The 72,089-nt window shown below is 40.2% G+C and overlaps 1 protein-coding gene across 1 annotated transcript; it reads left to right on the forward strand.

Annotated features, from left to right (window-relative positions):
• The first annotated feature begins 2,076 nt into the window (after positions 1 to 2,076).
• On the forward strand, positions 2,077 to 46,193 carry LOC131293711 (putative nuclease HARBI1). The gene is made up of 4 exons (XM_058321785.1): positions 2,077 to 2,184; positions 2,245 to 2,322; positions 3,029 to 3,228; positions 46,130 to 46,193. Exons 1-4 carry the CDS (start codon positions 2,077 to 2,079, stop codon positions 46,191 to 46,193), a joined length of 450 nt encoding a protein of 149 aa, XP_058177768.1.
• The last annotated feature ends 25,896 nt before the right edge of the window (positions 46,194 to 72,089 follow it).

The following is a 72,089-nucleotide window of genomic DNA, read 5'->3' on the forward strand; positions in this document are numbered from 1 at the left end:
GCATTTGCGATTGCCCAAAATAGATTTGCCCAGCTTTAATGGCGACATAACGGCTTGGTTATCGTTAGCGTCGCTTAAAGATGAAGCTGCAAGGCAGTTTGAGCACATAGCAGTGGTTGCGGATAACTACGCGGGTACGTGGAGCGCCTTGCTCCAAAAATACGACGACAAGCGCATGCTCATCCGGGAGTATTACCGAACGCTGCATTCGTTACCGGAAATGCGCCCAGATTCGATCGAGGATCTTGTTAAGTTGGTGGACGATTTCACGCGGCATTTAAAAGGTCTCGAAAGACTCAAGGAGCCGGTGAACAATTGGGACACTCCGCTGTGCAACCTGTTGTTTTTAAAATTGGATGATGCGACCCTTTTGGCATGGGAAACTCATTCCAGCTTAAGTACTCGGGACGAGTACGCAGTTCTTTTGGCATTCCTGCAAGAAAGGATTAAGATTCTCAAATTTAGAATCAGAAACACTCATGTTTATTCCCCAACGATGGGTCCCAGCAAGGTGGCCGGGGCAATCGAGCCTAAAGTGGTGAGGAAGGAGACCACAACGAAAGGTGGCATAAGTAGTGGTTGGACAATGCACCAGGGCGTGCGGTGAAGAACATGAGTTGTATCGGTGTAGTGGTTTTGAAAGGATGAATGTGGAGAGTCGCACGCAGTTATTGGCAAAAAACAAACTATTGAGGGTATTATGATCCAGTTCCGCGTTATTGCTCGAAAGTTTCCGCATATTTACTCGAATAGCAACCTGGGTATTTATATAAGTATTTCAAGGTATATAATGTTGGAAAAGTTTGCTTCGATTACAATTTCTTGTAACTTTATTTTACTAAAAAAACCGTGCTACGCGGCGTTACAAAATTAAAAGTGTTTGAGTCGCTTTTCCAACAGAATCAGAACGATGGCTTTCTGTGACCCCTTTTTATCACTTCCCTCCGCTCCTTCTGTTGGACTTATACGCGATCCTTTTAATCTAACTCCGAGCCATCACTAATCACTCTAATCAATAATTTGTCACCTGTCATTTACCTCGTGATCAAGTACGTAAACAAGTTTCGCGATCACGTTTGTAAACAAAGTTTACAATAAATATATAGTTTTTAACAAGTTTCGAGCACTTTGATTTTTAATCCATTTTCAAAACGATCGAGTTATTGGTGTGTTTTATACTATGGCTAAATGGCTAAATAAATCAAAGTGACTTGTCTAAACACAACGTTGATATGAAAAGTGCATCCTGAATTATCATGTTCTTGGTAAATACCAAGATCCATAGAACCCACATATGCTTCGGACACATACGGTCTATAGAGATTCATCGAGCAGGAGGTGCTTGAAACTGCTCGACGATAACGACGCGCGTCGTTTCGTATCCGCGCATCGTCTCGACACGCAGGTGGCGTCGTTTTGGATCGTCGAGACGCCCAGCCATTTTGTCGCTTTTTTCGAAGTATTGTTTACCTTTTGTATGGGCCAGCGTCGAGAAGTTTATCGTTTCCGCGCTCCCAATCATAATACCCTCATATGTTTCAATTGTTTGCACGGCAACCATGTGTCGCGAATGTGCAACTCTAATGCTTGGTCTACACGAAGCGCAAAACTCTGAAAATACACGCGCAAATGTCAATTTTTCTGTCACTTTTTTTCGCTTCGTGTAGACGTGCGTATTCGTGAGCCGGCGCAAATGAAATGTCATTTAGTGTTTGTTTATGTGTAGAAAAGTAAACAAACAGTATCAGAGGTAATGTATATCACCAACATTTCAAGTATTTTCAAAGAAATTAATGATAAATTCAATCATTTTTAGCTATGGAAGTTGTGCTAACGGATCCGCGATGGGTAACGAACATCACAAACTTGACAAATCAACTTAGAGAAAGAAATCGTCGAAGAAATCGGCGTAGGTGGTGGATGCGACCCGTATTTTTTCGCCGTGAAGAAGACGGCAATCGTCTTCTTGACAACATTTTGGCGGAGAAGATGGATGATACCATCTTAAACTTTTTGCGCATGCGATGGGAGGATTTCTATTGTTTAGAATCCTTGGTGAAACATCATATCCAACGGATGGACACGAACATGCGATCGGCCATAACCCCTCGGGAAAGATTACTTATAACTCTACGGTTTTTAGCAGCAGGAGAAACGTACACTAGTCTGCAGTATTTGTTTCGGGTAATATAACTTTGCATTGTTATTTGGACGGAGTGTTTTATCATATATTTGCATTTACAGGTTTCAAAATCGTCGATCAGCAAGGTGGTACCGGAAGTTTGCGATGCAATTATGGAGGCATTGCACGATTATATAAAGGTAACGTAGCAAGTGACAATTTAATGTTCAGAATTCATTTATTTTTTAGTTCATTCATTAGTTATTAATCCATCAACCTAACTATAGCTAAAAATAAGGAATTCAAAATAGTGATTCACTTCGCTATGTCCCGTGTCTCTCGGTGTTTGTTCTTCGCTCGGCAATATCCGATGCAATGTTGTGCATGGCTTGATACAACAAGCCGATTGCCAAGTCTTGTTCTGTGGGATCAAGTTAAGTCCAATAATGCTTGAAGTGAAGCTGTGATTTCGTTGTCCTGTGCCCGTTGTCTCTGACGTCTTGTAGTGGAGGTTGGGATAGATGGATTGGGAATTGGAGTAGTAGTATGCGAAATACCTTGAAAGGTATTTGACTCGTCAGGTATTGGGGAATTGGATTGGGCAATGGTTACGTCAGGAAAGTTAGAATAACATAGCGGAGATGAGCAAGAGGGCGGAGTTGAAAGGTTGTGATCAGGATAAGGAGAAGTAGGATTGGGGTTGGATGGTCCGGGAATAGGAGAAGCAGGTAGAAGCATTTCAAAAGAGCTTAAGGCATCAGATGAATTCGAAGTCACAGGTTCGATATTCCTCAGTATGTTTCCAGCTAGCCCGAGTTGAAAATAAAAAATATTGGTTTAGGTCTATCTTTTCATAAACTGCATTACTTATGCTATTTATAACTTTTTTATCCCATATATTTTCAGCTACCGTCAACCAAGGAGGAGTGGTTGGATGTTTCGCAACGATTTGAGGAGCGATGGAATTTTCCTCACGCCATCGGAGCGATTGATGGGAAACACATCCATATAAAAGCTCCGAAGCATAGCGGATCGCAATATTTTAAATACAAAAGCTTTCATAGCATGGTTATGCTTGCTCTAGTTGATTCGGACTACAAGTTTCTGTATGTCAATGTTGGTGGCCAGGGTGGAGTTTCAGACGGTGAAATTTTTAAAAACACCCGTTTGTATACGATGCTGGAAACAAAACAACTGAATGTTCCAGAACCTGAAGTGCTGCAAGAGCCGTATGCAATAAGAGTACCATATTTTATCCTGGGTGACAAGGCATTCGCCTTTACCGAATATTGTATTCGACCTTATGGGGGAGCATACAACACCCTCGGAGCGATTGAAAGAAATTTTAATTACCGCCAATCACGAGCTCGAATGCCAGTGGAAGACGCATTTGGGATTTTTGCCAATCGCTTTCGAGTTGTGAAAGGCCCTATGCAACTTGCACCCGAAGTGGCTCAAAAAGTGGTGCTTACAGCAGTGTATTTCCACAACTTTTTGAGGAAGCGGATGCCACGAAGAACTGAAACACACCGAAACATGGCACAACGTGACATGAGGCAAGAATCACCTTTACAAAGCCTGCAGGCTGTTTCAAGCAGAACATCGGATCACCTTTTAGTTATAAAAAATCACATGGCAAATTACCTATATTTAAATGGTACGATGTAAAATAAAAAAGGTATGAAATACTTACTGTGTCCGAGGTTTCCACTACATCCGTGCTCTCCGAAACAAACCGCATTCTCCGCTGCAAACCAATTTGGTTTGTATACTTCCTTCACGCCTAGGAAAAGAAATTATAATGAAACAATTTATTACATGAAAAAAAAATTCATTACTACTATTCCTTAAATTTTACCTGATCCAGTATGTAGGCTTTTCTTCAAATATGTTATCTTTTTAAGCTAGCTTTGAAACTTGCATTGATATATTTTTTGTTGGCACGTTAAGCGCTACGTCGGTCTCGTGGAACCGACAGCGTTCTTTACCGTATGCCGGCGTCTGTCCGCTCGGACCGACGAAACATGATTGAACATGTTAGCACGTTAACGGCTATGCACAAATTGCACTGCTTTCCGTTGGGCCGGCGACTCGTAGCAAACCATCAACGGTTAGCGAGCAGTGCTTTCACGTTCAATCATGTATCGACGATAAGGAACAAAGCAAAACAAAGAAACGCCGACCTACCAAACCTACTTCGTCGGTCCGAGCTTAACGACGCCGGCATGCGCTTAACGTGTTAACGGGGTAACCATGTTTTGAATTTGCGAGCACCACAAACGGACAGACTATCAATTATTCACGCTCGCTTCCAAATTTCATCAACACAAACGGATGAAGTAGCACTTATTCTTCGTGACCTACGAATTCCATCAATAATTCCAAGTCAACATCACAACGTACGCGATTCAAATCCTGGAGTATGGACAACATAGTTCAACACACATTTCAATTCATTTTCACCGCAACTTACCAGCTTCTCCTTTGTTTTTTTCTGTTTCTCCATTGTTTTGCTAAATGTTTAATACATTTGTAATAAAAAACTCGTTGAAAAACAAATAATATGATATCATTAACCAACGTACCTTCTCTCTTTCGAATGAACCGACAACTGCGCAAATTTTTGCAAAGCTATTTTTCACTCGCCGACCGAAAACGCACATGCATTTGCGCAAATTCTGACAGTTGACTGCCCATCTGACAGCATTTTACCGCTAACTCACAGCATTTTACCGTTTGCAAAGGTTGCTTTGCGCTTGAGGCGCAAAACTCTGAAAACACAGACGAAAATATCATTTTTTCTGTCACTTTTTTTCGCTTCGTGTAGACGTTCCTATTCGTGAGCCGATGTAGATGTAAGCGCATTCAATGTTGATTGTATTATTTAATTGTAAAAAAACTGCACAGAGGTATTGTGTACACCGAAATCTTATCAACAACCACTGTACATCATCACAAACAACTATTTGCCATCCACCGGCACTCTATACCAGGTGCGCAAATCTATTTTTCACTCGCCGACCGAAAAACAGATTTTCGCTTACTTTGACAGTTGACTGACCAATTGACAGCATTTTACCGCTAACTCACAGCATTTTGCCGTTTGCAAAGGTTGCTTTGCGCTTCGTGTAGACCAAGCATAAATCTTCATGTCGTCATTGCAAACAAGCACATCATTCCATGTTGTGTCGTAATGGAGAGTCTAGCCAAGTGCTAACAGTGGCGGCACAAGACTCCAGGGCACAAACTACGCAGCCGAAAATGGTATTCTTGGCGACGGCAGTAATGTTATTGGTGAACAAGGATGGAGTGAAACTGCCAGCAAGAGCATTAATTGACAGTGGTGCTCAAGTGAATTTGGTGTCTGAAAGGTTCGTGTAGCAATTGCACCTTAACAAGATACCAGTTAACGCTCCGTTTACGGGAATTGGTAGTTCGGAGATAGTGAACTCCAAATCGCGTGTATCGGCAAAGGTGTCATCGTTGTGTTCGGATGAGTCATTTAATTTGAACTTGTTAGTACTGCCCAAGCTGACTTCAAACTTACCGGCACTCACAGTGGAAATACACTGTTTTCAGGGCCAATTCGTCGGCATCAAGCTGCTCTTTGCCAATAGTAGGTAGAATTGCACGCGCAAGGTTTTTGTTTGGTTTCGTTAGGAAGCACTTTGGGCTTGTTAAGTTTAACTTTGCCGTTATCGGTAGCAACATTGGCGCGACAACAACGCGACCTTTTCTCGTTGCGCCAATGTTGCTACCGATAACGCCAAAGTTAAACTTAACAAGCCCAAAGTACTTCCTAACGAAACCAAACAAAAGTCGTGCGCGTGCAATTGACTGCCTAATACCAACAAAGAGCAGCTTGATGCCGACGAATTGGCCCTGAAAACAGTGTAAAGGATTGGAATATTCCCAATACAATCGTGCTGGCAGATCCACAATTTTGTGTTGCAAGTGACATAGATCTGATTATCGGAGCCGAAGTATGTTATGAAATAATACGGCATGAGCAATTGTCACTTGGCTCAAATCTGCCAAAATTGGTGAACACGCAATTTGGCTGGATAATTAGTGGATCGTATTATCCAGAGTCAGCTAAAGAAGACACAATACCAACGGACACACAGCTATGTGGAACTATTCTGAGCACAGATTCGGGAATAGAAGCACTGATGGAAGCTTTTTTTCGAATTGAAGAACTAGATGAGGACAGAGAGTGGAGTATTGAGGAGCAGGAATGCGAAGATCTTCTTCGAAGCTTCTGCACAACGACTACGCGCGACGAAAATGGGAGATATGTGGTGCGATAACGACGGAAGGAATCGGCTGAACTTGGAGATTCAAAAATGGTAGCGCTGCAACGGTTCAATCATCTTGAAAGGAGGTTCAATCGGGAACCAAACGTCAAGTTTGAGTATCAAAAATTCATGCAAGAGTACCTCGACTTGGGACATAGGAGTTTAGTCGACGAGGAAGAGGATGCAGGACTGGAGCAATATTATTCACCGCATCACGCAGTGTTCAAAGAAGAAAGTTCAACGACAAAGTGTCGTATGGTATTCGATGCGTCCAGCAAAACATCGAACGGAGTTTCGCTTAACGATGTGTTGAAGGTGGACCCTACCATACAGGATACCTCAATGGCAATCCTCATAAGGTGGAGGACGCGATGCGTATCCTTGGTAGCGGACGTGACAAAAATGTATCGTCAAGTTTGGGTGCATGAGGAAGACAGGCGGTTACAAAAGGTGTTGTGGAGAAGTGATCCGAATGAGCCTATACGATCCTACAAGTTGAACACAGTTACGTATGGGACGGCTTCGGCTTCGTTTCTTACAATACGAGCTTTGAAACAAGTTGCCTTGGATCATGGAAACGAATTTCCCAAGGCAGCTGCGAGAATCAAGGATTTTTATGTTGACGACTTCATTTCCGGGGCTTCCAGCTTGGAGGAAGCAAAGCAGCTGTGTCAAGAAGCTTCAGCGTTATACAACAAAGGCGGCTTCGAATTACGGAAATGGGCGTCTAATCAAAGAAGTGTTTTGACCCATGATGATCGTGTTGATAGTGAAATGGTTTCGCTGAATTTCAGCAATAGAGGACATGCCGTAGCGGCTTTGGGATTGGCTTGGAATCCACTGAAAGATACATTGAGTTTAAAAATGCCGAAAATGGATCCATGCGAATTGCCTTTGACCAAAAAGAGAGTAGCGAGCGTTATTGCTAGAATCTTCGATCCTCTCGGACTGGTTGATATGGTCAAGGCAAAGGCGAAACAATTTATGCAAGAATTGGGGATGCTTGAGAAAGGAGACAATTCCAGAAACTGGGACAGTGAGCTTCCTGGTCCCATGCAAGTTGAGTGGATAGAATTTTTATCACAGTTAAAATATTTAAAGGATATTGAAGTGCCAAGAAATGTACTGATTGGGACTCCGATGGATGTGGAATTTCATGGTTTCTGCGATGCGTCAGAAATAGGACTAGGGGCATGCGTATATGTGCCCAGTGTGAATGCGGAAGGACAAACATTATCTCATCTGCTATTATTTATCAAAATCGAAAGTGATCTCGTTAAAAACAAAACATTCGGTTGCGCGATTAGATCTGTGTGCGGCATTATTACTGGTAAAACTGTTACAAAAGGTACACCATGCTACGGAGCAAGTACATCGAACCTTTTGTTGGAGTGATTCCACTGCCGTATTGCACTGGTTGCGATCGCCGCCCAGTCGTTGGAAAATGTTTGTTGGAAATCGTGTGGCTAAAATCCAAAGGGCTACGAGGAATGTTGAGTGGAGACATGTTCCCGGAACATGTAATCCTGCAGACGCGGTATCAGGAGGACGGCAGCCTCGTGAAATAGTGTTGGACAAGTTGTGGTGGCATGGACCTGAGTGGTTAATCAGAGCTCAGGAAGCTTGGCCAAATATAATCGAAGATTCGAATGAAAAGGGTGGTGAAAGTGAAGCGAAGACAGGTATAGTTGCGTCAGTAGTGCCGGTGGAGAAAAGTATGATAGATGAGTTGGTGGAAAGAAGTGGAATATTTTCAAAACTTAAACGAGTTGAAGCGTACTGTCTACGGTTTCGTGCAGCGGCTAAACGCTGTAAGGCGCAGTACATAACAATCACGGTGCTGAGGCAGGCTGAAATGCTAATTATCAAGATGGTGCAAAAACAAACATATTCTGAAGAAAAGGAAAGGTTGAGCAAAGGGCAATTGGTGCGTTCAAACTTACCGTTAGAATGGCTCGCACCAATTTTGGACAAGGAAGGAGTTATTCGTGTTGGTGGGCGTTTGAACAACGCGATGTTGTTGCAAGAGGCAAAACATCCAATTGTTCTTCCCGGACGTCATCGATTGGCGAGGCTGATGGTGCTACAATATCACCTAAGTTTGCTGCATGCCAGAACGCTGCTGGTGCTCAACACCATACGGCAGCGATTTTGGATCGTTGGAGGGCGAAGTGCAGTAAAGCACACTATTCGGCAGTGTGTACGTTGCGCAAAATGTCGGCCAAAAATGCTAGAGCAACCGATGGCGGTACTACCGGCTGAACGAATACGACAATCAAGGCCGTTTGAAGTGACTGGAGTAGATTACGCAGGACCGATATACCTCAAAGGACCCCATCGAAGAGCAGCGGCAATTAAGGGTTATGTATCCATATTTGTTTGTTTTTTAACGAAGGCGGTACATTTGGAGTTGGTGTCCGATTTAACTACTTTCGCTAGAGCCTCTGTTCTTACAGGTTCTGAGAAACAGTCCGTCAAAGTCAAGATTTGTGAAAATATTGCGTGAACAATTGAAAAAAATCCATCAACTTCAGACCTTCAACTGTTACTCCAAAAATAATGGCCGGAATCGAATTTCAAGCACAGTTTTGGAAAGGTATATTATCATGCTTTATAATTGTTGACAGTTCAAGTAAATTGAAATTGAATGTCACAAAATATTAAGCATTGTTTCGCAAAACTCCTGGAAATTTTTTCAATTTTCTGTTTTTAACCTTACGCCATCGCTAAGGATTGTGAAAAATTGTAATATGATGCATACCCACTTATAGTCTAGAATGTTTTGTAACAATAAATGATAGTTTTTTTTGCGCATAAGCGCGCATCTTTACGATATTCTGTATTTCATATGTGAAGCTTATAGTTTATCACCTACTAGGCGTCTCCATCATGCCATATGCAGCATCATGTTTGGCAAGAAATATTCGAAATTCTCATTCAATGAAATATAGATCGATGATCGTATCGTAAAAATGTGAAGCAGGGTAGTGGTTGAACATCACGTAAAAGAGGAAAGACAAGCCAAGTCTGTCACTTGATCGTCGTTTGTTGTGTGGGTTATCAAAAATTTGCATTATTGATAACGCACAGCGAAAACGATCAGGTAACGGTTCGATGACAAGTAACGTAACGTTCTAATCCCGTTAGATGGCGTGAGCATGGATGGAAAGGAAGAGACGAAGGTCGGTCGCTCTCACTCGACTGCCTGGGCTACCACAGGTCGTTGATTTCGGTGCAGACCAGCTGATCGGGTAAACGACCTGTGGTGCAACCAAAAACGTTGGTGGCTGTGAGAGCGATCGCACTTTCTTATCGCAACCGTCAAGGAGAGTAGAAGTGCATTGTTAATTTTTTAACCGATCAATAAAATTCGTCGCGTTCAAGAAATTGATGTGAAAGTTCTTCTTGGCGGGGGAAAGAAAGCGTCTTGCCGCACCAGGTGCAGCAATACAAGTCAATGGCAAACAATGAAATTTAGTTTGGTTTGCTTTGAATGTATTAGGTCGCTTTTTCTTGTTCTACAGCTCACAAACCCATCTTTTTATACCCAACATTCCTATTAATAATGGACCCTACACTAACATTTTGTTCTGTTTGTACCCTTACCTGTAAAAGTTGAAGTTAATCTTCAAGAGTGGGTGAATCACACTGCGTGTAGAATAATTGAAATGCAAAAAGCAGAAATCTTGCGGCAATTTTCATCTTCTTTGTGTGATTCACTGAGCGTCGTATTATTGCGCTCGTGAGGCATTGACGGATTTAGTGGACACAGCATTTACAATCAACTGTTTCCTTGTTCCGAAGAAAATACTGCATCAGACAGTGATTTACTAGTTCCGGCATTAACTCCTATCCGTCTTTCGTACATTAGTGGCGATTCAGATATCATCTGGATAAACTTGATGCCCCAAAGTGTTGATTCTGCAGGCCAATTGTGATCAAGTTTGCGAAAAATTCGAAAGAAAAAGTTATACAAACAGTAGATAATATCAAAACCCAAATTACCAGGTTAGTTCCTTATACAATTCAGCTAAATGACACAAGTAATGTGACGGTAAATTATTAATTTTACACGAGTTGAATTGATGGAAAAATTATGGCATATTTAACCGCCACTATGTATACGCAAACATGTTGTATATATGGCGCAAAACCAACAGAAATGAACAGTACAGAGCACTTATAAAATGGATTTATTCCAAATCCTGAGAATTTATCTCATGACTTAAATACTACTACACTGCACTGTTCGATGAGATTTTTCGAATGCTTGCCTCACATTTCGTACAGAATTGAATTTAAAAAACGGAAGGCTACTAAACATTATAAAAACATGTACAATGATCGATAAAAAAAATTGTATTGGAAAAGATGTACAAGGAATTTGGTGTTAAAGTAGATGAACCAAGGCAAATGGGTGGAAATAGTACGACGGGAAATGTTTGCGGGCTTTTTCAAACATAGAAAAATTGAGCGATATTTTGCAAATAGAAACAGAACTTATAGAAAGGTTTCGAAATATTTTAATAGCCATTAACTGTTCACAGCTTTTAAATCCAAAAACTATTAGTCTACATTGTAATGACACATACATGTTTTACATACATCATTACAATTGGTACAAAATGCCTTCTACTGTCCATAAAGTTCTTGCGCATGTAGGTGAAATCATTGTAAATGCCCCAGCACCATTGGGATCCTTAGGATAGGAAGCAGCAGAAGGTAGAAATAAATTATAAAGAAGGGATAGAAGAGAAAACGTCCGTAAAATGTAACGAAAATTCAATATTAAAGACATTTTTATGAGAGCTTTAATTATCAATTATTTTTCAGATTACAATATTTTGAATAAAAGTTTGTAGAAAATTTAATTTGTTTTATATCCAACTAAAACCAAATCTTTAAGTTACTATAAAAAAAAAGGTAAAAGAGTAAATGAGGCCCCGGCCGCCATGTTTTCGATCGTGGCTACACCTCTTGTGGACGTTTAAACTGAATGTATGCAATTGGTGATACATTAATTCGTTAAATTCAACCTACGAGTATTTGAATCGTAGTGTGTACCGTTAATTTCGGCTACGCAATCAACCTAGGGCTGCGGTATGAGGGGGGCCCACGGGCCCCCCTTATTTCTCAAAACTATAACATACTCTTTTTTTCGGTAGACCTAGCGCAGTCCGCTCGCTACGCTCGCTGCGGGCGCGCCGCCGTTTCCAACTCATTTCTTCGACTAAGCTCATTGTTTCATGCTGTCCATCATGTGTGGTATAGTTTACTTACTAGTAACTTAACATGTAAAAGTATATGACCCGCATTCAACCTCCACTGCGTGATTAGTTTAAACCGTTATGGTCTTTTAAGCGAACCGTTAGCGTTCAAAAATTCGAAACGAATGCATGTGTCGCGCTTTGCATAGCTTCAGGCGCTAAATGTGAACCAGTAGGAAGAGGAGAATCTAGCCCGGGGCCTCATTTACTCTTTTACCAAAAAAAAGATTGAAAGAATAATGCACCCATAGAAAAATCCAAATAAATTAAATGAAAAAATAAATTTTCAAAACAACAGTTTTTCCTTAAACGTACTAAAAAATAAAAAATAATGTAAGTTAAATGACATATGTATTTATGTATCAGTTTTTCGTTTTGATCATTATTCGCATTGCATCGAGATTGCTCTCAGTTCGATCGCCATCTACGATGCTATGCGAATAATGACAAAAACTAAGTCATTTAACTTACATTATTTTTTATTTTTTAGTACGTTTAAGGAAAAACTGTTGTTTTGAAAATTTATTTTTTCATTTAATTTATTTTATACTTTTACGTATTACATGAACAGAGAAAACAGGATTTATTCTTTTATATGAAAATTGTCATTAAGTTAGTTGAGTCGGAGTGTACTTAAGGAAGGAGTAGAAATCCACTACCTGTTACTGCAGGATCTGGCGCAACTCGTTTTGCTTTGCAGTGAACAGAATCGCGATGTCCGAGTACCAATTTGATAATCCTTGACAGGAGTAAGAGTAGGGCTGCATTCTGTTTTAACGTTTGCTATGAGCACTGAGGAAGTGCTCTCGTTCTTCAGCACTGCTGCGAGTGAACACAACATGCGATCTCTCAATGTCACACAGCGCTCTCCCGGGAGAGCTGCTGAAGGAGACCAGCACGCTATCTGTTCAAGTGGGCCAGAACGGGATCGCCAACGCACAGTCATAATCTGGGAGCGAAATATGCGGGTGTTGCTGACACACTCTTTTATTACTGATCTCCTGTCTTTTATCTCTGTCCGATTCAATTTTTGCGACATCCGGGAAGGTGAATGCAAGAAAACTGTTTAAAATATGTAGTTTTTGCAGCGCCACCTGGTGGGATTGTCCAGAAGCACCATAATTTCGTGTTATATAATAGTATTACACGATATCACAATAAAAAAATTGCAAAACATTTGAATACGATTTTTATCCCGGCAACTTGCTCTTTTCGCTCCATAGTGCACCGGCAGCACCGCATTTTGGAGGATTGTGGGAGGCGGCTGTCAGATCGATGAAACATCATAGGAGGCGGGTATTAGGCGATACCACACTGACCTATGAAGATATGTCAACCCTGTTGACAGAAGTAGAAGCATGTAAATTCGCAACCGTTAACACCAATGTCGGAAAAGTCCAATAATCTAGATGTACTAACACCAGGGCGCTTTTTGAAAGGAGCCAATTTACAAACAGTGCCAGACATAACATTGACAGACATTCCCATCAATAGGCTAAACCATTAGGCAGGCACAAGCTTACGCTCAACACATATGGAAAAGATGGCATAGCAGTAGGCAGTTAGTGGTAGTTAGGGAAGATAATTCTAACGCCTGTAGGTGGCCAATGGCGAGGATAGAAGAAGTGCACCCAGGCGAGGATGGGATCGTTAGAGTAGTCACGCTGAATTTGGGAAACGGCAAGCGTTGCCGTAGGCCCATCACAAAGCTGGCGGTGGTTCCAATAGAATAAGATAGGGTAAAATCCCAAATGAAGCCCCCCCAGCTGAAATCGCTGTTGTGGCTACACCATTTGTGAGCGGATGTACCTTAAAGGTATGCAATGAAACAAATGCCGTTGTGTGAACCGTTTGAATTGAATTCTCGTTAAATTAAAGATGATGATTATACTGGAAAGGATGTACAACATAAACTCCCTCATGCATTACTTACATGAGTGTATGAAAATTCGGCTACGCCATCAACCTAGGGGTGCGGTATGAGGGGGGCCCACGGGCCCCCCTTATTTCACAAATTTTCAACAAACTCCCTTTTTCGGTAGACCTAGCGTAGTCCGCTCGCTGCGCTCGCTGCGGGCGCGCCGCCGTTTCAAACTCATTTCTTCAGTCCAACTCATTGGTTTATGATCTCTATCTTGCTCAGTTTAACCGATTAGTTCAAGTTATTACAGCTTCTAACGGAAATTCAACTGTTCAAATATTCAAACTGAATTGATGTGCCACCTATTGCATACTATCAGGCGCACACGTGGAAAAAATGACGACGATGCGGCGACGGGGGGATTATATAGGGCTTCATTTGGGATTATACCTAAGATAGCCTCGGCATTTGTTGTATGGATAATCTATGGAATATGTTTAAAAACCCCTGGGTTTTTGGTGGCCGGGAATGTTGGCGCCTAGATAGAGGCAATTGATAATGCACCGCATCTCCAGTATGTGTGTGTGATGGATAGGGCTCGAGCGGGGAGCCGAAGGGACCCGACCGATGGGTCAATCTTAAGCGACGGCTAGACACAGCGGTATTCGCACGAATATTCCCGCCGTCCAGCGGGAATCCCGCTGGACGACGGGAAACTCCATATGAAAAAAACGGATTTCGTTCCCGCTATGTTTAAAAAACGCGAAACTACGACCCGGCGGGAACGGACGCATTTGCTTAATTGAAACGTTTCATGAAAAGTTTCATTCGCTTGCTACAACAACGTCGGTATGGGCAACGTATATGGATGCGGCCGATGTTGTTGGAGAGAAACCAAAATGCGAGTAGTCTTCGACGCAAAATTTTGGAGGAGGAACTCAACAACACCATTCATAAACTTTATATTTGATAATGACTCACAATTCCACTTTTACCTGCCGCCAATTTAGATCACGTAAACAAACTAAAACGTAAACAAAGCTTCACTTTGACAGATCGGACGAATAAGCTCGTTCCCGCTGGATATTTTGTCGAATCTGGGCTACTTTTTCCCGTTCCCGCCACCGGGAATTCCAGGCAAGTTTAAACAGCGGTTTAGGTTTAATCAGAATAAAGATTTCTTCTCAGTTCATACGTACAAAGCAACACACGTCTTTCGCTATCGATTAACAGTATTCTTCCTTTCCTTTTTTGTAACAACTTTGTCTAACTTTTGTTTGTGAGAACGTTTAAAAACATGGATCTTTGATTGTTCATAACTTTGTCAATTATTAGGCGATGGACGATTAAAAAAGTTTATTGATAAAATTTTGAAAATCTTATCTTACCACATTTTATGTAACTTGAGAACATCAAATTCTTCCTTCTTCATGCGAAGAAAGTCAATTATAGTTTCATTTGCTTGCTCTGTCCAGCAAACGGTTTCCATCTTCTTGCCGCCGGAAAAAAATTGGACGCATCCACTACCTACGCACAATACGCCTGTTGCGTTGCCTGTTGCGTTGATGCAAGTTTTGGGTACTCAACTCGATGACCCGCGACAGGGTAGCTAGCCACACTTCACTGAGCAACAGATTATCGATCTTTTACTTTTACACGTTTCAATAAAGGTGGAACAAAATCAATTTCACTTGATTTGATCAATGTTTAATCCACCCGCACATTTTCTACACTTTTGAGTGACACTTACACACATCACCCCCGAGAAAATCAGCGAGGAAAAGCGTGGTGCCTCCTTGGGCTGCCCACTTCTTAAGCTTATTAGCCTCAAGAACCCCGTCGTAGGGTATCTGCGTGATCGTACCGCTTTCAATATCGCTAACGACGTACCGGTCGGTTGACAAAACTTGATGCAAAACGAGGTTGTTCATAAACTGAAGATAGAAGTTTGTACCGAAGGTGTTCAAAGAATGAAGATAGAAGTTTGTACCGAAGGTGTTCAACGAACGAAGACACAAGATTTACATAAGTGTAGTGTATAAATATTAGTGTAATATTTGTGATAAGCATAGTGTATAAGTATTATTGTAATATTAGTGATAAGCATAGTGTATAAGTATTAGTCCTAGGTTTGTAATAGGGTTTAGTGATAGCGTTAAGGAGATGAGGCAGTCGTGATTAACCAGTGAATAAATGCAGTCATCACAGTTTGGCGACGAGGAGAAAAAGTCCGTAGTAGAAATGTCTGAAGTGATAGGGAATGTGGAACCCTATATTATGGGTGAAAATATAGAGATTTATTTGCAAACAGTGCAAATATTCATGGAGATAAACGAAGTGCCCGAGGGCAAAAATGCAAAGTATCTCCTGACAATTGGAGGATCAGCCATATTCGAATTGGCAGTGAAAGTGTGCGCGCCGGACGCTCCAACTGTGTTAACGTTTGAAAAATTGGTGCAAACGTTAAAGGAACATTTAAAACCGCGAGTGAACGAAGTGGCAGAACGGTATAAGTTCAGATTAGTGCACCAAAGTGATCTATCGATGACGGAGTATATCATCGAATTAAAAGCGGCTGCCCAGTCGTGCCAGTTTGGAGAATTTCTGCAAGCAGCGCTACGGGACCAACTGGTGACAGGTGTACAGGATGTTCACCATAGGAAGCAGCTTTTGTCCGAGCCTAGTTTGACCTTTGCTCAAGCTTGTAATATCGCACTATCATGGGATGCTGCTAGAAGACAAAACGAGGAAATGAGCGCAGCGATACAGCCGGAGAGAGAATTGGCAGACGTGAGAAGAACATCGGAGGCTGTACGGCGCAACCAGGTGTCGAACGGGGCAACGAAGAACAATGAAGGCGCTTAAGGAAAAGTGAGAAGCAGCGATCGATGCTTTCGGTGTGGACGATCGCACAATCCAGCAAATTGTCCAGCAAAAAATTGGCTATGTTTCGTATGCGGCAGAAGAGCCCATATCTCTACACAATGCAATCGAGTGAAAGGAGTACGAAGTATGGAAGCAGTGGAGATTGATACCGAACAAAGCAATACCGGTCAGGGTGAGGTCGAATTTTTACGTTCCGTAATAGAAGCACGATCGTCAAATTGCCTCAAAAAATTTGTTTAATTTGTAGTGGAGTCGAACTAGAATTCGAGATCGATTGCGGAGCGGTCACAAGTGTTATTCCGGAATATATCTATAAGGAGAGATTGGGTGAAACTGGATTAAAGACGACCAACACGAACTTCATATCGGCTTCAGGGGAGAGAATTTTGCCGTTAGGGAGATTAGGTATGGAAGTATGCACGCCATCGGGAGCAAAAGGAACAATTAACGTGACAGTAATTCCAACTAAGCAGCCAGTAAGTTGTTTGTTGGGAAGATATGGTCTTGACTGGATATTCCCTGAATGGAGAAAAGCTTTCAGTCTATGCACAGTAAAATCGGAGATAACGCAGGAAATCGGTGAAAAATTTAGGAACGTTTTACCAAATATGGAAAAGGAAAACATAATTGAAGGTTACCAAGCGAATTTAATTCTAAAGCCGGATGTTTGCCCAGTGTTTCATAAGGCTTACACCGTTCCTTCTTACGCCTTACTCAAACCAGTGGAGGAGAATATTGAAAAATTAGTTAAAGAAGGAATATTACCTACATTTATAACATCTGAATGGGCTAGTCCGATAGCAGTAGTGGAAAAAAAAGATGGCAATGTGATAATATGTTTAGATGGCAAAGCTGCCCTTAATAGATTGATTGTCAGTTGAGCACTATCCTTTACCACGTATAGATGACATATTGGCCAAAATAGCGAATTGGAAGGTTTTCTGCAAACTGGATTTGACAGGTGTTTATTTGCAAGTTTCATTGTCGGAAGCCTCACAAGAAATTTGCACGATTAACACACATAAAGGACTATATAGATACACATGAATGCCTTTTGGAATTTGGTCAGCGCCAGCGATATTCCAGAGCATCATAGATCAAATTTTAATTAATGTAAAGCTAATCTATTCACTGTACTCGAGCGTTTACATCAGCATAATGTAAAATTAAACGTAAATAAATCAGAGTTCCTAAAACAAAGTGTCGAGTATTTAGGGTATACACTGACTGCGAAGGGTATAAAGCCTAAACCGGATGCACTGACAGCAGTCGACAAAATCCAACCACCACGAAACGTTGCGGAACTGCAAGCTTATCTAGGGTTATTCAATTTTTATCATCGTTTTTTACCTAACCTGTCAAACGAACTACATCCTCTATACATGTTACTACGAAAGGATGTGAAATATGAATGGAATGCAAAATGTCAGGCGTCCTTTGAAGCATCAAAAAGTTTATTATTAAGCAATATAGTTTTTTAACCATACGATCCGGCTAAATCTTTAATTTTGGCAGTGGATGCTAGCCCGTATGGAATAGGAGACGTATTGGCACACAGAGTGAATGGGATAGAAAAACCGGTGGCTTTCGCGTCGGCTACGCATACGCCAGCACAAAAAAACCATGCCCAAGTTCATAAGGAAGCTTTAGCTGTTATGTTTGGGGTAGATAAATTTCACAAATAAATTTATGGTCATCATTTTCAATTGATAACGGATAACAGCGGGATTAAAGAGATTTTTAACCCGCACTGCGGAACTTCGTCGATAGCAATGGCTAGACTACAAAGGTGGGCACTAAAGCTCGCAAGCTATGACTATGAAATAGAGCATAGACCAGGAAAAATGATGGGACATGTCGATGGTCTGTCCAGATTACCCCTTGCATCAGAAGAAGCGAACATAGATTGTGAGAAATTGGGGATCAACTGTGTTCCGGATAGCAGTATTCATGAACTATTGGAAACGGATAACATACGTAAAGAACAACAGAAGGACGAAATATTGAATAGGATATATCAGAATGTGCTTAATAGATGGCCGGCGAATGTCGAAAACAGTCTCAAATATTATGAAAAACTAAATGCGCATTCCGGTTTAGATAACGGGATTTTGTATTTTGACGATAGAGTCGTAATTCCTCATACTGTACAGAGCAAAATCTTGGATCTGCTACATGCAAATTACCCAGGAGTGGTTAAAATGAAATTAAATGCCAGTATGTTTGTGTGGTGGAGAAACATGGATCGGGACATCGCAGATTTGGTGAACACATGGTGAACATTTGATGAACACATGGTATGCCAAGCTCGGCAGACCGTGCAACGAGAAATAGAAACCACCACGTGGAAAGAAGCGGTTGAACCCTTCGAAAGAATACATTTGGATTTATGTTATTTTGAAAACCGCACGTTACTGGTAATTGTTGATGCATACACAAAATATATCGATGTAAAATTAGTCAACATGTCACGAGACATCGACATAATAGAAAACATAGATGCATTTTTTGCATGTTTTGGGTTACCCAAAGAAGTCGTTACGGATAATGGACTACCATTTGCTTCAGAGTCCTTTGTAAGTTTTCTGAAGGTCCAGGGGATAAAAGTTTCGAAGTCACCGCTGTATCATCCGCAATCTAATGGTCTGGCCGAACGCGCAGTGAAAACTGTCAAGGACGTGTTAAAGAAATTTATGTTGGATGAAAAGGTTCGGTCATTAAATTTAACAAGAAAAATAAATCGTTTCCTGTTGCAGTACAGGAATGAACCATGCACAGTAACTAAACTCACTCCGGCCTCGCTCATCTTTAGTTATACACCTCATACTGCGTTACGAGTGTAATCCATTAAAAACAAAAGACAAAGTTATGCATAGAGTACCAATCCAGAGTAAGAATAAGGAGCCAATAATCAAGAAATCCCTAAGTAAGAAATTTAAAAGGGGAGAAAAATTTGGTATCGAAATCATTTTAAAGAAATAATGCGCTGGATACCCGTTACAGTGATTAAAAAACTAAGTCAGTTAAGGTATTTGTTTGACATAGGAGGAAATGTTCGTATGGTGCATAAAAACCAATTAAGGGAAGGAAAGACTGAGCCAATGGAGTATGAAAAAGAAAGTAGTTACAGAAGATTTACATAAGTTGTTCAACGATCGAAGACAGAAGATTTACGGAAGTTGTCCATCGATCGAAGACAGAAGATTCAAGGATGTTGTCCATCGATCGAAAACAGAAGATTTACGGAAGTTGTTCATCGATCGAAGACAGAAGATTTACGGAAGTTGTTCATCGATCGAAGACAGAAGATTTACAGAAAATGTTCATCGATCGAAGACAGAAGATTTACGGAAGTTGTCCATCGATCGAAGACAGAAGATTTAAAGAGAGTGTTCAAAGGGATCCGCAATGGATACAATAGAAAGTTGGTCAAGCCGTAATAGTTTTTCAGAAGGTAATAATGAAGGAGAAGGATTAGGCTGGTAAATACGATAAATACGAAGTTTTCGAAGTAAATCACGCCTAATAATGATTGGCTACGGCATACTGTCGACGGAAAGAATAATAAACTTATGTAACGCGGTGTTATTACGTAACTCTACCTGACACTCAATCTGTCCGCGGATCGTTAGTTTTTCCTGACCAATTATTATAAATCTTAAACATAACACATACCATTTCTTGCTCACCATACAGAGCACTGTTTTCCCGGACACTACGGTAGCCTCCCATCCCACGATGGAGCGAAGCCGGGATAAAAATCAAAAATTCATTTTTGGATTTCAGAAAAATGAAATATGTTTTCTTAAACTACAAGATGAAACTAAGAAATGACCCAAAAACTAGAGCCTCAGTTCTTTCAGGTTCTGAGAAACAGCCCGTCAAAGTCAAGATTTGTGAAAATATTGCGTGAAAAATTGAAAAAAATCCATCAACTTTGAAGGTCTGTAACTCCTATAATAATGGCCGGAATCGAATTTCAAGCACAGTTTTGGAAAGGTATATTATCCTGCTTTAAAATTGTTGACAGTTGGGGTAAACTGAAATTGAATGTCAGAAAATATTAAGAATTGTTTCGCAAAACTCCTGGAATTTATTTCAATTTTCTGTTTTTAACCTTACGCCATCGCTAAGGATCGTAAAAGATTGTAATATGTTGCATACCCACTTATAGTCTAGAATGTTTTGTAACAAAAAAAAGATGGTTTTTTTTGCATACACGCGCGAACTTTACCTGTTTTTTTTAATTTCGTATGTGAGGCTTATAGTTTATCACCTACTAGGCGTCTCCATCAGGCCATATGCAGCATCATGTTTGGTAATAAATATATGAAATTCTCATTCAATGAAATATAGGTCGATAATCGTATTGTAAAAATGTGAAGCAGGGTAGTGGTTGAACATCACGTAAAAGGGGAAAGACAAGCCAAGTCAATGGCAAAGAATGAAATTTGGGTTGGTTTGCTTTAAATGCATTAGGTCGCTTTCTCTTGTTCTACAGCTCACAAACCCATCTTTTTGTATCCAAAATTCCTATTTATAATGTACCCTACACTAACATTTTGTTCTGTTTGTACCCTTACCTGTAAAAGTTGAAGTTAATCTTCAAGAGTTGGTGAATCACACTGCGTGTATAATAATTGAAATGAAAAAGCAGAAATCTTGCGGCACCTTTCATCTTCTTTGTGTGATTCACTAAGCGTCGTATTATTGCGCTCGTGAGGCATTGACGGATCTAGTGAACACAGCATTTACAATCAACTGACTCCTATCCGTCTTTCGTTCATTAGTGACAATTCAGATATCATCTGGATAAACTTGATGCCCCAAAGTGTTGGTTCTGCAGGCCAATTGTTATCAAGTTGGCGAAAGATTGAAAAGAAAAAGTTATACAAATAGTATAGTATGAAATCAAAAGCCAAATAACCAGGTTAGTTTCTTATACAATCCAGCTAAATGAAACAAGTTATGTGACGGTAAATTATTCATTTTACATGAGTTGAATTGATGGCAACATTTTGGCATATTTAACCGACGATTTTATGTATACGCAAACATGTTGTATGTATGGAGCAAAACTAACAGAAATGAACAGTGTAGAGCACTTATAAAATGGATTTATTCCAAATCCTGAGAATTTATCTTATGTTGGATGAAATTTTTCGAATGTTTGCTTCACATTTCGAACAGAATGGAATTTAAAAAACGGAAGGTTACTAAAAATTATAAAAACATGTACAATGGTCAAAAAACATTGTATTGGAAAAGATCTACAAGGAATTTGGTGTTAAAGTAGATGAACCAAGGTGAATGGGTGGAAATAGTACGACGGGAAATGTCTGTCGTCGGGCTTTTTCAAACATAGAAAAATTGAGCGATATTTTGCAAATAGAAACAGAACTTATAGAAAGGATTCGAAATATTTTAATAGCCATAAACTGTAAATGACCAAGGCCCATTGGGATCCTTAGGAGAGGAAGCACCAGACGGTGGAAATAAAATATACAGAAGGGATAGAAGAGGACACGTCCGTAAAGTGTAACGAGAATTCAATATTAAAGACATTTTTAAGAGAGCACACAAACATTCTTCATAGATTACAGCTCCTCAAATAGTAACAGACCCTTGCCAATTCAAAACCAAGAATATGATGGTACAAGCTCAGAATAGTTCAGTAGTTATGTCCACGTTAGATGCTTTAAATATCAATTATTTTTCAGATAACAATATTTGGACTGAAAGTTTTTTGTAAATTTAGTTTGTTTTATATCAAACTAAAAAACATCTTTAAGTTAATATAAAAAAAAATATTGAAAAAAATGCACCCATAGAAAAATCCAAAAATATGAGGTTGTTGCAGCGCCACCTGGCGGGATTGTCCAGAAACATCATAATTCCGTGTAATATAATAGTATTACACGATATTACAATGAAAAAATTGCAAAACATTTGATTCTGAATTTTATCCCGGCAATTTGCTCTTTTCGCTCCATAGTGCATCCAACACACAATGAACATTTCTCCATACAAAATGTAAGCTGATTCTCTGTACGGTCGTCCAGTCAAACCGGCTGAATTCATTCGGAGCCCACCAGCAAAAACGAAAAAGAGAAGAGAGCCCTGTTGGGCCCTCTCTTCTCTTCCACCTTCTACACTCTCATGCCTCGAGAGCACACAGCGGGATTCGAACCCGACCTCTCCTACTTCGGTATGTGTATGCTAACCACTAGACCAGCGCTCTTGATTGAGAAAGGCGTGCTAAAGGTATGTATCTAGCAGTACACCTTTGTATGGACTACATGGACTAGGATCGTTAGCGATCGCTAGCGCAGCAAAACATGTGCTCAACCAAGAGCGAGGGATTTAAACCTCTCGCGGTTCTCTGCACTGTACGGTGGAGAACGTGTAATTGTATGGAGTGTATTGCGCACTTTGAGAGTTTCACACCTGTTTGTATTCCGTGGATACAGGCTCACTTTTCATACGAGTTTCGCTCACTTTTCATACAAGTTATGCTCGCGGGCGGGTCTAAAACTGTCGGCCCTGCAGCACGAATGCGACAGAGCATCAGTCAGTCGCTGTGTCCCGCTCCGAAACCCGGGGGCAGGCCTGAGTTCATTCAAACTGTTTGTTGGGCTTGCTATATTGCAAGACAAATTGAACAATAATGCTTTCCAACATTTTAAACTTTTTTATTGCTTTTATTTTATTGCACGCTTCAACATGCTTTCAACAATTTATTATAAAGATTATTGGCCATATACCGGTCAATTGTTAAACATGTTTGTGGAGCAGTTTAGCACAGTTTATAGCAGGAATCACGTTACAAGCAATGTGCACAATCTGTTGCACGTAAGTGAAGCAGTGTTAAGATTTGGGCCACTGCATTCTTTTTCCGCTTACCCATTCGGAAACAATTTACAAACGATTAAAAGATTAGTAAGAGGAGGTTCAAAACCCCTCAACCAAGTTATACGTAGGTTGTAGGAGCGACGAAGGCTCCAAACTGATGGCAAAAAGAAACAACATTATCCAAACTTAAAAAAAGATCAAGAATGAACTACTTTTACATAAAGCCCAAAGTTTTTCACTGCGAGCTAATGATAAAGACGGATGGTTCCTAACGGAAAGCAATGTATTGATGCGGTATAACACGGCTCGTCGAACGACAAGGAATCATGAATTTTTCACTCTTTTGGGTGGCTGGGTAGTAACCCGATTTTTTATTTCTTGATGACATTATGTATATATGGGGGATATTGGTGGGATACGGGAAAAGGAGTGGCACGAGATGCAGCTCACAAAACCTCTCACAATGAGCGCCAGCAGACAAAACCGCGGCTAAAACTTATTCTCTTTAAGCCGCAGTTTAAGGAGCAATTTAAGCCACGGTTTGCATCGCGGGGAAGGAACAGAGCAAAAAGTAAACAAATCATCACATTGACATAAAAATTCCAGTCGAAAGAAAATCGGAACCAGTCGAGCCCGATTCCGATTTTGAGGAACGAATGTATCTGCCAAACGCGTTTGGCAGAAAACTTCTGGAAAAATATGACAGACTAGCTTATCGCCCCGGCGTTGCTCGGCGAAGAAGGATTTGAGAATAGAATTATAGTTTTTACCCTATACTCGAAAGTTTTATTTTAATTTGATAGTTGCTAATCACATTGCACAAATTTTTATCGAGTGTATCTTGCGAGGGTTGAACAATAAACCGTCAAATCAGTTTGACCGGAAACGGTGCGAATCAACCCTAGTCTGTAAAGTTTCGAAAATCTCCACAGCTCCAGATTAGTCCTTATATGCAAATTCGAGCTTCATTTCTGGCAAGGTTTGCTTGTCTTTTAGTGGCTTTTTTTGTTAGCGAATGTATAAATTAAATTCTAAAATTACTTTGTTAGCGATAAGAAAGCAATAGAGCATAAAAATCATGCCTGCAGCCTTCATTTGCTATCTGTTTGACCAGTTTTATGGTTCAACCTGCGTTTCCTATCTAACCGGGGAACACAACGACAGTTAGCCCTGCGTGCTATTTTCCGATTGGTCGTGCGTTGAGTGAGCGCCATTTTTTGGTGCAATTTACACCGGGAAAGAATGTTGATTTGTGTGATCGGATTTTGCTTATATAAGCTGTGCAAAGTTCTTACTTAATTTTACAAATCTAGAGAAATTATTACGCGGTAACGCTAAAGCTCACTGTAATGCTCAGGAAATCAATTGCGACAGTGATGCCATAAGGCTGATATGAATATCATGCGAGAAAAATCATTGTAAAACCGTACCCAACGCGATATTTTATAAGGCTTTCCGCATAATCCATTGCCCATTACATTTGATAAATAGAAGCAGCAAAACTATGCAGTCAAATATCACATGCATTTTTCAGTAACACATTAAAATTTTTTAACACAGTAAAATTTGTGCAATTTCCCCGTGTTGTATAAACATTTTTTGATGAATGTACCTTGACATCTGGTACTGTCACTTTCATTACAGTAGTGGTCAGCGATGCATACATACTTGGGCTGATGTTTATTTTCATTAGTACCGTGTATGAGCCATAAATTAGAATAATGTTAATGAAAACCCTTAAATTCCTACGATTCATTATTGTTCTTTGTAAAAACTACCGAAAACTGTAGATAATGTTTGTTTTGTGCAACAAAAATACATATTTTGTGCATTTTTGCTATGTTTTGTTTTTATGTGAAGCAGTGTAGAATGCGTACGTGTTTGTTTTGTTTGTGTTAGTAAAACTGAGCTTCAATTGTAAAATTTAGATGATTTTATCACAAAAAATTGATCAAACGAATCGTCAAGAACATCTGCAGTGCTTAAACTATATGTGTAGAAAGTTTCAGAAGCGACAGTTCAGTTTGGTCGAGTTTTTAATGTACACAAAACTCCATACATAAGAAAAAGCTAAAATATGTAGTAGATAAATTCCTCGTCTAATAAGGGTATGACGGTTCAAATTTTAGCAATCGCGAGGAAAAAAATTAATCTTCATTAAGCATCCAGTTATTTGTTCAATTTCGTTCTGTATAATGCTCACTTAGCAACAAGAATTAAAAATAGCAAAGAAATATCAACACTACTCACCATACTTGTTGCAATTACCTTTTGCGAAAGAACATCCATAATTTTTTGTCACTTTAATCTTCTATAATCACCAACAAAACCAGTACTGCATAAAAACTGAAATTAGTTGAAATATAAATAAAAACAATTGCCACCAGAAGTTTCCATCTTCATAACCATGCATACTTACTTAGTAACAGACAAAACTTCAGCTTTAGAAAAGATTGAGCAAAAATTATTCACACCACTTTGTTAGATCCTCTTCATCTTTGTTTCCTCACAAACATCACTTAAATACACTGAAATGGATAAACGGATACATGAGTAAAGTAAAAAACTATCTTCACTTATTACTAACAAACATGAAATATTATTAACAAATGGTTATGAGTACCTTCAGCTATCTTTAACCTGTGTTGAGGTAAGAGGTGGGTCTCATCATTATCACCCCTTCAAAAACCTACCAAGTTTAGAGAATGGCTCAAACAATTGTCACACTGTTTTTTGATCAGCAATAATGTTCTGATAATAAGCAAAAAATTGGTTCAATTGCGTCGATTAGTGTCAAATATTTAAAAAAATATATATAAACACGTAAGAACATGATTTCAAAGCAGGTACACTCGAAATAAACGACGCGCAACGAAAGTAGAAACAAAACTAGCGACAAAAAACTATGGGCAAAGCAGTGCTAATTCCATGCACAACGGTCTGCTAAGATGGACAGACGCTTTCCTTACGGAAACCCATATTCTTGAGAATCTCGGAGCGGCATGATCAGCCCCCGAAGAACATTATATGATGGTGATGATCATACGAAACATGTATCAGATGAAACATGTTAGATATCGAATGTGGCTTTGTGGAACGGTAATGTTGCCATGCCATCGATGATGTGTTGTTGCCATTATGGAGCGCAACTTCTCAGATGAAACCTGCTACTTGTTATTGTTTTGATGGGACTTTGGAATAAAAAGCCGGAAAATGCTGTATTTGCAATATTAGCAAACATAACCGTATCGAAAACAAACTAAGCGATCCGTCTAACGTATTAAATTTATGCAATCGCGAGGAGAAAAATTAATCTTCATTAAGCATCCAGTTATTTGTTCAATTTCGTTCTGTAGCAACAAGAACAAGTAAGCAACAAGAATTAAAAACAGCAAAGACATATCAACACTACTCACCATACTTGTTGTAATGGCCGTTTGCGAAAGAATCCATCATTTGTCATCATCACATTTTGTCACTTTTATCTATTATAATCACCAACAAAACCAGTACTGCATGAAAACTGAAATTAGTTGAAATATAAATAAAATCAATTGCCACCAGAAGTTTCCATCTTCATAACCATGCATACTTACTAAGTCACAGACGAAACAGACGAAAGCTTAAAAAAAGACTGAGTAAAAATTATTCACAACACTTTGTTAGATCCTCTTCATCTTTGTTTCCTCACAAACATCACTGAAATACACTGAAATGGATAAACGGATACATAAATAAACTAGAAAACTACCTTCACATATTGTTAACAAATGCTTTAGCATACCTCCAGCTATCTTTACTGCCCGTCCACACGGCATCGTGGTGTAGCGATTTTGGTACTACATAGTGGTGTCAATGTTGGTCGGGAGACCAAAAAAATAGACACTACGACGCCGGTTAGAAATTCACATAACATGCATCAGATTATTTGCCGGTTGTTGACAAAATGACCAATTGTATAATTCTTCTACGTAATCCGACAAACCGATTAAAATGTATCACAAATATGCTCCCAACCAAAACGTTCATTTATAAATCCTATTCATTCGTTGTTTTTACAAACCTTACAGAGTGAAATACAGTGAACGGGACCGCACATCTTCACACCATTGTTTGTTTCATGTTCGACATAGTAGATTTATTACGGTTTTCATCAACGACATTCCATCACTTTGGTTCACGGAAAACAATTATTTCACGAAAGCGAAAAATGCATCCGAACAAGTTCGCATTTGTTTCTAGAACGATCTAATGGCGTCTGTTTGACAACCGGAAAACATCTAAGCTAACAATTTGACAGCTCTCATGGATGCTATTACTAATGTGATATTTATTTTCATGAAATGGCGTTACACAAATGAACAATCTAACATGCGGTTGTAGAGCTCGGTACTAAAATCACGCATCATCTGCACCTACATATCATTAACCGTCACCCGTTCAACCAAACCTACATACGTAGACGTTGAACCGGACTACCCGGGTAGTCCATACATTTTATATGGGAGACTCCGTTTTGCTGTACTTAAGACTTAATAACTTCTTATCTAGACGTCGAATCGATTTGAAATTTTCAGTGAAGATACTTGAGGGTGTTTCCCACAATATATATATATATATATATAATTTTAATAATTCATTAATTATGCTAATTTGAGGTTCCAAAAAATTTCACCCTTCACATCTATGACCCAAACCTGTGCAGCTTGAACATTTTAGATAGGACTTTGCAATTTCTGTATTTCAGTATACGTATCTTTGATCATTGAATCTTAATTACTTGATATTTTCAGAAATTTATTCAATTTTTTTTCCAAAAGTGTTTTAGAAATGTTCAATGTTTAAATAGGATTCTTTCATTCGAAAACACGAATTCGATAATTTAAACATTTATGCCTTACGTTTAGGTATTAAAATCTTAATCTAATATTAAATACAAATATGCTACACATCATTTTGTTCAGAGAATTTGCGCCACAAACACGTTTATTAATCCGTTTCTAGTCGACTATGTGTGTGTTTCAAAGTACAACAAAAGCTAAGTAAAAGTGAACGTTATGGAAAAACTCAATCCTTAGAATATACAAAACCGAACAGACTAATAGAAGAATTACTAGAAACAGCATTTCTGACGAAAAAAGAATTAAATAACGGACAAAACTCTGTTCCCAGTTGAAGCATGAAGATAGCATGAAGCGACTGAGAGTTTAAACTCTCAAAATTAATTATTATTAATTTTTACAATATTTTATGCAATTTTCCAAAACATTTCAAGTAGTTAAGTACCTACGAGCAAATATATCAGTACTAAAACACAGAAAAAGCAAAGTTCTATGTAAAATACATGAACTACACAGATAAATGGTTATAGATGTGAATGGTGAAATTTTTTGGAACCTCAAATAAACATACTGCATGAATTTCAAAAATTATAAAAATTATACAATATTACACCCTCAAGTATCTCCACTGAAAATTTCAAATCGATCCGACGTCTAGATAAAAAGTTATTAAGTCTTAAGTACAGGAAAACGGAATCTCCCATACAAAATGTATGGACTACCCGGGTAGTCCGGTTGAACGTTTGAAGGGTATCAACCGAAAAACGCTTATAAAAATTATTTAAATTCCTTGGAAAATTTTTTTTCTTAAGCAAAACGATAGAAAATGAATTTTCCTAGGTATTCTAAAAATTTCATGCCGATACGTTAATCCAATCAAAAGTTAGAACAAAACAAAACTCCAAAAGCTACCCGGGTAGGCGGTTGAACGGGTTAAAACATTTTGATATGTCCGTTGTCCGTAAGAGAAAAAGTGCTATTTTTTTTCGTGCGATTAGAAATATTTTCATTTTGGACACTCGACCGGCCTCGGTTTTCGTCATCAAATGACAGCGATGAAAACCGCCCAGTTGACAGATATTTAAATGGTTGCTGGTACTATGTAGTTCCAGCAAGAGTCCCAGCAATCTCCCAGCGAACGGCAGTACACTGCCCGGTTGACAGAAATTCAAATTTTCTGCTGCTGTCATGTACTTCCAGCAAGAGTCCCAGCAACCTCCCAGCAAGTCAAAATTTGACGGATCGCCCATGTATTGCCGCACACATTTGCATTGGTTTGCTTGGTGGTGTGGGTGAGACTAGCTCGCGTGTAGGTGTGTGTGTGTGTATGGTATATTCTACGAATGTGATATTTTCTTCTACCCGCAGAATGCTGCGGTGAAATCAAAACATTTGTTTTTTGAGAATTAAGTCATCGGATGTTTATTATTCGGATATTTGCGATCACACTGTTTTCTGACTTACCAGTGTAGAGTTCCGGCCTCTGCAGTGGACTTGCCGTCCCAGAAAGATCCAATTCTTAACTGCATATGCGATCCAGCTCATGCACCATTCGACGCATTCTTTAGCTTTGGTTTTCATTCCTAAAAGTAAAAAAAAGTTAGAATGTTACTGATTTAAAGTACCTAGATTTCCATCATTTTCATACGTTTATTAGTTTGTTCTTACCTCAGCAGTATTAATTGCACGATCATAACACTTGATGCTCAATGCACTTGCGCCTGCACTCTGTGATTGCTATGACCATAATGCGCAAATACATGATGCTGTGGTTGCTCCAACAAGAAACACACTCACATATCTCAAATACTATTCGTACGTAAGTACGTGCCTATACGCGTATAACGACACAGTAAGCATTTGGCGATAGTTTGGTGTTGCATGGTTGCAAAGGATAGAATATACATAGGACGCATTCGCACCTTTTCTCTCCCTAAGAAAATGACCAACGCACACATTCTCATTTCTAATCATAGAGTTAAGGGGGGGAGAAGTACAGATTTTTGGATGCGGGGACCCAAAATCAGGGTGAACTGACATTTGTCGTCAACCGGGTGAATATCGAGCAGTTTTTTGCCTTTTTCTTTCGGACCCCCCGATATCCGCTTAACGGGGGGTCGGATTACACGCACGGGGGGTCGGATTACATTGCCCGAGGTTTAACATCCAATATTTACCTACGAGGAATGGACATCGTTTCCATGACGTTCAATTCCCGGCAAGTAAAGACCCCTGGAACGCAGCTCTTCGGGGCTGCCGCTGCATATTAACCCGCATACTCGTATGCATATGCCGGGATTATGCAGCGAAAGCCGAAGAATATGCAGCGAAAGCCGAAGATAAAAACCGAAGTTGCCGCGGCAAAAACGAAAAATGGAGGCCCCTTTCGGGGCCCTCGCTCTTTTTCTCTTCTCTTCCTTCTACACATTCTCATGTCTCGAGCTGTTACGCGGAATTGAACCGCGTTGTTTCCACTCCGGTCTCTGCGCACCTACCGCAAGACCGTCGCTCTTTGTTGAGAACGGTGTGCTAAAGGCCCAATATATATCTACTGCGTAGCCGTTTGTATGGACTGTATGGGAATGCATCGGTATACGCTCAACCCGCTCTAGCCATTTAAACCTCTCGCGGAGCGAATTCATATGGCCACCGCGTTTCGGTTTTTGCTCTTCATTTAGCGATCGCTTGCGCTGCGTACGTATGCATGAATGACCGCTCGCGCTGGGTATACCCGTACGGGTACCCGTACGTCCGTATTCGACCGCGCTGGGTATTCGACTGGTCTACGATTGCTCGCGCTGCGTTTTCGATCGCTCGCGCTGGGTCTTCGAAGACCCGGGTCGGCCGATCGCGCAGGGCATTTAAACTTCGTATCGTATTGCAATGCGAATGCGCACTTTGATGACTTCACACATGAGGATTCGGCTAGCCAATCACAAAAATCGATTTTTCAGTTCGGATCGGCTGCCGCGGCAACAGATGGGCGCGGTAAGGAGAGATTTCTGGCGGTGGCTGGACGGGGAATTTCTGCGTTGGTGTAAAAGAGACAAGGCTATCACCATCTCGCTCTTGCCCATTGATTTCCAGCCTCAACCCGAAGCTTGTGGCGCTTGGGGAGAGTGTACTTTCGTAGGCAAGGAGTATGTTGCGGTAGGCTGAAAGGTGGGGAAGCGCGGTGAGGTAAGCAAAAGTTTGCCTGCACGAGAGAGAATCAAACGATGAGTTGAATTGTGCTGGAGAAATACAGATGAACAGCGTACTTTTGGTAAATCGGCGCGAGTAAAAAACTGCCAAAGCAGGCTATGCAGCGCAGTCTAATTTTCCAACTTGTCCAGACTGTGAACTTACAGTTCGGTCGCGCGTTTTGAACAGTAAAAATTGTGATTTTGTGTTAGTGTTTTCAGAAAAAAGGACAAATTGTCATCTGTTGGGTTACGAAGGTCCAGGATGTTGGCATGAAGATCCGTACTGGAATTTACTCCAGCGGAAGTGGTAGAAGAAAAAATAGAAGTGTTGGTGGTTTACGCCCGAAAGCTGGCAACAACGTGGTTAAATGTGCATTTCCTAATAAGTTTTGGCTATCCGATTGAATAAACGGATAAGATTTCAAAACAAAATACATTATTTTTGTTTTTTTTTTGTCTACTGGCATACCCAAAATAACGAAAGAAACGACCGCGCAAAGCACAAACCGGTAGAAAGAGCGTAAGCAAGCGAGAGAGTATTTCCAGAGAGCACGCTGTAAAAGCTCACTCTAGCCCGAAAAAGTAGTACTTTCGTAAGTTGGAACAGAAAGAGCACTTTCTCTCTCGTTTTTTTGCAAGCCGGGTTCTCTCTCACATCACGGCGCACGACTTTGCTCCGCTCAGGTGTAAGCACGGATGGTTTCGCTCACAGCTGTTCGACGTCAATGATACGAATGGTGTATGTGTTCGATGCATGCGCGGGGTATTGTTTTGATTGCGGAATGAAATTGCGTCAAGCTAATGGAATGAAGTTGCATTCATGAAACTTAGTTATTTATTTATTTGTCGTTTAACTTCCGCTTCTACTTTGTTTTCCGTACTTTTCACTATAGAATTAAATAAATGAAAGAACAACATTAAAACAACGATTAAAAATAATGAATTGCTATGGGCTGAAATACGGTAGTAATGCGTCTTCACATTAACACAACCACCGCAATAATGCCGTTAATCGCTCTATACACGTCTCAGCATGAGAAAAGGTCCATTGGATTTCGGTTCATGGAAATGAGCCAGAGCCTTTGCGTTAATTTTCTCTATTCACATTTTTGAGACAAATAGAACCGTACAGGGATTGCTACTAATTTCAAACTTGATATTTGAAATCGAATTTAAATCTGGAGACCCCTACATTGCTCAGCAATCAGCTGTGCCAATAACATAGAAAACTCAAAAAACATGACAAACAAACATAGGTCCAATAAGAATGAAGGAGATAGCACATTTGAGGCATGCTCTTTTTGCACACGGCAGAAAGCATTGAAAGAGAATCCTAAACACGCATACAATGCATACGCCTTCCGCTTCACGCACACCATCAACCGGTTTTTTTATTCCGCGTTAACCACAAATGCATGACCCAATGAGGAAGAAAGAGTCAGGGCATAGCATCGATAGCAGCTATCTTGTTCTTGTCCACAGTAGAGGGTCGCGGAGGTGATATTCTCCCTACCCCTCGCCTGCAAAATGAACTGAATCGAGCAAAACCGTTCGCAGGGCTGCCATGGAAAAACTTGCTGTAACTACATGACAGCTGCAAAAAATTCAAATTGAAGCAAGAGTTCCAGCAATCTGCCATGGAAAAACTTGCTGTAACTACATGACAGCTGCAAAAATTTTGAATTTTTGTCAACCGGGCGGGTTTAGCGACCGAAAGTTTATGTAAAATTTCATTGTTTCCTACGTTTAATGTTACGGCGCGTTCTAGCAAACTGACCCCCCAAAGGTTTCATTTAAGTAACTTATTCAAAGCACAAAATCCACAACGCAGCGGTAGGAAAATTCATAGTTACATTTTAAACGCACCGATCGGTGGAGGATCGCCCTCGTAGAGGAGACAAGCGCAAAACAGATGCGCGCGTGGACGCTAAAATAATTCGTGAGGTCAAGAAAAATTCAAAAGTAACTGTCAGGGAGATCATGGATATACATGGATATTGAAGTACATGGATGTACTTCAGCCATCAGTTATTGAAAGAATTATCCGTCACTGGCTTGTTGCATACGAGTTAAAGAGCAGATTTGATAGGAAGCGCCCTTATATCAGCAAGGCCAATAAGGCCAAGCGTCTTCAGCTCGCTGAGGAACATGCTATGCCTCTAGAGTACTGGAAAACGGTTCTGTGGTCTAACGAATCAAAATTTTTACGTTTTAATCGAAGATGGCATGAACGTATACAGTATGTATACACAATATGCCATGAAGGAGGCAATATGGTGGTCTGGGGTTGTTTTTCGTTCAGTGGAGTGGGGAGCCTTGGGAACATTAACGGTGTTAAGACTGCAGATTACAACATAAACATAAACATCCTGTAACAAAATCTGGAGATTTCACTGATCCTGACGGGCTTTGAAGTGAAGTTCGTTCTCCCGGTGGGGGCAAGTTCGACGCAGCCCGGCGGGGCCAAGTTCGACGTCTTGTCGGACAAAACTGTTGAAATGGCCGCCTCAGAGCCCGGAGATGAATAATTTGTGGGCAATTCTCGATGCCAGGGTGGACAACACTGATGTTTCGAATAAAAACGACAATTTTGAAGCTATAATGCGCGCTTGAGAAGAATAAAATCCCCAAAAACTTAAAATCTTAGTAGAAAGTATGCCAAAACGCCTTCGGCTAGGTTCTAAAAGCTAAAAGAGAACACATAAAATATCGAAATGCATTTATTATTTCTTAGTTTTATGTATAATAATGAATAACTGAAATGAGCACTTTTTCTTGTCACTGTTTTTTTAGATACTTTTTTTTAATATTTTTTTCTCAAAATCAAAATATGTTTGTTTTCGCTAACTCATTCTTCTTCTTCTTCTTGGTGTAACGACCTTGTTGGTCATGCCTGCCCTGTAAAGGGCTTACGAGACTTTTTACCCTATGTGTACGTGGATAGTCAGACCTCTCGTACAGGGGAGGGTCCGGTCTCGGTTGGGATTCGAACCCACGCCGTCGAGGTGGTGAGCCCCGGCGCTCATGGGTCGATTTTCTAACCGGCGCTACCGCTCGGCTGTCGCGGACCCCCTCGCTAACTCATTAGTGGATCTTATATGAAATATGTAAATCAATATACGAAAAAGACTTGCAGAATATTTAGTTGGATTGAGAAAAAAATATTGAGCGAAAATCAACAAAATTCGAAGTGGGCACTTTTTCCTGCCGGTCACTGTACATAGTACCAGCAACAATTTAAATTTCTGTCAACTGGGCGGTTTTCATCGCTGTCATTTGATGACGAAAACCGAGGCCGGTCAAGTGTCCAAAATAAAAATCTTTCTAATCGCACGAAAAAAAATAGCACTTTTTTCATACGGACAACGGACATATCAAAATGTTTTAATGATATGTAGGTGCAGATGATGCGTGATTTTAGTACCGAGCTCTACAACCGCATGTTAGATTGTTCATTTGTGTAACGCCATTTCATGAAAATAAATATCACATTAGTAATAGCATCCGTGAGAGCTGTCAAATTGTTAGCTTAGATGTTTTCCGGTTGTCAAACAGACGCCATTAGATCGTTCTAGAAACAAATGCGAACTTGTTCGGATGCATTTTTCGCTTTCGTGAAATAATTGTTTTCCGTGAACCAAAGTGATGGAATGTCGTTGATGAAAACCGTAATAAATCTACTATGTCGAACATGAAACAAACAATGGTGTGAAGATGTGCGGTCCCGTTCACTGTATTTCACTCTGTAAGGTTTGTAAAAACAACGAATGAATAGGATTTATAAATGAACGTTTTGGTTGGGAGCATATTTGTGATACATTTTAATCGGTTTGTCGGATTACGTAGAAGAATTATACAATTGGTCATTTTGTCAACAACCGGCAAATAATCTGATGCATGTTATGTGAATTTCTAACCGGCGTCGTAGTGTCTATTTTTTTGGTCTCCCGACCAACATTGACACCACTATGTAGTACCAAAATCGCTACACCACGATGCCGTGTGGACGGGCAGTAAAGATAGCTGGAGGTATGCTAAAGCATTTGTTAACAATATGTGAAGGTAGTTTTCTAGTTTATTTATGTATCCGTTTATCCATTTCAGTGTATTTCAGTGATGTTTGTGAGGAAACAAAGATGAAGAGGATCTAACAAAGTGTTGTGAGTAATTTTTGCTCAGTCTTTTCTAAAGCTGAAGTTTCTTCTGTTACTAGTAAGTATGCATGGTTATGAAGATGACAACTTCTGGTGGCAATTTTTTTTATTTATATTTCAACTAATTTCAGTTTTCATGCAGTACTGTTTTTTTTTGGTGATTATAGTAGATAAAAGTGACAAAATGTGATGATGACAAATGATGGATTCTTTCGCAAACGGCCATTACAACAAGTATGGTGAGTAGTGTTGATATGTCTTTGCTGTTTTTTTAATTCTTGCTGCTATTTGAGCATTATACAGAACGAAATTGAACAAATAACTGGATGCTTAATGAAGATTAATTTTTCTCCTCGCGATTGCTTAAATTTTATACGTTAGACCAGGCGTCTCCAAATTTTTTTTTAACGCGGGCCGCATTGGGTGGAATAACCGTAGCGTTAGGCCACATTTACCCAAGGAGGAGGGCCGTAGTTTGGAGATCCTTGCGTTAGACGGATCGCTTAGTTTTTTTTCGATACGATTATGTTTGCAAATATTGCAAATAAGTTGTCTACTGTCACTTTAAATTGATATGTCATGAAGTAAGGCTGCTTTCTGCATTGCTACCCGAATGCTTTGGAGCAGTAGATCTGATCGTTCTTTTTCAAATCGCTTTCGTGTCATTTTGTGAAGATTTTAATGATGTATAAGTGGCTGTTGTTTCGTACATGCATACATTTTATTTAATTTATCTGTCTCAGTTGGCGTGCATATCTAGATTTTATAAATTTAAAACTAACCTGCACTAAGATAATTATAACAAGTGTCCCTAACTGTGTTGACTAAAACGGTAAGAATTTCTTGAAAGTGCACGTACTTCACTAACCGATGAACTGAAGTCCAGGTTTCCTAAATTATTATAGGGTTATTATTGAATGAGCGGATCTTGACCATCATATATCGTTATTCTGGGGCTGATCCTATGAAATTGGCTTAGTTGTAAGCCATCAACTGATAAAACACCATGTTAAGAACTCACTATAGTCATGGTACACGATGTGAACTATGATTAAAAAGGATATATTGACCGCCTTTTAATACTTCGTTTGACCTCCTTCGGCATCAATAACGGATTTCAATCGACGAGGCATCGAAACAACTGACTTGGTGGTGAATTCAGGTTCGATATTATCCCAAAATCTAGCTATTTTTTATTTAATATCACTTTTACTCGTCGGTGACTGTTTTGGACCCGGATTTTTACTTCACGCCACAATTGCTCGATAAGATTTAGATCCGGTGACTGTAGGGGCGTTTCCAGCTGTTTGGGGACATTTTACAGCAGCCATTCCTGCACCAAACGCGCAGCATTGTTATCCTGCTGGTAAAAGTAAACTACTGGAAGTCGCAGTTTTGCCGCACTTTCTTTGACGTTGTTTTTTAAGATGGTTAAATACACCATTTTGTCCACCGTGATTTCAATGAATCCCATTTTTCCTACTCCGTTTGAGGACTTAGAGCCCCATAATATTACGTTTCCACCATTATGCTTGACGGTTGGTATAACATGCTTCGCATCTAACGCCGTATTTTTCGTTCTCCACACAATTTTTCGCCCATCGCCACCAAAAAGATTTATTTTGATTGAACAAATCGTCCGACCAAAATTCTGTGAGTTGATTAACATATTTCATAGCAAATTCCAACCTTTGATTGATAGCAGATATGAATGGTTTCTTCCGTGCTATCCTTCCATTTAAACCATGTTTTCTTAATGTTTTACGGATAGTTTCAGCAGAAATTGACCTAGAAATAGTGTGGAATGCTTCAATGCGTTGGAATACCAACGTCAACTTACTCCTGGGCGGACGAAAACGCTCTTAGTGTGAGTAGGCAACTTGTTGACGAATTTCTAATGTCACGCTGCTTTGAGGAATTCTCTCTTTCGAGATGGGCAGTCGTTCCGTTGCAGTTTCCTGTAATGGCCTTATTACACTGGTCAACAATCGTGGCATTGGTAAAGCCACTGTACTGATGCAGCTCTTCGCATTTTAGCTAGCCTAAGCGTGGAATTACTCCAAGGTGGTTTATTTTATGATCTTCGTAGAGGAACACATTTGTAGTAGTTTGTAATTACGTATACTTTTCATTTCTTAATTAATCTGTTTTTATGCACTATGACCTCTTTAGCGGTAATGTTATTTTTAATTGTACAGTTTGCGTCAGTTATTCGTATAACTGTATATGGGCCTATATGCTCAGGAACCAGTTTTTTCCTATTTTCGTTCTGTAAATACACTTGATCGCCTAGCCCCATCTTGATGGGATTTATATTTTGGTTCTGAGTGTTTTGTCTGTAATTTTTTCTCTTATTAAATTTTCACGTGCAAGCTCATTAGATTTTTGCAGTTCATGCCTCATTTCATAATAATACTGCTCTATGTTATACACTGGGTCTGTTTTGCCATCATGCCAAACATCTTGTGGTATATTGGATGACCTTCCGAAGATAACTTCAAATGGAGTAAATTGTGTATTAGTATGACATGTTGTGTTTTACACAAATTAATAGAACTGTGTCCAGTCATCCCAATCGTCATGGTGTTCATTAGAGAAGGTTCTCAAATATTCGTTCAAGCTTCTATGGCTTCTTTCAAGTGATCCAATAGTCTCAGGGTAATAGGTTGTTGCAAAAGTTTGTTTTATTTTGAGGATCTTCGACATTTTTATTAGTATTTCGTTATTGTACTCAAGTCCTTGTTCAGATTTCAATTCTATAAAACTTCCGTATACCAATATAAACTTTTCAATTAATGCTCTAGCTATTGTATTATCCTCTTTGTTGGGTTTTGGTATTATGACAACAAATTTACTCAGGTCGCACTGTATTGTAACAGCATACCTGTTATTATTATTAGTTCGTGGTAATGGTTCAACTGTATCAAATGGATCAAACTTGGAATGGTTTGGCGGGTGTGGATGTAATAATTTCCTTTTATTTAGTGTGCCTTGTATTTTTATGCTTCTTGCAAGCTTCGCAATTATTAACAAACTTTTTATGTGACCTCCTGTTATTGTCGTATGATAATTATTCATCGTATCATTTGTATCCGATTTTTGAGTGAGCATATTATTATCTCGATACCGGAAATGGCATTGTTTGCGATTTCCTTTATGGTACAGATACTATATAAGGAAAATATTTGATCATGAACTGATACGGCTACTTTGTCACGATTAAATCTCTTCAGGATTTGGCATAACTCTAGAAGAGCTGATTCGAGAATCAGACTTCCATTTTGGCCTTTTTCATCACTGAGATTAAACTTCGTGCCTCCTAGCTTTTTGATACCGTTATGACTGTATATTCCGATTTCAATGGTTTGTTGTCTGATGTCTGTTTTTAATTTCAACATTTAAGTTACTTGGGATGGCCTATCTGGTCCCCATATTGTTGGTATATTTATGATTTCTTGTTTTTATTTTATGATTCGAAGGACTGTACTAAAGCTACATCCTTTGCCTACCTTAGGGCGCGGACACAAATATTTATATCAGTATCGGCCGAGAAATATGTAGAACTAGCTTGACGCCCCGGCGTTTCTCGGTGAAGGAGAGGTTGGGAATAGAGTTACGGGTTTACTATATACTTGAAAGTTTGATTTATTTTATTAGTTACAATAACGGCATATTAAAAATGTTTGATATTTCATCAATTTCCCCGTGATGCATAAACCTTGTTGTAGCTATGAGGGATTCACCTTAACATTTGTTTACATGCTTGTTTTGTTTGTGTTTGTAAAACTGACCTTACATTGTAAAATTTACATGAATTTATCAAAAAATAGTGATCAAACAAACCTTCAACAACATCGGCAGTGGTTAAACTTAATGTGTGGAAAGTTTCAGAAGAGACGTTTTAGTATTGGTCGAGTTTTTAGTGTACACAAAATTCCATACATAAAAAAAGCTAAAATATGTAAAAGATAGTATTACTCACTCAGTTCCGAAGAGTATGTACGAGGGCTGACAATAAAGTAAGGTCTCCTATTTTGTTTTTCATAGAAAATGACATTTATTTACAAAAAGCGATACACCGTTGGAAAGGCCAAGGTCTTGGCTACTTTTCTACATAATCGCCATTTTTTTCCAACACCTTGCGCATCCGCACGATGAACTTGTCTATGCCGGCAGAATACCACTCTCCGTCCGCCTCGCGCAGCCAGGTGTTGAAAAACGTATTACAGAACGCAATTCGCACTTGGACGCTGACGCGAGGGGTACCTCCATCGTTGACGGCTGCTCAGCCAAGACTGAGCGGTCGGGGAAGCCTCACCCAGCAGCAAAGTGGTAGTGGGGAACCAAGGAACACGGCGGTGTTGCCAGATTTCGCCTAGCGCGTGATCCGGCGAAGTTGCAGCGTTGGAGACCTTACTTTTTTGTCAGCCCTCGTAGAAGACCTTGGCGGTGGGAAGAGCAGGCAACGACGAGAAGAAAGATGTTTGATAACATCATGTAAAACTAACTTAATGGTACTCGCTAGTATTTTCACCAACGCACGTACACTTATCGCACCCACATAAAGATGTAAATAGAATCAAAACATTTATAATGGCATTCCACATAACAGACGATGTTTTTTTTTCATTTACCTTTCGCAAACGCTCGGGCTGGAGAATCAGCTACGAGAAGCTTCACGGAAATAGTACAAATTTTATATTTAATATTCACCCCAACCTGCTCGTTCATCTCGTTCATGGAAGGCCGTATTAAATATTCCTCGTGTTACGGCTTCGTTTGCCTGCAAAACACTCCTGCTACCATGACTAAAGAGTCTGGTAGTTCCTCAATCTTAACGAGGATCGGCCAGCACTGGTTCGGGTCTCTCTTATGCGGCGGCAGGTCGTGGACGAAGACCTGAATACTGAAGTGTGGTGTATACGGAACCACATCTCTCAGTGACGTCTCGTGAAGAAATGAGATGGTTGTGTACCTACATAAAAAGTAATACCTACTTAGGAAAAACATATAATTTGGTTTCTTAGAATCAGAATACAAACACGCCAACGATTTTTGTCACGATATTGACTAGAATATGATGTTAAGAATGATAAATAGTTTGAAGAACCATGAATGGTCTAATGGGGGGTCCGCGGCAGCCGAGCGGTAGCGCCGGTTAGAAAATCGGCCCATGAGCGCCGGGGCTCACCACCTCGACGTCGTGGGTTCGAATCCCAACCGAGACCGTGCCCTCCCCTGTACGAGAGGACTGAATATCCACGTACAACAGGGAAAAAGAAGTCTCGTAAGCCCTTAACGGGCAGGCATGGTCGTTACGCCAAGAAGAAGAAGAATGGTCTATTTACTTCTGCAATCTTTAATTGCTACTTAATGATTCTACCTAAAAAAGGAGTTGAACAGCTCATTTACTGTCCTGTCCTGCTCAAGATGATTTACAAATAGACTGGTAATTTCACACTAAATAGAACAAATGCATGAAAAATCCTTCGAATGAAGGTGTGTGCATTAAGGGCACGGTAAACGAAGCGTAATCGCTGGTCTCTCGTGTATCGTCGATATTCAGGCCAAGCGCCTTCTTTGCTTTGTTTATGTTTTGCAATTTGGTAAAAATGGCAACATTTCTTGAAGCTACTGCTATTATTTTGTTGTTTATTGTTAAAAATACAAAAACTGCGCTAAATAATCATAGAAATTTGATAAATAATTACGATGAATGAACTATTGATTCGCTTGTTTACGTACTGACAAGATTACGCATGCGATTATAGGGTAGGTGAGCCAAAATTCTTTTTGACAGATGGACCAGCAGAATAACACGATTACGCTAGCGATTACGCTTCGTTTCCCGTCCCCTTTAGCAGTCCGGCGTGCCTGCATAGATATTTTTAATTAGCTTTTAATTGTTGGCTATATTCGCGAGTTTGTTTCCTCTATTTTATTGAAAAATTTATTTTCTTCCAAATTTACTTCACCAACGATCGTTAATATCTACTCGATAAATATATCCTCGGCTTGTCATTGTCTATGAATCAAATTCTTATTTGGCAGTACAATGTAATGTGCACAGGAAAGGCACATATACATTGACAATTTCGCATGGACGTATTCAATTCATGCAAGAGAGAACTAATGTGTATATATACGATTGGCTGGTGAACTCGCATAAGAGTCCATCCGTAAACAAAACTGATTGACTTTCCAACTGGATTTTGACTCTTGATAATAAAAAAAACCTAGCGCTTCTACACCGTTCGTAATAAGAATGGTATTATGAGAATGTGGGAATTGTTCTTATTTGATAAACACGTTGACTGCCAAGCGCTTTTAGCACACTTTTTTAGAACATTTTTTTTTAATTTAATTTGTTTTAAACATTTATTAAACCGTCCACTTTTGAAGGCTAAGCTAAAACTTAGCTTCCCAAAGAATAAATATAAAATATTACTTTAATTTTTATGTTGCAATTTCATTTATTCATGGGTCAAAAACTTTTTATAACTAAGTTTTGCTGTCACCCACTTTTGGGTGACATGGCAGTCAACGTGTTACTGTTCGTCTCCACATAGCGAACTCATAGGAAACTCTGGTGAAACTCCTGTCAAACTTGTATGGAGTTTCGAGTTTCCCGAGTTCGCTAAGTGGACACGCATTTGTTTCGGTCATCTTCGCTTCTTCTTAATCCGTCAGTTATTAAACGTCAGAACGAGGGGCTTTGCTAGTGCTGTCAAGAGTTTCCTACCAGTTTCCTACGAGTTTCACAGCTGTTGCGGGAACTGAGTTCGACAGTTCGACGGAGGAAAGTTCGCTATGTGGAGATGAACAGTTAAAGATGCTCGTTTGTAGCAGCGGTGCACCAGCAGAAGTGTCCAGCGCAGCGTTGTAAAGCGTTAAGTAGATTTTGAACGCAACTGTTGCAGGTGGAAATTACAATTTAATAACTAAACAAATAATTTTATGATTTGTTTTGAAAATTCATGACTTTGCAGTGCACATGTTGCTCGCGGACTGAGCGGCCGCGGGGGGCCCCGAGCTCACAAGGCGCCCGAACCTTCTAGGGTCAAATTCGTAAGACTTATACTTAAACAACTATTTTATTAAAACAACACGATTTTGGATTATAACAAGCTTAGAACTAAAATAATGCGTTGCAAAACATAAACATTTTCATCTAACTGATATCGAGCAATGGGATTTTGACACATTCTTTTCATTCAATTTAATTCATTCAATTTCGTTTATTAATTTATCTGGCCTTATGGCCTACATAAATATCGGGTCGGGTAGTCCGAGTCGGGTAGTCCGGCAGGGACGCACCGTTCCACCAGGGAAGACGGGCAAGAGCAACTCGAGTGAACCTGCGTTGGACAGCTTCTAAACGATCGATCCTATTTCTGTGCACAGGTGACCAAACCACAGACGCAAATCCGACAACGGGTAACACTAAACTGCAGTATAAAGACTTAAGGCACATCGGATCACGGAAATCTTTGCACGCACGCAACAAAAATCCTAGCATTTGGTTCGCTTTCAGTATAGTAGCATCCACATGCGCGTTAAGGCTAAGCTTAGAGTCTAGTAAAACGCCAAGATCACGTATGACATCACAGCGAGAAAGATCTGAGTCACAAAGCTTGTAGTTAAAGGTAATCGGTGGCTTTTTTCGCGTAAACGAGATGACAGAACATTTACTAACATTAAGTGACAAACCGTTGGCCAACACCAACAGTTAAAGACGTTCAAACAGTTCTGGAGTTGAAAGCAGTCACTTGTGTCGCGAATAGTCAAGTACAGTTTTAGGTCGTCAGCGTATAATAACATGGAACAATGATCTATGGCTAGGGTGACGTCATTAATAAATAGAATAAATAAGAGGGGTCCAAGAATGCTGCCCTGAGGTACCCCGGTCTGATTTGAAAACGCGTCAGACAAACTGTCGCAAATCTTAACTCTAAGTGAACGATTAGACAAGTATGACTCGAGCCAACAAACAAGGTCCCAGTGCACTCCCATTTTCGTCAGTTTCTTCAGCAGGATGGCAATGTTGACGGTATCGAAAGCAGCTTTAAGTCAGTATACACAGCATCAACTTGCAATCCCTTGTCAAGTTGTTGAAAGCAGAAGTGCGTAAATTGCACCAACTTGGTCGTTATTGAGCGCCCACTCAAAAATCCATGCTGCTCAGGAGCGATGTATCCCTGGACTCCACGGAGAAGGTGGCGATGAATGAGCAACTCGAAAGCAGGCGAGCAGTTTACTGCAGGCACATAATATCGAAATGCCACGATAATTGGAGATGATGGTGCGGTCAGCCTTTTTATAAACAGGAAAAATCCAAGCCTGTTTCCAACGAGCAGGAAAACAACCATCCCGAAGTGATTTATTGAAAATAGCTGTCAGAGGAGCAGCCAACGCATTGATGCAGCAGGACAATACTATGCTTGGGATGTGATCTGGACCGGCAGCAGCTGACGATTTAAGCGAGGAGGCAGCGGCGATAACCTCGTCAACAGTGAAGACGGGCAGGGAAACATCAACCGCATCTTGGGTAACATATCGCAAGGCAGCGTTGAGGTTGGGGTTTTGCCCGGATAAATCACTGTACGTTGTTTTCAAGTGATCGGCAAAAGCACCAGAAATCTCAGAGCTACCGTTGAATGCAACGTCGTTAAGGAACATACGGGTTGGCAAGCTGTTATATTTCCGTTTTTTGTTGATGAAGCTCCAAAAGGCTTTTGGGTTTGCGTTGAAACTAGTTTGAATTCGCCGAACATAAGCTCCGTATGCCCTTCGGTTCATCTCTTTGTACAGGTTGGCAGCCAACAGGAATGAAGCATCGTTGATTTAGATGTTGTCATACATTTGAAAGAGCTGTATATCATTCTAAATAAAAATTTTTATTTCTTTTAAAAGTAGGTACGTTTTCAAACGAAAACTTGAAAAATAAATAGGGTAAAAGAGTAAATGAGGCCCCGGCCGCCATGTTTTCGATCGTGGCTACACCTCTTGTGGACGTTTAAACTGAATGTATGCAATTGGTGATACATTAATTCGTTAAATTCAACCTATGAGTATTTGAACCGTAGTGTGTACCGTTAATTTCGGCTACGCAATCAACCTACGGGTGCGGTATTTCTCAAAACTTTAACAAACTCTCTTTTTCGGTAGACCTAGCGCAGTCCGCTCGCTGCGGGCGAGCCGCCGTTTCCAAATCATTTCTTCGGCTAAACTCATTGTTTCATGCTGTCCATCATGTGTGGTATAGTTTACTTACTAGTAACTTAACATGTAAAAGTACATTAACCCGCATTCAACCTCCACTGCGTGATTAGTTTAAACCGTTATGGTCTTTTAAGCGAACCGTTAGCGTTCAAAAATTCGAAACGAATGCATGTGTCGCGCTCTGCATAGCTTCACGCGCTTAAAATGTGAACCAGTAGGAAGAGGAGAATCTAGCCCGGGGCCTCATTTACTCTTTTACCATAAATTGTATAATTTTAAAACACTATTTATTGATTCAGAGTTGTTGGACAAAATTAATAAAATTAAACTTCGAGGAGTCTTCCATAAAACTTATTAGCCTCACGGCCACGAGAGCTGAAAAATAATTTTCACCCGAAAAAAACCGTTTTTTTTTCGCTTCAACACCGTTTTCACGACGCTCACCGTGTCCGGGCTCTTTATGTCACCTACAATAACTGACCGAATATGTGTTTATCTCTTTTACACATATGTTACTGTATGGTAGAGCACTCACAGCACTATCTTCTGTCTTGCTTTACGACTCTCAAACAACGGTTTACAGTGTATTGTAAAATATGTACACATGTTGTGTATACATACATTTCCTTTTTAAATAAAGTTTTGTTGGTTTAGTAAGATTCATGATAAAGGTAAATAATTATTGACACATTTTATTTAGGGTGGTCAGATATTTCCAAAATAATTTGATAACAATATAATTAAATATTAAATACACTGTAGCTATCACGAGTTCTGTCAAATAGTACGTGAGCAATATATAATAATCGAACAGCCATGTAAGTAACAAAGTACGAAACGAAATGCTATTATCCTTTTTAAATTATCATTTATCAATTTATTTCTTTTAAGGAATCAATTTCGAGCATTGCAGATCTTAAGATCCCCAAAATGGAAAGGTATCTTGGCCAGGATAATAGGAATGAACCTTTTAAAGCGACGGCTAGTGTTACGTGCTATCCGGAAATGGTGGATGAGGCCGATTTTAATACAAAGGAACCAAGCTGGTAACCGGCTGCTGCAAACATTAATGGAGGAGCAATTCAACGGGGCGACGCTAAGGTTCTTAAGGATGACAAAAACGGACTTCGACCATTTGCTATATTTAATACGACCGGTTATTACTATGCGTGATAGCAACATGCGAGAAGCAATCACTGCGCAGGAACGTACTTATAACATTAAGATACCTTGCTACTGGAGAAAGCTTTTCGAGTTTGGAGTTCTTGTTTAAAGTAAGCATATTTACTCATGAAAATATTCACCTGTGGCCAGCCAAAAACAAATTATGTGGTGCAGGCGATTGTTGCAAATATCGCATAGTGTAATAAAAACGCTAGCAGCTGATAATGGTAACGGGCGGAATACAGAATCTGCTATTAATAACTTCTATATTTTTTAGGTATCGGTTAGATCCATCAGCCGCATCATCCTTCAAGTTTGCAAAGCCATTGTTGCAGCTCTGAAGGAATACGTTCGGGTAAGAAAACGGTTAGACACATTATTCACTGTGTAACGACTTGGTTAATTGTTTATTTACTTCTGGGAATTTCTTAATTTTTATGAAACATTAACTAAACTTAATCCATATTGTAGCGAAAAGTTCATATATTTGTTTTGATAAAGTTTTTTGGTTCTTTACATTTGGAGGATCTATGTGATAATGGTTAGTAATATTAATGTGACGAAAAAGATGATGTTGTTATGATGATGTTTGTTTATTTGAATTCACATCATTAATCAATCGTACAATTGAATTATATATAGCACACGTCGTTCAGTTGACGGTGTGTGTTGGAGCAAATATTTTAGGCTTTCGCCGTACTCCACAACCTCTTGATCGAAAGTATTGTCAAATACTTTTAAAAGTTTTTGAAACAACAAAGGTCGTTGATCGACAGAGACATTGTTTGTCATCTGTGACTATTTGTCCAACAGCAACAGCTCCTTCGTCAAGAATAGCAGATGCATCTTGGTTTAAATTTCGCAATAGTGTTATTATTTCTGCTTCGTTGTCGAGGAACCTGGACATTTGGATGGTTCTACCATTTCTACGCTCGGCTGGTGTGCTTCTTCTTGCAGACGGCTGCGATACTGTAGGTTGCGAATCAGGAGATGGTGTAGTGGGATGTGGAACCGGTGGACCTGGTTGTGGAACAGGAGATAGTGTAGGGGGATATGGAACCGACGGACCTGGTTGTGGAATAGGAGATAGTGTAGTAGGATATGGAACCGATGGACCTGGTTGTGGAATAGGAGATAGTGTAGTAGGATATGGAATCGATGGACCTGGTTGTGGAATAGGAGATAGTGTAGTAGGATATGGAACCGATGGACCTGGTTGTGGAATAGGAGATAGTGTAGTAGGATATGGAACCGATGGACCTGGTTGTGGAATAGGAGATGATGTTGTACGGCTAATATGGATTGGTTGTATGCGATGGCCTTTTAATTCCTCCGATGTTGCATGATTCTGGCTTGTGTTTGGTGCTATTTCATCACAACAAATCTGAAACAATAGCATAAAAGTATGATTTTTATCTCTAAAACAACGACCACACTGTGTTGCTTACATAATGCAACATAAATACTACATAAATAGAACATTAAAGTAAATAAATATTTAACAAACGGTATTCTATTGAAACCACAAATAAAAAATTTAAAAAATTGTTTAAAACAAATCGGTTTTTATTCGATAATGTTTTTAATGTTCTGTCAATTTTATTTCATTTCAGCTTCCTTCTAATGCAGAGGAATGGTTGGAAATATCCGAAGTGGTTGAAAATCGTTGGGCCTTTCCACATGTAAAAGGTGCTATCGACGGCAAGCACGTGCGCATACAGGCACCAAAACATAGCGGTTGCCAATACTATAACTACAAAGGTTATTATAGTATTGTGTTGCTAGCTGTGGTGGATGCCAAATACATTTTTTTGTATGCCGATGTTGGAAGTCAAGGACGAATTTCTGATGGTGGAGTGTTTAAAAATTGTCAATTGTATAACCGCCTCGAAAACAAACAGTTAAACCTGCCTGCACCACGTGCACTCAGTATCCCATACGCAAAGGAGTTGCCGTACGTTCTGCTGGCCGATAAGGCTTTCGCATTAAGCGAATATTGTTTAAGACCTTTCACCGGGAACCCGCCAACGTGTCCCATCAAGCGGGCATTCAACGTTCGCCTTTCCAAAGCTCGTGCATCGGTTGAAGACTCGTTTGGAATACTACGCAGCCGATTTCGAGTTTTGGATGGCCCTATTTTGGTGGGACCATTGCAAGAAAAATCGTGCTTACAACAGTTTATCTGCATAATTTTCTTGGCAATGGTGATTCCCGAGCTGTATACTTAATGGACGACACAGTGAGCGGTTCATGGCGTAGAGAGATAGAAACTCCTGTCAGCTTAAACCCGAACAGAACTAGATCGCCGAGTAATGTTTTGGAAATGCGAATGGATTTTGCAAATTATTTAAAAAAATTTTTAATGGAGAAAACATATTCCCAGTACAGTAACAAAGTACAACGGATTATTTGAATGTATGGAATATGCAATGTATGCAATGATTACTACAATAAATGTATGCAATGATTACCTAAATGTTTAATTAACTGCACAAAACATGGTTACCCTATACCTAACCTTAAAACAAATTGTTCACTCTATTCCTTAAAATTGATTACGGACTGGAATATTTAAATAGATATTTTTATAACTTACCGTGTCTTCAGTAGACATTACGTCTCGTACATGCTTCATAAATAGCATGGCTTTATAGGCGAACCACTTGGGTTCGAATACAGTTTGTGGAGCTAAAATTAAATAAACATGTAATTGATTATTGGATTTCTAAGTCGTCCTTTAGCCACTTATGCTACTTACAAGATCCTGTCACTCTGGTTTGTGTTGCTTTTGAGTGGTAAACACGGAAAGACCCACACAGAGACTTCCATTTTTGTTGCAGATCGCGCACGGAAAATCCTGTGAGGTTAGAAATAGCTGTCCAGGATTTTTGTCGCAACGGGGTGGACCTAAAATTGGGATCTGAACGATTCCACAGACAACTTCTGGCTTCTACGAGGCTTATGATATGTAGTATTTGCTCTGGATTCATTTGAGCGGTCTTGAAAGAAGAACAAAATAACACATTATCGCACAATAACACATATCTGTTTGGTAAAGACACTTGAGTCGATCAACAAATAGTCATATTTCCTACAACTTTTTGTATCGTTCTAAATTACCTTTTCAATTTTACGTTTCTGTATGTCCATTTTTACTGTTTCTTTCGAACTGCCTCTTGAAACCAAAATCGAAAACGCGTGCTTCTCTTGCCACAATCCAAACGCAAGAGAGTGCCACGATACAGAAAAAACTTAATCTAGCCTGCTGCGTTGGTAAAAAATTGCTCCCTTGAAACGCAGTCAAGAAACGCCTACTTGAATATACTTGTTACAAATTTACACAATTCAAACCAGCCGTTCCGTTCTGAACATTGACTCTTCACTTCTTGCAATCTAAAATTGAAATAACAGGAGTATAACTCCAGTATCCAATATCCAGTACTCGAGGTAAAATTTTCTTCGAAAAATCCGCTGGACATTTCCTAACGGTTCCCTTAAAACTCCTTGGCGCGAACAAAACACTACTCAATTTTTGGCAGATTTTTCATGCCCTCTCGGCCCATAAAAAAATTAGAATTCTTTTTGTTTGCGCTGAGTTTTGAGGGAAACCGTTAGGAAATGTCTTTTTTTTTATATGATCGTCCTCGAAGGCGACCTCTCTGACCCTTTGTCCCCATCCCGCATGTGCACCAATAAGGTAGAGCTAGGATGGGAGGGTTTCGGAAGGACAAAAATCTCCTTTTACGGACGTTGTGGCACGCGACGATCCCCTGAAGGGTGAAAGCGAATGTCGCCGAGAAGCTTCTAGACAACCTTTGGATCAACAGACCAAAGTTATCCTGCTCTCGACGATGGACTCAAACGGGATACAATTGAGATGGTTGCCCACCAATTGATTTACTCCCGTTTACTACCCCCTTAAAATCTTCCTGAAACGCTCGCTCAAAGCTCCCAGCATTTTCCCTCCCGTCTTATCTTGGTGTTGGAGGATGAACCCGTTCGTTGGTTGGCGCCTCGCATGGTTTTGTCGTTGTGAGCGAATCCACTGCGCCGGTTGTGCTGTCATTAGCTGTGCGTTTGCTGTAGCAAGGTCGCGTCTGGCATCTTCCAGTTCCTGCTCGGTGACCTCCTCGTTTCTACGCTCGAGCACTTCATGGTTTCTTCGTTGGACCGTCCTGTTCCGCAGCCGCCTAATGTGGTGGAGTAGATTTCGATGTTCTCTGTTCCAGGCTACTCTTGCATTAGGCGCCATTGCATGAAGCCGGGCAGGCAGAGCTAGTCGATGTCTCAGGATGCCCCCAATTCGTCTAGGCCGGATATGTAACCATCTCCCCGCCGCCTCCGCTGCGTCTGTTCTTGTCGTTGCTGCTGCTGCAATAGCTCGTTCTTGCTGCTCCCTGGTTATTTCCTAAGCTGCTGTTGCAACGCAATTCCACGGGGACCAGCCCGAATCCACACAGCAATCGGTTGCGAACCTCGTCGAACCTTCATTCGAATAGCACGTGCTCTGCCAATTCGACAACCCCTGTACATCTGATGCAGTCCGGGGATTGAGCAAACCTCTTCACGAACAATAACTCGTGTAAGAATTTAGGAAATGTCTAGCGGGAATCTTCCGTTTTTATTTGAATTTTTGATTAATTACTAAAAAAAATACTACCGTAGATGTACCATATTTGGCGCAGTTAAGGAAATTTTGCATAAAAAGTTTAATAACAAAAAAAATGTTCGGTCAAATCATACCATTTTTTGCACAGTGCTAGCCTAACTACCATAGAATACAAGAAAAATAAGTGAGAAACTCTTAAATTGTTATTTCTTCAAGTTTCAGAAACTCTTTGTGTGGCACATTATGTTCCTAACTTGGCGCATGGTTTATGCAATGTTCCTTACTTGGCGCGATGTGTTCCTAATTTGGCGCACTTAAAACAAAATGAATGTAGTTCATTGAATTCAACAGGTTTATTCAAAAGTCAACTTAAAACAATAGAAACACTTTTCATCAGCAATTTAAAAAACAATTTAGCTTTTTTTGCAGCGGACTTTGGGTTCTCTCGTGGAAATAAAACTATCTCATCGCTAACTTTTATAATCTCATTCATCAAAGCCTTCTATGATTCAAAAATATCTAGCAGCGCAAACAGTCATATTCTCCACGGTGAATAATTAGGAACACTGTGAGCCAAACTTGGCGCAAAATTGTTCGCTTCAAAATTAGCATAAAAATCTCAAAAAGCGCCGAATCTAACCACGATTCATTGACAATATTTACTTTTTAACAGTTTCTGATAAATAAAATCCCTAATAATTTTTCCTTTGCGTATAAATTATTGGAAACAGTTGAACCCACTCCTTAGCAGCGTTGCTAACGCGAGTAAAAATTGGCGCACTTGTGAGATGGAATTTTTCATTTAATTATATATACATTCAATAACTAAAAGCCAATAACATGTTTTGATGCGGATGTATTGTACAAACATGAACAAATATTTAACTCCATATTTTAGGCTGAAATTATTTGGAAATAGTCTAATATCGAAGAAAATATTAGAAAGTGCGCCAAGTTTGGACCCGCGCCAAGTATGGTGCTTCTACGGTACTTTGTTTGTTATTGGGAAGAACATAAGATGAAGTTTCCATTTATTTACATATCTTGTAATATTAAAACATACATGAGCATATCCAAAATGATCTTAAGAGCAGACATAATCTCTTTACCAAATCTTTGCGATACATGTTGTTAGCTGTCGCCGGAAATCCTCCGGCTCAGCGATCAGCACCGGTGCGGTACTTCAAGCTGGCTAGTCCGAGTGCTCCAAGTGTTTCGAGACGGAGGTGTTCGATCAGGCCGTGATTTCTTTCTTATTGTTAAACCGGAGGAGCCCTCCGATTAACAACTTTCCGAGCAATTCTAGTGGTATGTTAGCCGATCGCGGCCTTCGTTCTGGTCCGCCGTTGCGTGTGGAGGCATAATATTCGCGACTTACTGGTCCGATCGCTACCTTCGCTTGCGTGTGATTTTTTTGTATAAGCGTTATTTTCCGGCAAAAGATTTTAGATTAAATTAAAAAATTATACTTAAATTAATATATCAAATAAACGTTCATTACTTGGTAGAGTCGGTGATAATACGCAACTCGGCAGAACAGTTTGTTTACATTTGAGCTGTCAAAACATTTTCACCCTGTTTTCGCTACGATTTTCGTGGTCCATCCACAGATTGTGAAAAACTTTTTCGGCACTCACAGTCGCGAAAAAGTGAGTGCCGAAAAAGTTTTTCGCCTCTCGTGGCCGTGAGGCTATTGATTATAATGTAAAAGTAAAAGCTAACTTTGATTTTGCTGAAAAGCATACAAACAAGACGATTACGGTTTTACGTAGGGGCCCCGGTAGCACCTGGCAACTGATTAAGATACATCGCACTACATGCCGCTTTCATATTTGATGCGTGGTCTGTTACTACAGCAGCTACCTTGTTTCCTAACTCAAATTTATCTAAAACGGCCCTTAATCATTCAGCTATATAGTGTCCGCTATGTTACTCAGTAAACTATGAACATTCTAACAAATAGGAGCAGAATATAAATTGTTCATCAACAAAATGAACTGCAAAAACGCTCGTAATGCTGGAATTCGTAGGGGAAGGTGAGGCAAGACCTGGGGTGGGGTAAGATGCCCCGGCGTTTTAAGCTGGATTAAGCAATTTTAAAATAATTTAAGTAATAGGATATGTTCATCAGCGTATCGAATACAGCCTATGTAAATTTCACTGCACGCCATTTCAAAAAGAAAACGAGAAAAACACCAACTTAACTCTAAATGATCTAATATTTGGTCACTTTTATGTAAGGTATGGCATGCTTTGATATTATATTTTTGAAACACCTACGCCTTCTTATACTACCTGATAATGGTATTTAACGAATACCGAAGAGAAACTGTTTTAAAATTATCAAAATTTTAAATAAATTACATAAAACGGACGACTCTCAGAGTAGGGCAAGATGTACCGGCCGAGGTGGGATAAAACGCCCTAGCATTCCAAATGTAAACAATGGGGCAGGACGCACCATTAAAACAAGAGCAAGTCGCACGGTGCCTCCATTATCCACGCATTGTTGATTTAAATATGTCTTATATTAAACATGTCATGTAAGTTTCATAGAAACGAATAGGTTTTAGTTCTTCATATGAAATTTGTGTTAATTTTTTATGATGTTCAACTGTGTTTTCAAACCACAGATCATCTGTATTACAAAACGTCAAATTTTGACTCTGTCAGAAGTGCTACCTGCAAGGCTGATGTAATTGTAAAGGTTGGACTAAGGTGGTTTGTTTAGAAGGCCAAAAACAGATCCGTGAAAATATTTAACAATTGTTCGGGATTCAGCAACGAACTTATACCCAAACTGTCTTTTGAATGCTACACCACAAAATTCAATCCAATGTGTGTTACATGGGCTCAGTATCGGACTGTTTACTCGTGCCTCTGCATAGACTAACCTTTCAACAAGCAACCTTGGTCCATCCCTGCTTGTTCTGGGTCGTCTTGCCCCATGTTTACGTAGTGATGCGTCCTGCCCCACCGGTTGGGCCATCTTGCCCCACCGGTTGGGCCATCTTGCCCCACTATTGTCAACGGAGCAAAAACTGAAAGGATTAATTAGTTTTATCTTCTTCTTCTTCTTGGCGTAACGACCTCTTGGTCATGCCTGCCAGTTAAGGGCTTACGAGACTTGTTTCCCTGTTGTACGTGGATAGTCAGTCCTCTCGTACAGGGGAGGGTCCGGTGTCGGTTGGGATTCGAACTAGTTAGTTTATATAGTGTTTAATATTTTTCATACATAAACAAGATGTTCATTTATCTAACTATCAAATTTAGAGACTTTAATGAAAGGAATAGAAGAAAATACTGTTTTTCGCTTAAGGGGGGCGTCCTGCCCCACTTTACCTTATAACCGTCTGATGTCATAGCAAAATCAGTAGCTTTAGCAACACTCTCTTGGACCTTATTCATATTTTCCAAGTATGCTTGCAAAAGTTTTTTACGGCTAGGAATGTCACAGTCAGGGTTTAACATATTTACAAAAATCTAGAACGTTTCACTATTTACTTAATGAAATAGAAAAAATTCATAACAAATTTATTCCAGCAATCTAAATTTAGTTGCCTTTTCTGATTTGTAGTAAGGCTTACACATTAGTTAAACAATAATTGCATATATTGGCTCCGTCGGTCGGACAATCGGTGGATCAAGAAATATCAAAAGTAAGCTAAAGTAAGTGCAAAGTGAAGAAATACTTATTGTTGCCATGCAAAGTTCTAGGCTAAAAAGTTGCAAAACCGGGACCAGTGTTCTGACCAACCGCTTGTTTTTAGGACATACTCAAAGGGTCAATCGCCCCCCGATCTGAAAGCAACTACCCAATCACTTGAACACGCGGGTTTTGGATACTAAATTGGATATTCCACATAGAAAATTGAATATCCGATTTAGCTCCAAAACAATCGCCAAAAATAAAATTTTTGGTTATCGCGATCGAAGCGCGTAGCGTTATACACACACATGAGCACTAGTCCGCACCTGATTTTTGCGGTGTTGCGGTGTGTTTAGGGTGATGCCGGATTGATTCATGCATGGCTCACGCATACACTGGCAGCTGTTATACATGAATTTACTCTCCGCTTCACGCATCCCCCCTTTGGGTCCCACGAACTTGCATCGTTCGTTTTACTCCTCCATTCTTCATGCCCCGCGGTCGTTGTCCTACGTCTGTCGTTTTAAATCGTTTTCTGTCTTCTTTGCGCTTTTTTTCTCTGTGACTTCGCGATAAACCTATGAAGTGACGTCACATTGCATTTCTTTACTACGGTTTTAGTTTTCACTTGCTGCAACTGAGCTAAGATCTTTAGTTTCCAAATCTTCAACAATAGGCAAGTATAGGTTGTCCTGTTATGTTCTATTAGTGTGACAGGATGTCCTCTTGTTATCTTTAATATGCACTCTGGCTGCAGCATGTTGAAGTTTCTTTATCAAAAAGCTAGCAACATGTTTGTCATCTAATATTGAATGCTCGTTACTGCCTTTTTCCTTAAAAATACTCACCACCTCTTTAAAACTAATCAAACATGTCTTTGCTTGCCCAGGTGTCCTACTGACCCCTGACCAATTTATACTAGCAAAAAATGACTAGCAAAAATAATGTAAATGGTATCGTGCATACGGTTCGAAGGTTCTGCACGCGTGACTTGAATTTGCAACCAAGCCAACAGTTTTCTTTTGTATTGATCGTTTTTTAAGTCATCTTCAAGCTTCAAAAGCTCTTCTGTGCTAGATACAGGAGAAAAATCAAAATCCATCTCCTTACGGATGAGGCCTTCTCTAGGCCGACTATCTGCCACCAACTTGTCCAAAGTGACATTCGTAGTCGCAGTGTTGCGCAAAACTAAATCCAGTTTGGCTTCGAGCCTATTATTTTGAAGTCGAAGCTCTCTATTCTGAGTTTCGAGTGTGGTGAACTTCTCTTCCAAATTTTCAGATATAGATTTAACTAGATTTGTGAGTGTTTGTATTGTTGTATGGTTGTTTGATTATGCTGCAACGACAAAATAATATACAATATATTGTTACTTGAATCACCTGAGTCCATTTTAATTGGATTTTGTGAAGAGCATTAAGAGTAGAGTAGGAATTGTAAAAATAGAAGTCAAAATCAATTTAAATTTCTTTACTTACGAACTTCACTAGCAGATGAGCTCGGTTAGAATGTACGCGGGTTTTGTAGTGATTGTGAATTATCTAAAACAGCGAAAAATAAATTAAAATTGAACACATACTCACAACTATGTGTGTGTAAACGGCTATGCAATTTCACTTGCCCGATGGAATTTCTATGATGATTAGCTGATCATTTTCCGAAACATTCTGCTCATGACTGTAAAACAAAAAAATATTAAAAAGAATAACAAATAACTTTTATCTTCATAAGAGCATGGTTTGAATAAATAAATAATAATGAATGTAACGTAATCGATCTTGGATGCTGCTTGATCGATCACGAACGGTTCGATGACAGCTGACCAGTCGAACAAATTGTCGCTAGAGGGAAACTCCTGATAAGGATGAGAGAGTAAGGAGCAGTCGTTCTCACTCTAATATCTGATATCTAGTGGTGCTGTGCTTAATGACTCTTTTCGCAAGATTCATTCATACGAATCTTTCACCTAAGATTCATTCAGATAGATGTATGAAACTTTGCGGATTCGAATCTAGAAAGCTTAATGAATCTTTCATGGATCTGCCACGAATATCCCCGATTCTTTCATTGGCGTGGATAATGCCATCAAAAAAAAGGGGTCCCTCAACCCTTTTTTGGGTGATGACTTTTCATCACTTGGTTTGTCTTCAGGATTCATGAATCTCTCGACGAAAGATTCATGAATCCCTTATAAGGCAGAGATTCATTTACACAACTCTAGTATCTACACATGTTATTGATACCAGGATGCACTGGTATCAGTTGATACAAGGCAACGACCTGTGACAAATCCGAAATGGTTGGTGGATTTGAGAACGACAGTTCTTTCGTTTTGCATAGCGAACATTTTTAAACTTTGGCTCTAGTAAAATTATTGTCAATTTAAATGCCAAAAACTTTTTACAAAAAGAGGAAAACAAAGCACGAATCGATGTAATGGCACTAGATTTGAAAAATTATTGGATATTAGATTGCGTAGCACTTTAAGGTGTAAACTGAACTATGCTTAAATTCAAACATTTCGTTATTTATATTGAATCACCAACTGGTCATACAGAAGAGCAGCCGATAACACAACTGGAAAAGACTTCGTTCCATGGGTAAATATTAACCATCAAAAAACGATAATTAATTCTACTTGCCTTCTTTCAGGATCAATTTCACCGTAAAAAGTTGTTTCGTAGCACAGAAAACAAACTCAAGTTATCACTTTGCACTTTGCATCGGGGGTGATGACAAAAATCGGGTGATGACAAATCCAATTTAGTATCCAAAACCCGCGTGTTCAAGTAATAGGGCTATCGCCTTGGCTGTTGATACATCCCATCCAATCACTTGAACACGCGGGTCACGGTAGGACCAGTGTCAACAAATTTTTATTCAAAAATTCGTTTGCGCGTCACCTCATTACATGCTGATGTCGATGATTCCTCTGGGTTCCTTGAGAACATGTGTTTTGACTCTAGCGCCCAAACGGCGGTAGATAGTGGCTTGATGTATTCGACAAAGTTTTAGTTCGTATTAAAACGCATCTTTGAAAGTTCCATGAAAAATCGCTCAGACCCTTCCTTCTGCCTGTAAATTCGACCCATATATAAATGTCGGGATTTGCTGCGACGTTCGACCTTAAACTGTTTATACTTCCATTGAAGTTTTATTGCAACCTGAGAAGAAAATATGCTTGGCGTTACTTGCTACTTTTAAAACATATCGAATTTGGAGACATCATTTGAGAAAATAAGTGCAATTCGAAAGTACCAAACCAAGATGACTGGTCGGGAATTTTTGTGTCAAACTCTTCTAGTACCAACAACAAGCTGAGCGGAACAAACAACAACCTATATATTTTTCGGACATTGACTTGAAACACTGAAGATAGACATGGATGCACAAATCATGATTTTAAACACTTTTTATTGTATGATTTCATGGGATAAAAACTGTGCTAGCCGGATTCTTAAAGTAACATATCGCAACAAGTTTACATTGACGCAGTTTGGACAAACCTCGGTGCAATCGTTACGAAAGTTGATTATTTGTTCAATATACATGTTAAGGCAAATAGGATTGTTGGGAGCATGCAAATAGTTTCTAGTGCCAGTTAACTCCTTTCCACGAATGACGATACCATTGGACATTTTCGTTGCTTCAATATACGTGGGGAGACACAAAAATAACGGGAACCTGGTTGTAGGGTGAAGAGGGGGAAAAGGGGATCGGGTTCAATATTTTTTTTAAAAGCTCAACATCTTCAAATCTGCCAGGTGGATTTTTTAGTTTGTCCTCCATCCTGGATAAACAAACGCTGAACAAGATTGTTGATTTTTGAAACATTTTCGTCCGCTTTTAAAGCTGTGGGGAGCCCAGAACGAGGTTGACCTCAGTTTCACTTGGCCATCTCACAAAATCGCCGAAAACACTAAAACCGTTACACTGAAAAAATTCTCAAAGACTAGCGGATGCACTCACAGAAATTAAACTTTGCATACTGATCAAAAACATGTTAAGCTTTTTAAAAAAAATATTTAACTCGATCCCCTTCACCCCCCCCCCCCCCCCCCCCCCCCATTCTCCCTTCAACCCGATTCCCGTTACTTTTGGGTCCCCCCACGTACCGCATTACTTTTGCATCCTTTGTTAGAAACCATCCGTCGCTAGAACTGTCCTTCAGTTTAAACGATTTCTTAAAAAGTGTTTCGTTGGCAGCAATGTACGTTCCGGTGCTTCGACTAGGCATCTCGATGAGTTCCTATATTTGATCAACTTTCACCTCTAATCGAACGTTTCAACGGCTGTGCTGCGCTCTCAAACGGGTACGTAGATATCGTTTCGGGTGGTCCAAACCTGTCGACATCTTCGCGCAGCGAATTTTGCTGGCTAGTGGAAATGTATGCTGCCCTGAAAAATTCGGCATACTGTTCAACAAACTTTTGGAGCATTCCACCTGCAAGCGACCAATGCCTTTTGTAAACTTCCGTCGAACGGATGGTGATGGCTCAAGAATACAACAAGAAATGCTTGTAGTGCTGCGCCTCCTAAATATCCTCCAAGACAACTATCCCAACATAGTGTAAGAAACTGCGATATTGCGTTGCCTTTTAATAGCCAATGTCTTTCAGAGATCGCATCTTTCGATTGATTTCTGATGGCAACTCGATTTGTAACAACCTCGATGAAAGCTGATGTCGATCTTCGTCCGACCAGCATGGCAACCCCCATTTTCCATTGAGTCGGCCCTTCAACAACCGCGGTGTTACACCATGATCGATTAGGTGCAACCGATTAGCGACGACGATGTCCCGGATGATATTAAAACCTCCTTTCAAATCCACCAACGGCGAGCGGTATGACGTCCTCTGATGATCGGGGTCTGCGTTGTTACAATAATCCAGATGTGTCCTTGCTGGTCCCTTTTCCACCGGATAAGCTGTTGTTCTTTATCTAGGGCTGTGTACACCGACGCAATCGCAGCATTGACATCCATGCAAACTGTTATGACTGTAAACGTATGCAAAAAAGGAAATAAAAAAACATAAATCAGGTTTGATGACTTAGCACTAGCATGGACGGTTATTTTTAAAGATACTTACAAAGCTGTTCTGGCCTCGGTGTCATCTGCAATAACTCGGATCTTCACCTTTACATCGTGTCCGTTTAGGTTGATTCCTTCTTCCATCAGCTGGGTTGCTTCGTCGACAAAAGGGCGCAGTATTTCTTCTACAGATGCAGGTTTCTTAATGCCATAGAACACGGTAAAGTGCATAGGTGAAACGTGAGGCATCTCGTGTACGTTGACCATTAAGGGCCAAAGAACGGCACTGCTGCTCTCACTAATCGGTATGCCCATCGTATCCGAAGTTCAGGCTCAGTTCCTTTACCGTGGACATGTTCTTATGCCTGAACTCGACGTTTAAGCAGTTTCGTAGACCTTTGTACCACAGCTTCCCTCCTGTCATCTCGCTGATGCCAGTAGCCTTCCTGTTCGTTTTCACCAGGGTTCGAGGATCCTTTGGCATGCCGAACTGTGGTGCCTTCTTCCGTAGGATCGCCATAATCATCCTCACTGAGAATTGAACCTCGTCATTAAAAACTGCACAGAAATGAAAGCACTCGTTTGCTTCCATGTTTTCGAACATTGCGAATACATCGTGGACACCATCGTCAGCTTCTTTGTCAGTATCCTCGTTCTGTAAAACTTCGCCGTCCAGAACTGGCGTTGTGTCATCACCTTCAATTATAACAATCGGAGAGACGCGCGATAATGCTGCTGAACCGTGCTCTTCTGGATGCTGTTCTGATGCCGTAACTGTGATGTTGACTGGTAACTTTGATTTGTTGACATGCAACTATGAGATCATTTTTATACTAACTGGTAAATCTACCTGATGCAATAAGCGTAACAGAAACAGGTTAGACAAGTAATGTTTAAAGACCGTCGGTACATAGCATTGTTCATGGTCTATACAGAATCATTCGTTTAGAACGCATATTCGCTGTGTGATGCATATCAAACGTGTATACTTCGGGTGTATTCAGACATGAATGATTCACAAAAGTTAAATTACCACCTTTTTCAACCGATTTTTACAAACGACGTTTCAAACGATAGGTTTCATCAAGACAAACAACATGGTGCATAAAACATCCTTCTATCACTTGTTGTTTTGAAGAAATCGCTCAACAAAGTTGCATAACCGTTCAAAACCATGGAACTTGAATGCTTCATAACTCCGTCAGTTGTAAAACGATTGGGATGATACGAGCTGTGTTTCAAAGCGCTTTAGTAGTATTATACTTTGCCTGAAAATTACTTTTAGCCACTACTGTTGCTGGGATATTTGTTTTTATTTCATACATTTATTGAACTCCGCAAACAGTTGGCCGAACAGAACGGCAAGACGGAAAAGAAACGAAACAAGTGTACTCGCGCGGTCGGGTGTGCACACTCAGCGTTTCGCGACACACGCACGATTACCGCTCCGGAGAGATCACGATTTGAAAATCGTTCATGGTGTTCGATTGTTCGCCTTCGGGATCGGTCATCATACTCTCCCCGCACCGCCGGTGTAGCAAACTCCTGGCTTCCGACCCCGCCTGGCCTACATTTGCGGGAATTTCGGAGCGAAAAATGAACTTTTGGTTTGTCGGGCACCCTAAACGCTGTCATGCCGTTGCTTTGTTTTGCAACAGTGTGCTTCATACCATCTTTGAAAGCATTGTGCTCAGCATGCAACCCACAGCTACCGATGTTTAGTAGATCAAAGGATGGCACACCACGTAGATTCCGTATTTTCTCTTGCGTACATTGCTTCAATCCGTTTAGCAGATCACACGCGCGCGAGGAATCCAAAAACGTCGATCCGAGGTATCGACTTTCTACCCGGTGGACGTTGTCGACCAAAATCTTACACTGACATCCATCTGTTGGCGCTGCGACACTTTGTTTAGTGTTTCATCGAAACCAATTACTAGCTCAGAAAATGTATCGAGTTGCTTCAAGATTTCATTTTTAAAATAAGGTGCCAACCCGTACGTTATGAGATAGGAGAGTTTTGTACGTTCCATATCAAGCTTGGCAGCGATTTGGCTATCCGGAAACATCTTCTTAAAAAGATTCCAGTTAGCTGCAGCACTGCGATAGGAGTTGTGAGTGACAATAGTTTCCAGCGTCCACAAAATGTCGGCTTTTGTAACTTGATAATTCAACATGTACTTTTTTAAGACGTTGGGGGTCGTGGGGTCTTGATTTTTGACTTAACATTCCGTTCGGCCGAGCGAAAAGCAGTGCAAAATCACCGCTTCGCTCATCGTGTTAAAAACATTTTAATTTCCTTATTTGCTAAAAAATGGTTGATGGCGTTTTTTCAACCTACACACGTTGTTGTATAAAATTATTGCTCCAACATATGTAGTATTTTATCCATCGTACCTAAATTGAAATGTAATTTACCAAGTCATTTAGCCGACATGCACCCCCATATCATCAGCGAGCCTCCACCATACTGGAATGGTTTTATCAAACACTTTCCTTCGAAAGCCTCCTTATCTTTGAGCCTTATGTATAGCCGTCCATCTGAACCAAAAATGTTAATCTTTGTGTCATCTGTAAACAGAACCTGCAAAAAATATCATTATTGATCAACATCTACTTTTTTTCGAATTAGATTGATTACCTTATTTAAAAAATCAATATCTTTATCCACATAATCTTTAGCATATTTCAAACGTAGTTTTTTATTCTTCTCGGATATCAATGGCTTCTTTCACGGGGTTCTGTCATGAAATCCATTACGTAGTAAAAAGGTTCTAACAGTTTGGGTACTTACACTGATTCTGAACACTTCTTGTGGAATTTTTAAAATATCCACTGCTGTAGTAAACGGGTTGGATCGAATTGCTCTTCGTATCATTATTTCTTCCCTTTACACACTTACACTTCCTCCACCTCTTCTCCCACTCCTCGAAGCAGGTGTTAAACTCCGAGGCAGGGATGTTCCTCAGCTCCGCCCTCGCTGCGGCTTCTATCTCCTCGATAGACTCGAACCGGTGTCCTGGAAGCGTTTGAGTTTGTTAAAGAGCCAAAAGTTTGCTGGTGCCAAAGCTAGTGAATGCGGCGGTTGCGGAACAACATGCGTGCCGGTTTTTGCCAAAAAACTCCCTCAAAATGATGGCCGTATGGGAGGGCGCGTTGTCATGACGCAAAAACCAACGGTTATCCGTCCATAAATCCGGCCGCTTTTGCCTGATGGAGTTCCGCAACCGCCGCATTACGCTCAGGTAGTACTCTTTATTAACGGTTTGGAACTTCGGTAAAAATTCGTGGTGCACCACCCCTCGGTAGTCGAAAAATACCGTGAGCATAACTTTTACCTTAGAGCGGCTTTGGCGCGACCGCTTGGGCCTCGGCTCGTTCGGGGCACGGTACTCGCTGGACTGGTCGGTGGTCTCGGGGTCATACGCGTAAATCCATGTCTCATCGCCAGGGATGATGGATTTCAGGTTTCCCGCATGGTCCTCCAGCATCGTCTGGCACGACTCCTGCCGATTCCGCTTCTCGAACAAGTTGAGCGTTTGGGTTCCAAGTGGGACTTCACCCGCTTCTGCCCCAAAACGTCGCGCAGGATGGTGTTGACCGAGCCTTTCGAAGTCGAAAGACTTTCTCGTCTTGTAGTCCTTTAGAAGGTGCTGCTGGATCTCCGTATGACAATGTTCGTTGTTCGTCACTATTATACCGCCCGTATCAGTGGTGGTTACCCGGGCTTTGCAACTGTACTTCCTCGACAAGTTGCACTGCCAGTACTTCTTGTCCTTCCGAATGTACTGGATACCGAATGAGTGGCCGTCGTGCACCAGCAACGACATCCCCCCGCCGGTTCAACATGAAGTGTAACCGGCCCTGGAACCCCGGTGCGACTGCAGACGGGAAAACAAGGGGCCTAGTTATGTCCATAAGTAAATTCATGCATGATGGTTCGATGGAGAAATCAATGTCTACATTGTGCAAAATCGTGTAGGTGTCGTCACTATATTGGAAGTTACCGTACGCCAACGTAAACATCGCGACCAGCAACCCATACTATGCGGTGGAGTAATACGCATCAGCATCGCTCCCACGATGACCACGACTACGCGTGCGGCAGCCCGTAAGCCACCGGCAACATGATGCGCGCATAAAAAGCAGCATCAGCATCGTTCCCACGGGAGGGACATAGGGACACAAGATCAAGATCAAGAGCATAATAAAGTTAGTCTGAATAAGACCGTCAACCAGGACGGGAGTTTTTTAAAAATCTCGCCCCAGCGTTGAAAACAAAACTGGCGCCCCAAGTCGGGACCCTTAGTGCAGTAACAGTATAACAGTTGCACTAAAAAACTGAAGACACCTCTAGCTGCTTCTATAACGAGAATTCGGTAACCGGACTATTTTCCATCGCGGATCAACTCAACTCGATCAACTATTTGCGTTACCGGAGCGCGACCAGGTGCGCTGCATAACAAAGGGCATGAATTCCCTGATCACCAACTTATTGTGAGTATTTCCAAATTCCGAAACGGGAAAAGTGTTTACTCGCATAAATATTAAGAAGTGATTAGTGAAATTGTCACACATTGAAAGGCAAGTCGCTTTCATACAACGTGGTGACGTAAATGAAAGGCAAGTACCCGACAAACAAAGTTGCGCGACGGCGGGTTTAGGTGCAACTTTTTCCATACAAAACGCCCTGGCGATGAAAGTGCTACCCCACCCGACAAACAAAGTTGCGCGACGGCGGGTTTAGGTGCAACTTTTTCCATACAAAACGCCCGGGCGATGAAAGTGCTACCCCAGTGCTCCTCTCCGCGAGTCTATACTTGCAAGCGGTAGCACAACATCGCGAACAAAACACCGCGACGAAGCGATGCATCAGGAGGAATTTCCTCATCCCACCCCTGATGGACCCATACTTGCAGATGGCACTGCAACACGGACAGGTTCGGACCAAGGCGCATTAAACAGGGTAGGTTTGGTAAATGTCGTTAAACTTTTCAAACCACAAACACCCTGAAGTTGAATCGGAAAATTGATTCATATCAAAACTTAACCATGACTACGATGAAGGCACTTAAAAAATGAGTTTTATGAAATGTCCATGAAAACCATTTTTTTAACTGTCAGTATTTTCTATGTATTGCTGCGTTAAACGCAGTAAGGGACTTTCTCTCGCGCTTCTCAGGCGACATCAAACTTCGCAGGAAGTTTTTGAACTTCTTGCTTCAGCGTATATACTCGATCAATAGGTTGAAAATTAGCACTGCACTTGTTTTATCTTGAGCAGTTGCGAGAGTAAGAACGATCGCTCGCACAGCCACCAATCGATAACGTAATGCTATGATGTTCGTTGTATACAGCTGGAAAAAAATATTGTTTATTGATTACTGCGAAAGCGAAAAACCAAAACAATCGCTATACATTTCTCATAATGTAAAGAAATAAAATATTATGTCAAAAACATGGATCTTCTATCGAGCTATTACTTTCAGTCGTAGAAGTGTAGTGGAGAATTAAAAAACACATTTTTAAGTGACTGAAAGCAAAATAAGTGAACCAGATCCAAATATTGCGCAAAATAGAATCAATGTGTTCAGTTTTATATCAATCATCACTTCAAACACTGCTCATAATTACCAAGCAATGAAGAAAAAATAAAATATTATTTTGACAATTAATTATGAATTTGAACCAAATGTCAACAAGCCAAAGTAAACCAACCTACAGCTCTATGAGCCTTGGGCAGTTTTGCCTGCTGTCAGCAGAGTTGTTTTGATTTTGCCACCGCTTGCAGAGTGAAATTGCAGTTCACCAAAAATGTGAAGAAAATAGTAATATAGCGGCAGTTTTCGTTAATATTCGGTAAGTAAACGTTATTAAGATACATGAAAATCAGAAAAAATCCAAAACTGTGCTAATTTTTATGCATTTTCTTTTCCAAAGTTCAACGCAAGCAACAGCGGCACCAGAAGCCCAACCGCGGTGTCTTCACGCGGTGGAATGCAAGTTACGTGCGGAGATGGCTGATTTTTGCAGTAAAGGCGGCTCCTGGCGAATAAGCGGTTTGTAACGTGGTTTATAAATATATTTCAATAAAAAATGTTCTTTTAATATAAAATTACGACTCGGGAATTTTCCTTTAAATATGATGACAAAATATTGAAAACATCGCCTCCATTAAAACACCGCGCATTGTATAAAAAACATCGCGTCACGTCGTTTTTGTCACGCAACCTACATATTTCGCAGGTTCCATCAGGAGCCCGATGATACCATGAAAAACGCCCCTTTCATAGCGCAACATGGATATTCTTGTTACTCGGGCAGTGCTCCTTTCCGCGAGTCTATACTTGCAAGCGGTAGCACAACATCGCGAACAAAACACAGCGACGAAGCGATGCATAAGGAGGAATTTCCCCATCCCACTCCTGGCGGACCCATACTTGCAGATAGAACTGCAACACGGAAAGGTTCGGACCAAGGCGCATTAAACAGGGTAGGTTTGGTAAATGTCGTTAAACTTTTCAAACCATAAAAACCTGAAGTTGAATCGGAAAATTGATTCATATCAAAACTTAACCATGACTACGATGAAGGCACTTAACAAATTAATTTTATGAAATGCCCATTAAAACAATTTTTTTAACTGTCAGCATTTTCTATGTATTGCTGCGTTAAACGCAGTAAGGGACTTTCTCTCGCGCTTCTCAGGCGAAATCAAACTTCGCAGGAAGTTCTTGAACTTCTTGCTTCAGCGTATATACTCGATCAATAGGTTGAAAATAAGCAATGCACTTGTTTTATCTTGAGTAGTTGCTCTATCGATAACGTAACGCTATGATGTTCTTTGTGTACGGCTGGTCAAAATGATTGTTTATTGATTACAGCGAATGCGAAAAACCAAAACAATCGCTATACATCTCTCATACCATGATTCATCATGATTCATAATGTAAAGAAACAAAATATTATGTAAAAAACATAGGAGTAGAAGTGTAGTTGAGGATTAAAAAACACTTTTTTGAGTGACTGAATGCGAAATAAGTCAACTAGATCCAAATATTACGCAAAATAGAATCAATGGGTTCAGTTTGATATCAATCATCACTTCAAACACTGCTCATAATTACCAAGCGATGAAGAAAAAATAAAATATTATTTTGACAATTAATTATGAATTGAACCAAATGTCAACAAGACAACGTAAACCAACCTACAGCTCTATAAGCCTTGGGTAGTTTTGCCTGCTGTCAGCAGAGTTGTTTTGATCTTGCCACCGCTCGCATAGTAAAATTGCAGTTCACCAAAAATGTGAAGAAAATAGTAATAAAACGGCAGTTAGCGTTAATATTCGGTAAGTAAACGTTATTGAGATAAATAAGAATCAGAAAGAATCCAAAGCTGAGTTAATTTTTGTTCATTTTCTCTTCCAAAGTTCAACGCAAGCAGCAGCGGCGCCAGAAGATCAAGCGCGGTGTCATCGGTGGAATGAAAGTTTGCTGCAAGGAGATGGCTGATTTTTGCGGTCCCAAGTTTGCGGCTCCAAGTGAACAAACGGTTTGTAAAGTGGTTAATTATATTTGAATAAAAAATGTTCTTTTAATATAAAATTACGACTCGGGAATTTTCCTTTGTATGTAATGACAATATATTGGAAACATCGCTTCCATTAAAACACCGCGCATTGTATAAAAAACATCGCGTCACGCCGTTTTTGTCACGCAACCTACATATTTCCCGGGTTCCATCAGTACTCTGATGATACCATGAAAAGCACTCTTTTGATAGTGCAACATGCGTATTTTTGTTACTCGGGTAGCTTTCATTGGAGGAAATATAAGTAAAATTGTCACACATTGAAAGGCAAGTAGCTTTCATACAACGTGGTGACGTAAATGAAAGGCAAGTAGCTTTCTTTGGAGGAAATATTAGTAAAGTTGTCACACATTGAAAGGCAAGTAGCTTTCATACAACGTGGTGACGTAAACGAAAGGCAAGTAGCTTTCATTGGAGGAAGTGAAGTGATCGAAAGGCAAGAAGCTTTCGTTTAGGAGGAAGTGACGATAGTGCAAGGCAAGTAGCTTGTATTCTAGAAGGTCACATAAGTGAAAGGCAAGAAGCTTTCACCACAGGAAGTGAAGTAAGTGAAAGGAAAGAAGCTTTAGTTGAAGGATACTGAGCAAGATGGCAAACCCAAACCCAATCATCTTCCCAGCACGCCTTAACGCGTCAACCCATGTACCGATAGCTGATCCATCGGCCTCCGGACCGATAGCCGCTCCTCGGTTTACTATCGACACAACTATAAGTTTCGAAGATCGTGGTAAAATCCCGCAGATTGTGAGAGATCTGCCCGATTTTAATGGGAATCCACGAGACCTCAGTCAGTGGATGTTGGACGTCGAAGATGTCCTAGAACTCTTTGACGATCTAAAGGATAGTTTTCAGTACCATCTACTGATTAAAACTATTCGTAGGAAGATAAAAGGGGAGGCAAACGATGCCTTGATAACAAGCAATACCCCTACTAAGTGGGAGAACATCAAAGAAGTGCTGAAGTTGTACTATGCAGATAAGAGGGACCTTATGACCCTCGATAATCAACTGAAATCGTTAGTACGAACCAAGCAGGAGAGCATAGAGAGCTACTACTCTAGAGTTAGGGAGCTCGTAACGCTCATTAGTTCAGCCATTTCCATGGATGACCAGTGGAAAGGGCACGAACTTGTGCTAATGCGATTGTACAATCAGATCGCACTAGACACATTCATTCGTGGACTAGGTGACCCGCTCTCCAGATTCTGCAAAAATTTCAGACCACAAAGCCTCGCTCAAGCATACAGCTATTGCGTGGACTATTTGAACCTGGACGCACGTAACGCCCCTGTTAACATACCAGCGTGGCATCCGATTCCAACTGCGGCACCCCGCCAATTGATCGCACCACCCAGACCAAACCCCATTGCGAGAGCACCGAGCCCGCCACCGAGACAGTTTATCGCTCCGAATAATTTCACAAGGCCACCACCAATCCCGCAACCCCGAAATTTTAAAACAGATAATGGACCGAATGTATTCGCACCAAGCAGAACCTTTGTTCAGCCACAAACACGTCCGGAACCAATGGACACGAGTACACTTCGTACACAGCAAATTGACTACGGTAATAGACCAACAGGGCAAAGGCGAGGGCCAAGTGATTCTATGAGAGCTCATGGACCTGACGCAAAACGATTCGCGCATGCGTTGGAAGAAATATTTAGTTCCGAAGAGTACGAGAAATGGTACGATCAACAGTACGAACAAACCAAGGAACCGATAAGCATCGATGAATCCCTTGAAACCCTCGGTAGTATCAAAATCGAGGATAAGGAAGACGAACCCATTGAAGTAGAGGTACACCAAGCCGAAGACGGGGGAAAGGAAAAAGATCCTTTTTTAGAAGAAACGGAATGGGTATCGAAGTGGTTCGGGTAAAACCTCTTCCGTACATTTTGATACCCACGTCTAAAGGACCCCTCAAAATGCTTGTTGACAGTGGGGCCAACGTTAACGTTATTTCAAAAAAATGGGCCTTAGCATCGGGAAAACCAATAGAAACCACAGGAGCACAGAACGTAAGAGGAGTCACGGGAAATCAAGAAATAAACCAGTCTGTGACACTAAATTTATTTCAACCTCTTTTAGACACAAAATTCAAATTTCTAATTTTTGACTTCCATTCGTTTTTCGATGGAATCTTAGGAACCGAAATAGTTTTTGGAGATAGGTTTAACCTATCTTCCGGAGCAAAGACACTCCAGATAAAATGCAACTCAGGAAAATTAAAAACCATACCATTGGAATTTTACACGCCCACTCCAACCCCAAGACGGACCATTAATAAAGCTGAAAATATCGATAATCTAAACAAAATTCGAATATCCCACCTGAATGACACTGAGAAAGCTTCGCTTCTCAAAATCCTAACCAAATCGAAACCAGTTTTCTATAATCCTGACAGGAAGCTTACTTGTTCAACTAACGTCGAATGTAGCATTCGCACTACAGGCGACATCCCGGTGTATCAAAAAACATATCCATACCCACTAGCATACAAGGCAGAAGTAGAGAAGCAATTAGAAAAACTGCTTCACGATGGCATAATAAGACCATCTAGGTCAGCATGGAATTCACCTGTGTGGGTTGTTCCCAAAAAAATGGACTCTTCAGGTGAAAAGAAATTCCGACTAGTAATAGATTACCGTAAGATTAATGAAAAAACAATTTCAGATAAATACCCCATGCCTGAAATAGCTAACACCATAGACCAACTAGGCGGCAATAGTTATTTTACTACTCTCGATCTCGCGTCGGGATTCCACCAAATCAAAATGAAAGAAGAAGACATCGAAAAGACAGCATTCTCTGTCAATTATGGTAAATATGAATTCGTTCGTATGCCATTTGCAGGGTGGCCACTCAACCGGGAAAACCGGGAAAACCGGGAATCAGCCTTGAATTTAATTTTACCGGGAAAAAACCGGGAAAACCGGGAATTTCGCCGAAAAAACCGGGAATTTTCGGATATGATCTGATCGATTTCTATGATTGCAAAAAAATTGCCGCTTTGGATAGAATTTCGGTCGCGGTGTGGTCATTACTATTCGTACGGAAATAATTATGTTTGTTTCATTCTATTTGTCAGCAATGGTTTGATATGGATAAAGTGTTTTTTTACCTTTAACTGCCAACCACTCTCTGGCTGGTGTATTGGTTGTTTTGGTATGGGATCTTAAGATCCCATAATAATATTATTGCATTGCGGCATTCGCTAGACGAGTGTACTGGTCAGTTTTTAATCTTGGTAAAATGTAGGTCATTTGAGTACAACAGCTATGCTACATCTCCATTCTTTTGTGGAATATGTTATGATTGAGAAAATTATATGAGCGAAAGAGAAACATTATTCATTTCTATTTTTGAGCCGTATTAAAAATTAATTTGTTTTTTATGTCAATAATGAAGTTGTTCTACAACATTTTTATATACATTTTCTTCTTCTATATACGCTCAAGAAATGTGTGTTGTTTCAATATAAGTTCAGTTTACGATTCTATATAATCCCAACCCGTATGAGTTGTCCTTGTTTTCCTTCAGTTTTTCAAGAGTTTTTGTTTTTGAAAATTTTGAAGTTATTTCCTTAAAGTATTCTTTAACACATAACTTACATGCAGTTGTAAACTACCTAAGAAACCATAGAGACATATAACAGATAAGTTTATCTACTATGAGCAATCGAAATGTAGTGAACCTACATAAACTAGAAAAACCGGAAATAGCTGAGAAAAAACCGGGAAAAACCGGGAAAAAGCCGGGAAAAAACCGGGAATTTGAAATCATAATCTGAGTGGACACCCTGCATTTGGCCTGAAAAACGCGCCTGCAATTTTTCAAAGGGCCGTGGACGATGTATTGCGAGACCACATCGGTAAACGATGCTTCGTTTATATTGATGACGTAATAGTCGTAGGTAAAACCCTCGAAGAACACCTGGAAAACCTAGAAATCGTCCTAAAAACCCTGCACGAAGCCAACCTCAAAGTCCAGTTGGACAAAACAGAATTCCTGCATAAATCAGTAGAATTTCTTGGTTACATCATTACAGACAGAGGCATAAAACCAAATGAGAAAAAAATAGAAGCAATTAAAAAATTCCCTGAACCCAAAAATCTTAAACAGCTCAGAGGATTTTTAGGAATGATGGGATACTATCGGAGGTTTATTAAGGATTTTTCTAAAATAGCCAAACCCTTAACTAAACTCCTAAGGGGGGAAGGAGACTCTAAGAGTGCGAAAAGAATAGATTTAGACGCAAAACAGAGAAAATGCTTTGACAACATGAAACAAATTTTGTCTGGGAACGATATCTCAATGTACCCAGATCTTTCTAAGCCATTCTGCTTAACTACAGATGCATCTGACTACGCCCTAGGAACTGTTTTAAGTCAAGGCACCACTGGAAACGACAAACCAATCCACTTCGCTTCTCGAACCCTTAACAAAACCGAAGAAGCATATAGCGTCACTGAAAAAGAGCTTCTGGCCTTTGTCTGGGCCTTAAAGGTTTTCAGAGCGTACCTTTATGGACAAAAGGTAAAAATCTTCACAGACCATCAACCACTCACCTACAATCTCTCCTCTAAAACATGTAATAGAAAACTAATGAACTGGCGAAACTTTATTGAGGAACATGACTATGAGATCATGTATAAGCCGGGAAAAGCGAATGTAGTAGCAGACGCTTTGAGCCGGATCCAAATAAATTCATTAACGCCCACCCAACATTCCGCCGAATATGATGATTCGCATTACATCATCTCTACTGAAGCACCTTTAAATAGTTTCCGCTCACAAGTAATTCTTGAACAAACGAACAATAATCCGGAAACAGTGGTTTCACAACCCTTCCAGGGTTATCGCAGAATTTTGATCATAAGGACCAAAATTTGATGAACAAATTTTGACCACCATTTTAAAAGAATTTTGTGACCCGTCAAAAACCAATGGACTATACACCTCAGAGAAAATTCTGGGACAACTTCAGGAAGTGTACAAAAAATATTTCAGCAGAGCCGGTCTGCTCAAAATTCGATTCACCCAAACACTATTGAAAGATGTTACCGAGGAAATCGAACAAGAAAAAATCATTCGTGAAACTCACGACAGAGCTCACCGCGGTATACAAGAAAACAAGTTTCAGATTTTGCGTGAATTATATTTCCCGAAAATCACACAACATCTGAAAAAGTACGTACGAGTTTTTGACAAATGCAACACGTCCAAATACGATCGGCAACCTTTAGTTATCCCAATTCAGGAAACACCTGTGCCAAACTATCCCTACCAAATTCTCCATTTAGATATATTCCAAATAGAATCTAATTATTTCCTATCAAGCGTCGATAAAT

This window comes from Anopheles ziemanni, chromosome 2, assembly GCF_943734765.1.
Source record: "Anopheles ziemanni chromosome 2, idAnoZiCoDA_A2_x.2, whole genome shotgun sequence".
Lineage (NCBI taxonomy): Eukaryota > Metazoa > Arthropoda > Insecta > Diptera > Culicidae > Anopheles > Anopheles ziemanni.

Coding starts and splice junctions, on each gene's coding strand:
- LOC131293711 (XM_058321785.1), top strand. CDS start 2,077: ATGGACACGAACATGCGATCGGCCATAACCCCTCGGGAAAGATTACTT. Junction 2,185..2,244: donor GTCTGCAGTATTTGTTTCGG/GTAATATAACTT, acceptor TTGCATTTACAG/GTTTCAAAATCGTCGATCAG. Junction 2,323..3,028: donor CATTGCACGATTATATAAAG/GTAACGTAGCAA, acceptor ATATATTTTCAG/CTACCGTCAACCAAGGAGGA.